The 72089-nt window shown below is 39.9% G+C and overlaps 1 non-coding gene and 1 pseudogene across 1 annotated transcript; both read right to left on the bottom strand.

The window, feature by feature from the left end:
* Positions 1-21408: 21408 nt before the first annotated feature.
* Positions 21409-56177, bottom strand: LOC141421411 (sialin-like; annotated as a pseudogene).
* Positions 25288-25449, bottom strand: LOC141421913 (U1 spliceosomal RNA). Its single transcript, XR_012446603.1, has one exon. It is a non-coding gene; the product is annotated as a U1 spliceosomal RNA (small nuclear RNA).
* Positions 56178-72089: the final 15912 nt, after the last annotated feature.

Genomic DNA, 72089 nt, shown 5'->3' with positions numbered 1-72089 from the left:
ATCTGCAATGGGTTATTTTAGTTATCTTCACAAGAAAAATAGGTTGTGTGCCATCCTGATTCAGTCCTTTTATTTTCTTGTTGTTCAGGTGATCATCCCAGGGCCTCACACATGCAGTTGACAAAAAAGACACATGAAACAAATCATCAAGACTAACATGCATACATGAAGAGTTGGTTTAAGCAAAGGTGGTAGGTGAAGTAGTGCAAGAAATTATGTTAGGGAATTGACTGTATATAATTTTAAAAAGAAAACAAGAAAAAGAAAGGAGATTCTACAACATATTATATACAAAAATCCATTTGGCTTGGGTGGGTATTTATCAAAGAGGAAAGTGAGGAATCTTTGTAGTACTAGAATTAGACAGTATCTTGACAATGGTGATGGGAACAAACACCTATACAGATGAAAAAGCACACAGGTCTAAATGAGTACGTGTGCACACACACACACACACACACCACATAAATGAATGCAAATGAAACGTGAAAATAAGGTCAATGGATTATACTGATATCAATATTCTGACTGTGATATTTTACTACAGTTCTTCAAAAGGTTGACATTGTGTGAAATTTTTGCAATAGATCTGTATTATTTCTTACAACTACACATAAATCTACAATTATCTCAATATAAAATTTAAGTTAAAATAATCTTCAAGTAAATTATGACTTAAATGCAAAAGGTAAAACAATAGTTTCTAGAAGAAAAATGGAGCCATCTAACTGGGAAAAAATTTTATTAAACAGCATGCTAAAAGCACCAACCATAAAGGGAAAATTGACTAATTGAAAGGCATTAAAATTCTTTAAAATCTTCAAGTGATAAAATAAAATGAAAAAGGTGAGCCACAGAACAGAGAATATAGTTGCATTATTTTTGTTCATTTGATGAACAGAAGGCTCATGCCCAGCATATGTGTGTGTGTGTGTGTGTGTGTGTGTGTGTGTGTGTATAAAGTAAGAAAAATAGAGGACCCTGCAAAAAACTCCTCAAAAGGATAAATATATGAAAAGGTATTCAATTTCATTCAGTAAAACATAAAATCAACCATTGTAAGACTTTATCACCCACTTACTTAGCTCTAAGAAAAGTGAGTACCTATTTCTCACAGTTCAGGTGGCTGAGACATCCAAGATCAAGGTGCCAGCAGATCTGGTGTCTGTGAGGGTCCTCACCGTGGGTTCAGGTGTCTCTTTTTATTGTATTCTCACATGGTCAAGAATCATTTCTCTCATCCCATTGATTGAGGGTTCCACCTTTGCAACCTCATTATCTCCTAATGTCCCACGCCTCCTAGTTTCACAGTAAGGGTTAGGATTTCAACATGTGATTTTGGAACAGTGGCAGGCCACACAAACAGCAGATGATAATATATTCCTTCCCAAGAGTTACATATGTGGATGAACACTAGAGACACAAACAAGAATGCTCACTGTATCATTAATTGTAACAACTGAACACTGAAAACAAAGTCCCATCACCACTGGAATAGATATGTGAATTGTGGTACATACTTATACAATGGAATATTATACAATGAGGAAAATGAAGGAAATATAGCTACAAGATGCAAAATGGGTGAATCTCACAATACATATTGAATAAATAATATACACAAAAAATTATACAATGTATTTGTTTCTTACAAAACTCATAAATAAAGAAAAATTTAAATATAGAATTTAGGAATGTATGCTTACATAATTTACAAAGAAAAGCAAGGAAGTGATTACCATTTTAAAAACATGCCATAAAGGAAACAGTTATTTTGTTCAATTAATATACATTTAAAAAATTCTTACCACCAGTTGTCAGTGACTCACACCTGTAATCCAAGCTACTTAGGAGGTAGAGATCAGGAGGATTGAGGTTTGAACCCAGCCCAGACAAATAGTGCATAAAACCCTATCTCAAAAAAAATTACAAAAAAGGGACTGGTGGAGTGGCCCAAATCGTAGAGCACCACCTAGCAAGTGTGAAGCACCAGTAGTTAAAAAAAAATCTTACCAAGAAGATAAAAGATCCTACACTGAAAATTCATAAAACCAGGTGTGATATCAGGAGCCTGTAACCCAGGTAAACTGAGGCAAAAGGATCACACGTTCTTCCATATATGAACATAAATAATCAGGGTAGAATGTACTTAGCTGTATTTTCAAATAAGTAACCCTCCTACATTTTCTAAGACATTAAAATTAGACATCAATTAACCTGCTCTTCTGATATGCCTGGAATTTTGTTGTCATAACATCAGCTCATTCCATTATATTTCAAGAAGATTTGGAGTGTTCAAAATTATTTTGGCAACCTGTAACACATCATTAGTATTGGTCCTCATACCTCAGCCCCACCAATGACTCAGTATAGAGTTCATTACTAACTATAAATTACAGATAAGTCTTGATACTTAAGCTGTAGAGAAAATATCTGGCCACTTTCATGTTTTGATAAAGACCATGGAATAAAGGGATCCAATGAGTTCAGTATCTTTATCTATTTTGATTTTTGTTAACTCTCCCCTTAAAAACATTCAGCAGTGGTAACAGATGTGGAACACTGCACTGTAGGAGAATTGGAATACTTAAAGATAGTTGGTGTTTTTAATTTTAACTTTATATCTTTTGTATAGATTAAATGGAAATGTTTTATAATTTGGTTTCATGAATAAGTTCCAGTACTTGGCAGCCATAGCTTATATTGTTTAGTACAGTTTGCTTGATGTTAACAACCAAACCTTTGGAGGACCCACAGATCATAAGACTGAACTCACTCTGTGGTATCCTGAGCATCAAAGCAAGTGCTGTGGCAATGCCTGTGTGGTCAGATGTTGTCCAGGTGGATTTCAGGAAGAGAAACTGTAAATGCCAGTTCACATGCTCTGAAATGTGAGTTCACATGCTTCCCAGCTCTCTGGATCACTGACTGGGGCACTGTTCTCTCAATAATAACTGGCAGCCTGGCATACCTATATTGCACATTACAACATTAAAGCAAGGTTTTATTTTAAAAAAAAAAAAAGGATCACAAGTTTGAGGCCAGCTTGTGCAACTAAAGTAGAGCTAAGATAATAACTTGAAATGGATTAATGACTTAAAGGTAAGACCAAAAACTATGAAACTACTAAAAGAAATGATAAGACAAAAGCTCCGTGACACTGATCAATTTTGGGCAATTTTACACATGACCCAAAAGCATTGGCAACAAAAGCAAAAATAGACAAGTGAAAATACACCAAACTAAAAAGCTTTTGCATGGCAAAGGAAACAACAGAATGAAGGATCAATGTACAGAATAGGAGACTATGTTTGTAAACCATATTTATGAAAAGGAGTTAATATCAAAAACATATCAGGAACTCAACTCAGTAGAAAACAACTTCATTTTTAAGTGGGCAAAGGATTTGAATAGACATTTCTGAAAAGATGACACACAAATGGCCAAAAAGTGCATGAAAAATAGTCAATAGCACGAATCAAATGGAAATGAAATTAAACCATGAAGTGTCATGGTACACCTGTCAGAATGGTTACTACCAAAAAGACAAAAGATAGGTATTGGGGAGAATCTGAAGAAAAGGGAACTTTGGCACATTGTTGATGGCAATATAATTTGGTATAGCCATTATGAAAACCAGCATGGAGGTTCCTCAAAAAATTAAGAACAGGACCCAGCAATCCTATTATTGGATTACATATCTAAAAGATATGAAACCCATATTTCAAAAGATGTCTGCATCTGCATGCTCATTGTAGCATTATTCACAACAGTCAAGATGTGGACTGTTTACCAATTACTGAATAAAGAAAATGTGCCATATACATGTATATGTGCAATTAAATACGAGTCAGCCTTTAAAAAGGGAGGAAATCCTGGAGTTTGCAACAACATGAATGAATGTGGAAGACATATACATCGTGCAGTGCTCAGAAAGAGAAGCACTGCATGATCTCACTCATATATGGAATGGAAAAATAAATAAAAATAAAAAGGTTGGACTCAGAAATAGTAAAATGGTAATTACCAGAGAGAGACTGGGGTGAGAGAACTGGGAGGTGTCAGTCAAAGTACCAAATTTCAGCTAGATGGGAAGAATAGCTTTGAAAAAGGGCGGTGAGCAAGTGAGTGGGGAGAGGGGCTTGTTGACAACAGCCTCTTTCTAACCTCAGGGGTCATTAACACAGTGGGGGAATTGTGATAACTCACTGACCTGTGCTTTTATATCCTGGGCGCTTTCCTAGTTGTGCATTAATTTCACATTAAGAACTTTTAAAGCTATATCATTTCTGGGAATGCCCAGCTATCAAAAAAAAAAAACCCCACTTTTTGTTAAAATTTCATCCTCTAAATGTCTTCCCACATACATTGCTTATAATTGTAAAAGATAAGTTATCTATATGTAAACTGAAATCAGTAAATTATATAACACTCTTTAGCATATTTAATGGATCAATTCTACATGTACGCACTTCTATGGAATAATCTCTAAGAGAAAATTATGTTGTGTGTGGTTTTTCTTTGGGGGGTTTTGGAGTTTTAGTTTTTTGGGGAGGTGCATACTGGGGTTTAAACTCATGGCTTCTCGCTCTCTAGGCAGGTGCTCTGCTACTTGAGCTACTTCACCAGCCCTGTTGTGTCTTATATAAAATATGTAAATCAATGTATGAAATATATTAACATATATTAAAATATACATGTATACATATAAAATATTCATATACAGACATGAAATCTCTGGATATTTTGGCACCTTGTAGTGCCAAGAAGTAAAAAAGTAATTTTTTTAAAAAGATGAATACATATTGAAAGGACACAGAGTTGTCCTGAAAGAATTCCCAGGTGTTTGCAGGAAATAAGATTAAAGGTTAGCCTGATGCTGGTGGCTTACTCCTGTAATCCTAGCTACTCAGAAGGCAGAGATTGGAAGGATAGCAGCCGGAAGCCAGCCCAGGCAAAAAAAATAAATAAAAGCGTGGGAGGGTGACTGGTGGACTGGCTTAAGTGGTAGAGCCTAGCAAGTGTGATGCCCTGAATTCAAACACCAGTACCACCAGAAAACTCCAAAAGATTAAAGGTTGAGTGAAACCAGAATGAGGGCAAGACCACTCTTGTCTTGTTGGTTCTTGCACAGTTTGACTCCCCAGGGTGCTTGACACTAGTGCTCTGTAAATAAATGTTACAGGAACCAGGCTGGATACTCAAAATGGAGCTACTTGCCACTTTCAGGTCACCAAGCTGAAACTTAATGGCTTATCTGACCTTTCCAGAAAGCAGATTAAAGAGATAATAGCCAACTTGCCCAAACTGGGCAATGTCAATCAGCACGAAAATGATGTTCCCTCTGCTTTAATCCACACACAAGGAAGTGTCCTAATGTGACCTAATCATTTATTTCCCATTGTTCTATCCCTCAGTTACGATGAAAACGACTTTGAAGGACCAATCTACTTTTTGTTCTTTTGTTCTTTCTTCAGCCTTTGTCTATAAAATCAGCCTCTTCTGTCAGCCCTTCAGAAGCAGCTTCTACCGTACTGAATGAAGTGCTGTTGGTTCTAGAGTTAAATACAGGGCCAGGCCTGGGGATGCCGCTCAGCGGTACAGCTCTTGCCTAGCATGTCTGAGGTTCTGGCTTCCATCCCAAGAACCATTTTTAAAAAAAGAAAGGCTAATTAAGATCTTCTTTAACAAAATTTTAGTTTACTTTTTATTTGCATACATTGATTGTATGAGGGCTTTCATTGTGATAATTTCATAGATGCATACAGTGAACTTTGAACAAGCTGGGCACCGGTGGCTCTCGAATGTAATCCTAGCTACTCAGAAGGCAGAGATCAGGAAGATCATCGTTTGAAGCCAGTCTGGGCAAATAGGTCGAGAGACCCTGTCTTAAAAACGACTCAAATGACAGAACACCTGCTTAGCAAGTGTGAAGCCCAGAGTTCAAACTGCAATACCGCCAAAAACAAACAAATGAAAACCCCTAAGAACTTTGGAGAGAGGTTTAGTGATGCACCATTATAATCCCCAATCTCAGAATTGAGAGTTCAAAACCAACTTGGATTAAATAGGGAACCCTATTTTAAAAAAAAAAATGGCTGGGCTAGCAGAGTGGCTTAAGTGGTAGAACACCTGCCTAGCAAGCATGAGGTCCTGAGTTCAAACACCAGTACCACACATACACACACAAAAAATTGCAACTTGTCTTTTGGAAGTAGGGGCAGACTGTGACCCTTCATTCTGGAGCAATTTAATGATTTATTAATGTGATAAAACAGCGTTGGTAGAAGATGGACTTATATAGAAATGTAAGTATGCTTGTTCTCCATGGGGACTGGCTCTACAGGGCATCAGAAACAATCTGACCTAATGCAGCTCCCTGTCCTCTGAGCCTGGGGAAAGCATGAACCTCAGAACTTTTTTGTTTAACTTTTAAAACAATCATAATTTCTGATGAAAAGGAACAAAAAACCTATTTTATAACTTTCTTTTTTTCCCAAGGGGGAAAATTGTACTTTTTGAACAGTAAAGGAGACTTTTTTTTTGGTGGCCTGTGGTTTGAATTCAGGGCCTCACGCTTGCTAGGCATGTGCTCTTCCACTCCTGCCACTCTGCCAGCCAACAAAATATACTTTTTAAAAGCTTTTGTTTTTTACAGTGCTAGGAATTGAACTCAGGGCCTTGCATGTGCTAGGCAAACGCTCTACCACTGGTTATATCCCCAACCTGAAAAGTGTTTTGAAACTCTATATACATGGAGCAAACAGCAATTGCTCCATATTTTCAAAGGATTTAGGACTTAAACGGCCTAGGACTGAGCTGAGGAGGAGAGTGGTTCTTGGAGTAGCCATGGATACAGCAGGCCTGGGGCTGCCTGGTTCCAGTGACACGCACACCAGAGGAGGAAGGCCTGCCTCAGGCCTTTACCCTGGAGCCTAACACTGTCTGTCTCACCTCAGGACACATGCACCTTATCTGGAGGTCAGGCCAAAATACAGATCCAAAGGGCCCCAGGGCTACTCCATCTGTAGGTCTGGGTGGGGTCAATAATGTGCATTTGAGGGCTGGTGGAGTGGCTCAGGTGGAAGAGGGCTTGCCTAGCAAGCATAGGGCCCTGAGTTCAAATCCCAGTACTGCCCCCCCCCCAAATAATTATGTGCATTTGAACAAGTTTCTGGTTCTTTGAAACTTGGTGCCTGTACCTCACTTGGAGAACCATTGCCTGAAAATGGTGGCTGGTTTAGCAAACTATCAGTCTCAGAGATCAGACACAGAAACTAAATGGCTCGTGCCATACTCCTCTGTGCCTCCCTGCACCAAATCCTGCCAGCCTGCAAGAACAAAGTTCAGAATGACTGTTTCCCTGGCATTTTGCTCTGGGTTATAAATCTTCCATTAGTTTGTGTACGTGTTAAATATAATAGTTGAACAAGTATGTTTTTAGCTATAATAATGTCTTTACAAATCAAGGATGTCACTACATAGACTATATGATCATTTCAGGAGAGTCACATTCATAAAGTGGAAGATCAGACTGCTGTCCTGTTGGACCATCTTTGGAAAGTAGAAGGTCAAATCCTGTGTGGTCCAGCAAGTTCCAGGTGCAGCTAATCTTGTGGGCATCTCCTGATCACACAACCCACTTTTCCTGGCTTCTGGGAGTTGCTGGTTTTCCCTCAGCTCACCCCAATAGACACACTGGTGGCAGTATTCCTTGGAAAACTTGTGGGAAGAGAGCAGTTGGGATTGAGCAGCAGGGTTTGGGCAAGGCATGATGAGTAAGCAGGCTTTCAATACAGAATGTGCTTAATGGTTGTGAAATTTCTCTGCAGCCACGTAGCTGTAGGGATAAGGATGAGCCAAGAGCCCACCGTGGAAGTTCGGTTTTGTTCGCACACGTGGCCAGCTGCCTCCCAGTCTAGTTCAATGTGTGCTTGGCTAAGTGCTTCCTCTTTGGGTGTCTGTGCATCGTACTTACCCATGTTCCTGAAGTTCTCTGGTGGCACACAGGCAAATTATTTTCAGTATAGCTTTGCAGGGTCATAATGCATTCATGGATTCATTTGCTCAGTCTCAGTCATTTGTCCCCCACTGATTGAATGTCAGGCACCACCAGACTTGTCACTGGAACTACAAAGACGAGCAGATTATGGTGTCAGACCATAGGGTGTTTAGGACACTTAGAGAAGACAGGCATTGACAAAGATAATTTCAGCAAGGAAATAAGTATTGACACAGAGATATGCGTGGGAAAGCTGACTGTTGGAGCCCAAAACCTTCCCCATAGGACATGACATTGGACCTGAGTCTCGGGGTATCAGTGGGGGTTCTCTGAGTCTCAGGGTATCAGTGGGGGTTCTCTAATCTAGGTCAAGAAAGCAGGGCGACAAAGCAAGTGAATTTGTCAACATGGTTGCCTTGTAGGGTGTGGCAGCACAGGGACTGGAAAAGAAAGTAAGGACATCAAATAAGTAGACAGACCTGCTTTGGTCCTGGACAATGTCATTTGGAATATAAAGTAGGAAAATTTCAGGAAGTGTGACAAATAACTGGAGTTTTAAATATGTATTTTTTTGTTGCCAATGGGTCTTGAACTCATGACCTCACAATTGCTAAGCAGGTGCTCTTAACACTAGAGCCACTCTGCCAATCTTTTTTTTTGTGACGTGTTCTTTCAAGATCAGGTATCATAAACTATTTTTCCTGGCTGGCTTTGAACCAAGATCCTCCTGATCTCTGCCTCCTGATTTACTAGGATTACAGGTGTGACCAACTGGCACCTGGCGAGGTTTTAGTACATTAATTTTAACCTTAAAGGTAATTACCTCTAAAGTTAAAACATTCAATTTTAACAAACTGAATGAGAAGGAACATTCAGTTAAATGTGTATTAGGAAGTGCTGTATATGAAATAGAGGACTCATGATACCTTTTTTTTTTTGCAGTTTGGGGCTTAAACTGAGGGCCTACACCTTGAGCCACTCCACCAGCCCTTTTTTGTGAAGATTTTTTTTTTTTTTTTGGGGATAGGGTCTTGTGGAACTATTTGCCTGGGCTGGCTTTGAACCATTATCCTCCTGATCTCTGCCTCCTGAGTAGCTAGGATTAAAGGCATGAGCCACCAGAGCCCAGCAGATACTTTGAGTTTTGTTTTTACATTTTTTATTACCATATTATTGTTGTACTAGGGGCACACTATGACACTTACAAAAGGTCTTATGATATATCACAGCTGAATTCACCTCCCCCAGCATTCTCCTAGACTCGATTCTTCATAAGATGGCAGCAGGTAGACCCCATCTGAACTCAGTCACACAGTTTGAATATGACTATCGTAAGAATAATGAATGGCAAGATTTATCAGAAGAGGTTTGTTCCCATCAGGCCCAACTATGTAAATCTCAAGTCCGTAGACCTTTTGCCTGATTTGGGACCGAGGTGTTGGATTATTAAAGGTCCTGTGGCTCAAGGGGTAGACCATCTGCCAAGCAAGTGCAAGTCCCTGAGTTCTAAACCCCAGTTCTACCCCAGAAAAAAAGTTCCTGAATTTTTCAAATTTACATTTATAGTTTTAAATATCTACAAATTGATGTTCTCATTAAATTCCCCCCCCCCCTTTTTAATTCAAGATAGGGTCTTGAGCACTATTCCTCTGGGCTGGTTTTGAACCCTGATCTTCCTGATCTCTGCCTCCTGAGTAGCTAGGATTACAGATGTGAGCAGCTGGCACCCAACTTCAAGTTCTCATTTCTTTTGCAATTTTAGTATATGAACTTAAGACTTCCCACTTGTAAAGTAGGTGTTCTGGGCCTTGTCAGTGAGCCATGTCTGTCTGTCTGCCTGAGCACAGGTCTGTCCACACACTGCTGCTGCTTATGAGCAAAATGCAATGAGCTGTTTCCTGCCGCGCTTGTGACCATTTCCTCGGTGTGTTTTCCCAGTTGCTGCTGCATTGCAGTCGATGGAACACAGCTGTCCTCACTGTCAATCTTTCTGACTTAACCTGCAAATTATTCACACCAGCCGTTAGCCTGGAACGCAGTGATCCTATCTTCACTACCCTGCCAGAAAATGCTGCCATGTCACAGTGGCAAGCGTGGCTTCCTGGGCTGCCTCCGGGCAAAGGGCGCATGCCTGTCCAGCTTTGGGGCAGTTCCAGGGTCTGCTGGATCCAGAGGAGGTGTTGAAGGGCTGTTGAAATGCCTGCCCTGGCACACAGTGCTCACTTGGAGCACAGAGCAGAGTTGCTGCCTGAGTAGGGACTTCCCACCCTCCTGGGCTCCAAGGTGACATTTACAGCTGTGCTGCCTCACTCTGTGAGTGAGGGATCCTTACTTCCACTTTATTGGCAGGACCAGCACTGGGCCATGGAATGAATGTGCTACAAATCTTTCTTTCGAGCCATCCTGGTGGAGAGGCTGCCCATAGGAGGTGTAGACCTGGCTTCCTGAGTTGGCTCTGACTTGGGGATGCTCTTGGATGCTAGGGAAATTCTGACTCAGTCTGGCTGAAACAAAAGGAAAATGTACTATTTTTTTGTAACTAGAAGCAGGGTGAGTGAGCCGCAGGCCCTGTGTGATTGGTGCTGGTATTAGGGGCACGGGTTCTTTTTGTCTTCTACTTCTTCCATCCTACATGTTGGCATCATCGTGACACCAGTCCTGTGGGAGCTCCCTTCGGGTTCCTAGATGATTCCCATGGAGGCTACCAGTGTTGGGAGGAAACCTCTCCCATCGAGGACTGGAAATCATTTCCTTCAGTCTGATCAGCACAACTCAGGTCTCCAGACTACAACCCCTGGACCAATACAGCCTTTGTGAAGGGCTCAGACCTGCCCTGGACATAGGGAGGTACTAGCCATATGGGGCCACTGGGGCCATGGAGCACCTGAACTGTGGCTGATCTGAATTAATATGTGTTGTAAATGTAAAATCCTCCACAGATTCTAAACACTTCACATACACAAAAATAAAATCTATTCTTTTTGTATTGACTGCCTACTGAAATAATGGTTTTTGTACATTATCTTCTTCTTACCCCTGCCCTCCCTGTTCTCCCTCTCTTTAGTCCTAGCCCCCACCTCTCCTTTTTTAATTTTTTTGCAGTACTGGGATTTGAACTCAGAGCCTGTACCTTGGGCCACTCCACCAGCACGTTTTTTGTGCTGGGATTTTTTTTTTTTGAGATAGGGGCTTGTGAACTATTTGCCTAGGCTGGCTTTGAACCAGAGATTCTCCTGAGCTCTACCTATTGAGTAGTTAGGATTACAGGCATGAGGCACTGGTGCTCAGGCCCCTTCCCCTTCAATCTTCCTGCCTCAGCCCCTGAGTGACGGGATTACAGGCATGTACTACCACACCTGACTCCACTCTTCTTCTTTTTAAAATTTTTGTTTTTATTCTCAGTGCTGGGGATAAACTCAGATTCTTAAGCATGTTAGGCAAGCACTCTACCACTGAGTTCCACCCCCAGCCCCTGTTTTAGATATTCTGGGTTAAATAAAATTTATTCAATTAATTTCACCTGCTTGCTTTTACTCTTTAATGTCACTATGAGAAAATTTATAGTCCTATTTCTAGTGGATGGCAGTGGCTCAGGTAAATCAGGTTCTCTTTTGATTTTTGTGTGCTAGATTCCTGAACAAAATCATGGCTTCCTTTTTAGGAGGAAGTCTTCTGTCTTTAAAATATCAACAGATCACACTTCTTTACAGATATTTAGCAGAGAGGATGGACAAAGGCAAACAATGTAGGATATACATCCACTGAGAGCTACTTATGTAGAAATGTGCTGGCCTCAGTGTTGTGTGCAAAGCAATTGCTGACCAAGTTGGGTAGATAAGACATGTGGCTGAGGGGGACAGATAAAAGCTGTAGGATTTCAGACTCTGGAGAGACTGTCTGTGTGACAGTGGAATGTCCCCTTGATCTTGGCCTTGAACATCCACGTGGTTTCAGCTGAAGAAGTTGGGTAGAGAGGGGTGACTAGAGAGATAGTCCAGGTAGAGGGACAAGCAGAGAGAAAATGCTGATGTGCAGAAGTGTATAAACTGGATTTTAGGTTAGCTGAGACTGCAGGGTAGAGGAAAGAAGGCTGGAGCACACCAGCTCACAGTCTTAGAACACTGGGGTAGAGCCTAGTAGCAGCTTTGTTTCTGGGATGGTTGATGGGAACATGTATTAGGAGGATGGGCAATGTCCTCCTAGTAAACATATCACTGATGCCCGAGTACATGAGCCTAATCAAGCGCTTCACCTCTCTTTCAGCCCTTAGGGAGCACTCAGAGGCCAGGTTTCATGTTTCAGAGCATGGCTGTGGCAGTGACTGCCTGGGTTCCGATTCCACAGTATGTGCTATAAGAGTTTGTATTAAAAAAAATTGGTCTTGCCAGCACCAGTTGCTCACACCTGTCATCCTAGCTACTCAGGAGGCAGAGAGGATCAAGGTTTGAAGAGACCCCATCTCGAAAATGCCCATCATAAAAAAGGGCTCGTGGAGTGGCTCAACATGTAGGCCCTGAGTTTAAACCCCAGAACCAAAAAAAAAAAAAAGAAGGAAGGAGGAGGGAGGGAGGGAGCAAGGAACGGAGGAAGGAAGGAAGGAAGGAAAGAAAGTAAAGGGAGGCGAAGATGGACTGCACTGGTGGATTGGAGACACTGTACAGCTGGAAGTGTACCCCTGGGGATGGCAGAGGGGACCTAGCGGGGCAGCTTTTGAGTTTGGTTGTCATGATGGGGTTGGGTGGTGGCAGGGAGCTGTCTTGGGCAGGGCTCAGGGTGACCAGGACACTAGGGGCAGAGGTGCTGGTCAGCACATGGCCCACAGGCAATGCTGGAGCTGGGGCAGCCTGTGGACCCTGGGCACAGGCCAGCTGGGGTCCAAACTGTCCAGCGCTGAGGGCCACTATGGGCATGGATGGGACTTCCTGGAGATGTTTAGAGGCAGCCAGCCGCTGCTGGACCTCCTTTTAGTCCATGTACCACCAAGAGCCTAAGAACAAAAAGCAGGGTGTTTGTCACATTCTGTTGGCTTTTAGAATGCTGGCCTCAGCCTCTGTTCTTAGTACAAACCTGCAGAAGAACCCCCACGCTCAACAGAGTCTATTAGACGATTGCATTTTCCAGAAATGCTCCTCTAAACACCAGGGTTAGCTTCCTGTTCCTGCCAGAAAGGACAAATTCTTACCCTGTGAGGTACAAGCTGGCCTCCTCCAGTCCCAGTGAAATGCTCCCTTCTGGGTTGGAAACAAAGGCTTAGAGGTGGACTTCCCCAACTTCCTTCCTAACTTACTAACTGACTAACTTCCTTCCTTCCTCCCTCCCTCGTTCCTTCTTTCCTCAACAGGATCTTGATATGTACACTGGGGTGGTCTGGAACCCCTATGCATCCTCCTGCCTAAGCTTCCTGGGTGCTGAGATTACAGATATGTACCACCACGCCTGGCTGTTGGAACCCAGGGCCTGCCACATGCCCGGCAGGCACTCCACCACTGAGGCACACTCCAGCTCTCGGAGCTTTTCTTCAGGATGGTTTTCTGGTGAGTAAAGGAAACCTACGCGCCGTCCTGCCCATTCCTGGGTGTGGAATGCCAGTGCCCAGAGCCAGGGGGAACAGTGATAGTGAGCAATGCATTTTTCTCCTGACTAAAGGCTTTTATTTTCAAAAATAATTAAAGCATAAAGGAGAAAAAAATGATCTTTCATTCTCTATCCAGAAATAATCACTGCAAAGGGCTAGGGATTTGGCCGGGTGAAGAGTGCTTGCCTAACGTGTGCAAGGTCCTGGGTTTGATTCCTGGCCCTGGGGCAAAACAAAAGATCAGAAACAGTCATTCTTACATTTTGGTGTAAGTGTTCACGGTTTATTTATTGATTTTTCTGGGCCTACTTTATTTAAACAAAAGTAAAATGACTATGCGCAAGGGATATTGACAACATATGCCGGTACAATGCATCTGTTCACGAATGTTTACAAAAGTAGAAAAACTCAAATATGCCCAACAGATGAAGAGATAAATAAAAAAGAAGGAAGCATGGTACATTTTCAAGCTGGACCTTGAAGACGTTATGCTCAGAGAAAAAAGCCAACTACAAGAGACCACAGATTGTATAACTCCACTTATAGAAAATGTCCAGCATAAGCTTGTCTATGGAGGAGGGAAGTAGACTTTGAGTTGGCGGGGGTGGGCAGCGGGGAAGTGGGGAGGGACTGCTAGTTGATACACGATTTCTTTTTGGGGTGAGGAAATGTTCGGAAATTAGAAATTTGATAGTTGAATGACTGTGAATATAATAAAAGTCGCTAAATTGTACTGTGTCTGTGTGTGTGTGTGTGTGGCTGGGGGTTGAACCTAGGTCCTTGAACCTATGGCCTCTTACATGCTAATAAAGTACTACACCACTGCCCCTCCCTCCCACCTTTTTTTTTAATTGTACACTTTTTGGGGGTGGAAGTAGAGCGGGGGCCTTGTGCGTGCTATGTAAATGCTGTAACATTGAGCTACATCCCCAGCCCTGAATTGTGTCCTTTATTCTGGTGGTATTGGGGTTTGAACTCAGGGCCTGATGCTTGCTAGGCAGGCACTCTACAACTCGAGCCACTCCACCAGCCCTGGTTTATGTTGGGTATTTTACAGACAGGGTCTTGCAAACCATTTTACGGGGCTGGCCTGGAACTGTTCCTGTCCTGATTTTTGCTTCCGGAGTAGCTAGGATTACAGGTGTGAGCCACCGGCACCCAGCAATTGTTAAATTTCATTTAACAATTGTTTAATTGTTTAATTTAATTAAATTAAATTAATTTAATTAAATTAAATTAAATTTAATTAAATTAATTAATTTAATTAAATTAAATTAATTTAATTTAACAATTAAATGAATTTAATTGTTTAAATTCATTTTAAAACATGAATTTTATGGTATGGGAATTATTTCTCAATATAGCCATTTTGAAAAAGTAACCCCACTAGAATATATACAACACTTCCTCCACAGTCCTAATAACTTTGCATCTGCAGCATTTTAATAACCAAGCAGTGCACATTCCTTGCAAAAGAATTAATGCAGAGGAGTGAAAATTAGAAAGCGTCTCTTTCCTCCTCTACTTTAACACATCGAGTATCCACTAAAAGTGATTTTTACCTCTTGTTCGCATGTTTGTAGAGCCTTATGTTCAATGCCGGCCCACAGATTTGTTTTGTTTTCTTTTTTAAGAGATAGGATCTTCCTGTGTAGGCCAGGCTGGCCTCCAACTTGTGTTCCTCCTGCCTCTGCCTCCTGAGTGCTGGGATTAAAGGTATGTACCACCATATCCAGCTTTGCTTTTAATTGTTCCCTCTCCCTCCCCATGTCTGCTCACTTTCCTCCCATGCATTGCTGCCTACTCTAATATGTTTAATATGCATATACTAAATTACACAAGTATCCTCAGAAAAGTATCACTTTTTATATTTTTTTAAAAATTGGAAGTGGTATTGTGCTATGCTGTTTATTTATTTATTTGCATGACTGGGGTTTGAACTCGGAGCTTGGAGATTGCAAAGCAGTCACACCTCTGGAGCCACACTGGAGCCACACCTCTCTCTTTTTTGTTTTAACTGAATACTTTTTCAGACTTCCGTGTTACTATGTTATACTTTTCCTCAGTAGACTTCCATACATTTACTAATATTTCGCTAATGATGGACTCCTGGTCACCTCCATGTATGTTACAACAGTCAGTGTGGTGTACATGCTTCCTTATCAACTGTGGGACAAGAATTACTCTTGACGTCTACCTAGGGGGGCAATGGTGCCAATGGATGGAGTCCTGTTTGATTTCAATTGCTTTGTGGAACTGCTTTGTGGAACTGCTTTGCCTGTCATGTTCCCTACCTCCCCTTAGTGTTTTCACACTTTCTTTCTTTCCTTTTTTTTGTGGTGCTAGGGATTGAACCCAGGTCCTCGAGCCTGTTAGGTGAGTACTCTACTCCTAAGCTATAACCCCAGCCAGGTGCAGCATCGAACTTTCTAATCTTTGCTACCTTAGGGGTCTGAAATAATAGCTCATTAAAATTTTAGTGACATTATTATTATTATTTGCATACAGGAACACGGCCTTTGAACTGATCCCTTTAACTCTTTTTTTGTTTTTTGTTTTTTTTTTCCGGTATGGGGCTTGAACTCAGGGCCTACACCTGGAGCCACTCTACCAGCCCTTTTTTGTGATAGGCTTTTTTCAAGATACGGACTCAAGAACTATTTGCTCAGGCTGGCTTTGAACCACGAGCCTCCTGATCTCTGCCTCCTGAGTAGCTAGGATCGTAAGCATGAGCCATTAGTGCCCTGCAAACTGATCCCTTTAAAGTGATACAGAATAGAGCTGACATACGATTTTTCATACATGCTGTTTCTGGATAGGAGGCTTGGTGTGTCTGGCTTAAATTTTTTAAAGTTAAAAAAAGTTTATGAGCTGGGGGGTTATAGTTCTACTGGTGGTAGAGTGCTCGCCTAGCATGCTTGAGGCCCTGGATTCAATCTCTAGCACCACAAAACCAAAATTATTTCCAGATTATGTAATTGAATTATACTTACTGAAAATTAAATAAGCCACTTGAAGAGTGGAGATTGGGAGGATTGTGGTTTGACACCAGCCTGGGGCAAAAAGTTAGTAAGACTCCATGTCACTAGCAAGCTGGGTATGGAGGCTCATGTCTGTAATCCCAGCTATATGGAGGGCATAGGTAGGAGGATCAAGGTTTTAGGCTGGCCTGGGCAAAAAGTGTGAGACCCTATCTGAAAAATAACTAAAGCAAAAAGGGCTGGGGCATGGCTCAAGTGGTAGAGCACTTACTTAGCAAGAGGGAGGCCCTGGGTTCAAACCCCAGAACCACCCCCCACCAATTTATAAAAAAGGGAAAACATTAAGAAATTAAAATTACTTATAATTCTTTCAAATAGAGATAATTAACATTAACATTTTAGAAAACATCCTAATTACTTTTCTCTATATTTGTATTTTTAGTTTATGATTGTAAACATGAGATCATACAATTTCATAGCTCACCTGTCTCACCAATTACATATTTGCTTACAGCCAAATCTTTGCACACTGCCCCAGCAGGCAAATTGGGTTTACAATATGTGTGTGTGTGTGTTTAAATTAGGAACACATGAGACTAAGGAAGGCCACCATGGCCAAGGTCATCAGGAATCACCATACTAAGAATGAAATGCTTATCATTATCTATAACGAACTGGCCATTAGGTGCCTAAAGATTCCTGACCAGGCTCCACTATCCAGGGAGCATTTTTCCATGCAGACTAATACCCGTCTTGGGCACTGACTCCAATGACTGGCAATTCCCAGTCAGGAATTTTATATGAATAGAATCACACAATATGCAGTATTTTGGATTACATACTAGGGTTGCTGAGTGTCATCACAAATTGTGGTGTGTTTCAACCAGTTCATTTCTTTTAATTGTTGTCCCTTTTTTTTTCCAGTACTGGAGTTTGAACTCAGGGCCTTGCACTTGCTAGTGAGGCACTCTTCCAGCCCTTAATTGCTGTCTTAATTGAAGAAACTGAAATGTTTCTCTTTTAGGAATCCCTAAGTTTTAATTTAACATAATTTTATGTCCTAGAAGGTTCATCATATTTAGAGTTGATATTTTCTTTTCTTTTTTTAAAAAATGTTAATTGGTTAAAGTCAGTATCATTTTTAAGCAGGATTTTTCTTTTCTTTACAAAGGCAACCAATACTCTACAATTTTCAGGCAATGTCTGAGAAAATTCTAGAACAACAAGTCTATGGACAGCTCTTTGAGTCTGGGTAATGGAACTTGACTTGCACCGTCCTGGCTATGCCTTCTGTTAGATGCCTTGGCATTCTGTCCCTTATCTTATAAACACAGTCCCTGTTGCAGCTTGCCTGTCAAAGCTGGATATCTTTGAACTTTTATTTTTCCAACTTCAGTATTTGAAATTATTTTTTATAAATTTAATGGTTCACATCTTATGAAATGGAAACTTAGTTTACCCTGTAACTTCTTTTTCTTTTAAACTTTTTTAGTTTTGTTGTTGTGGTCCTGGGGTTTGAACCCAGGACCTCAGGCTCACTATGCAGGTACTCTACCACTTGAGCCGCTCTGCCAGCCCAAAAAATGCGCCTGGAAGAGTGTAGATCTGAGTTTAACTTTTGGTTCTTTTTGGCAGCACTGGGGTTTGAACTCAGGGCCCCACACTTGCTAGGCAGCCTTGTACCACTTGAGCCACTGTGCCAGCTCAACTTTTTAGTTTGTGGCATTCTTTTTCAGTCTTTGTCATTGTTTGCAATATAGAGTTGATATTTTTGCAATAAAATTTAGAGGTGGTGAAGGAGCTAAGTTAAAAATGTGATTAAGTAATAGCACTTATTTTTCATAAAGGTCACCTAGATATATGCAAAGTCCAATTATAGCTTTTATTTTGGGGGGAGATAATCATGTAATTATAAAGTAAATTCTGGACAAAATTCAAGAGGCTTGATGTTTTCTTGGCCCATGTAGTCTTATCGTGGGATAATAACACTTCTATTAGGGTTAGGATTCTCAATATCTAAGTTGCAGCCTGCTGATTTGAAATCTCCTTACCATTTTGGATGGAAAGGTACCTAAATAATAATAATAATAAATCCTCTTCTTGGGCACCAGTGGTTCACACCTGTAATCCTAGCTACTTGGGAGTCTGAGATCAGGAGGATCATGGTTTGAGTCCAGCCCTGGGAAACAGTTTGTAAGGCCCCATGCAGATCAAACTGCATTGAAGGTGTGGTTCAAGAAGTAGAGTGCCTGCTTTGCAAGCGTGAAGACCCGAGTGCAAATCCCAGTCCCATGAAAAAAAAAATTCTGCTGAATTTAATTCAGTTATCTATAAACATCATAAATTTTTCTGTTTTAAATCTGCACACATATGACACAATAAGAAAAGCATGAGCACAAATCTTTTTGGCTTATCCCCTTTAGGGAGCATATGTTAAATTACCAGTCTTGGCAGGACCTGTCTCTCTTTTTTTAAACCATTAACACCTTGGCCACAGGAGGAACCAAATGTAGTGTTCCCAGGCCTTTTCAGTGACAGTTATTAAGAGCAGATGAATGCTGTGAAATTCTAAATGTCAGCACTAAGAAGCTCATTCAAGTATTTCTATCACAGTTGGCCAGGAAAGGCCATGAAAGAGCAATGACTGCTTCGAAGAACACACTGGTATGGCATCAGTCTGAGTTCTCTGCTGCTGGAGTACCAGAATTCTGTGGAAGTAACAGCTGAAAACCTAACATATTTAAGGGATTAAATATGGGCAATAACATAGCCCACAGAAATCCTCTATTTCAGTCCATGGAAGAAAAGGCTTGGAAAATACCATGTACACAATTATATGTTAATAGGAATATTGACTGTTTATTGGAAACCTATCAGGCCTGGTTCTAAGTCTTTTACATTTATCATCTCATTTAACAGGAAATCAGTCTCATGAGGTAGAGATAATTATTGTCATTTTGTAGATGAAGAAAGTCTTAAAATGTTACCCAATGTGTTTTATTCCAAATCAACACTTAATAATATTATGCCTTATAATGCACTTTGCTAAAACCACAGTGATCACTGAACTCGATGATTTTTTTTTTTTTTAACCACAAGCCCTGGTGCTGAATGCTTAAGTGTCTATGGTCCTCAAGTGTTTTTGTTCTAACTAGGAGAGCTGGACTACTGAGTGGACAGTGGGTTGTTACTGCAACAAGAATTAACTAAAAAACAACATGATAATAAGATATGTAATCCCTGTTAACCAAGACATAGGGGACTAGAAACAACTAGTGAGGTATTTGTTGTTGTTGTTTGTTTTTGTGGTATGGGGGTTTGAATTCAGGGTCTTGTGCATGTCAGGCAAGCTCTTTTCTCACTGAGTTATATTCCTCAGCCTTTTTTACGTTTTACTTTTTAATTTATTTTTTTGAGACAGGGTCTCACCATGTAGCCCAGGCTAGCCTGGAACTCAAGATCCTCCTGCCTCTGCCTCCCAAAAACGGTTGGGGTAGAAAAAAAAGAAAAGAAAAAAAAGGGTTGAGGTGTGGCTCAAGTGGTAAACACCTGCCTATTGAGGCCCAGAATTTACTCTCCAGTACCACACACACACACACACACACACACACACACACACACACACACACACACACAAAGTCTATAGGTATGTAGTGAACAGAGCACCAGTAGCTCACACCTGTAATCTTAACTACTTGGGAGGCTGATATACAAAATAATGAAAACAAAATGGGTGGGAGGTGTAGCTCAAGTGGTAGAGTGCCTGCTTTGGAAGCACAAAGCCTTGAGTTCAAACCCTATACCAAAAAAAAAAAAAGAAAAGCAAAGAAAAAAAAGGGTATGTAGTGGAGCTTCTTTTGAAGTGTGTATTGAAGGGAAGGGAGAGGATCAACAGGAATCAGAGGATTCTGAAGAATTTGGGATAGACGAAAAAGGGTAAAAGACTCTCTTTTCTCAAAAAAAATCATATTCACTATTTTTACAAATTAAGTATACTAAATCTTGTGGGTTAAAATGTTTATAGAGTCTCTTCCTTTACCTTGTCAGCTGGCAAAAAAGAATTCTAGAAGAATGTTGGCTCAATGCTTCCAGAGATGTACAAGGAGATGCAGAATTTCAGGCTTAAAAGTAGGAATTTTAGGTTCAAATTATGGCTCTATCACTTAATAGTATGTGATTTAAGACAAACCACTTAATTTCTCTAGACCTGATTGTCTCAGCCTTAAAATAGGGCAAGAACACCTGCCTCACTGTTACTCGTCAAGGATAAATTAAGCTAATGTTTGAGAATGTGTTCTGTAAACTATCAAGTACTGCACAGTTCCATTTGCACAGGTAATGTCAAAATTGGACACATCAGTTGGTCTGCTCCTTGGCATTCGCTATCTGACTAAATGCCCACAATGTGCCAAGCACCATGATGAGCTGAGGTTGCCCAGAGTTCCTGTTCTAGCTGGGTGGAGAGATACACTTATACCATGTTCTTATGAGAATACTCTAGGCAAGGTGATACAATTAAAAAATTAAAAACAATTTATTGTGTAAATTGAAATCGTGAAGAGATTTAAAGTCATTCATACAGTGGTCAAACTCACAGAGGCAGAAGGCAGAATGACGGTTACCAGGGCATGGGAGGAGGGGAAATGCAGTATTACTGTTTAACAGGTGTAGGATTCCAGTGGGAGAAGATGAAAAGTTGTAGAGATAGTTGTACAACAAGGTCAGTGTACTTACTGGCATGACCTGCAACTTGAAAATGGCTAAAATGGTAAAATTTATTTACATATATTTTATCATGAGTATAAGAAAAGAATTTAAAGTCAATCAGAGCAAATTCTTAATATTTGTACTCACAAAGGAGCAATATCCAGATGGTTGATGCTAAATCCAGAAGAGCAAAAGTTGTCGATATGGTTAGGAATGCAACAGCCAAAGGATAATCACAGCCTATAAATCTAGCGGCTACTAGGAATATCGCAGGTCCAATCATGCCTGGAGTCAACCGGTTACAAAGAAAAAGAAGATCTAGCATTAGCATTTGTTCCACCTTAAAAGAGTAAAATGAAATTTGAAATTGCTGCCACCTACTGTAGAATCACTGAACTGCCTTTTCTAGTGAAAGAAGACTTTCACTAGAAAACCTGGCTCAATTGAGTGGTAGATTGCCTGCCTAGCAAGTGCAAAGTTCAAACCTTAGTACTACCACCAGAACAATAATAAAGATAACAACACCAGAGGAGGCGGGGGTGGGGGTGGGCGGGGGGAGGAATAAAGGAGAATGATGGAGCAGGTGAGCTCAACTATGATACACTGTAAGAACTTTTGTACATGTCAAAATGTACCCCCTCCCAGCACAACAACAAAACAAAACAAACAAAAAAACCCCCACCAAAACCAAGTTTGAGTATATTATACCTAATGTAGTAGTACAAAGAAAACCTCATAATGCCTGTGACCAGGACTCAGCTAAAGGTCTCCAGTGTTAGAGAAGATACAAAAGTAAACAACCAAAATTATGGTTGTAGAGAGAAGCAACAGCTGACACAGCATATGCTTAAAATTCATATACCAAAGTAGATCAATTAAATAATACATTCTGTTGGATGAGTTAGGTAAGTGATCCATCTTAGTTCTAACAGCTGATAACACTATGCACAGGACATTACAGGCAGTTAAGCATGGTAGACAAGTTAACAGCCGCCAGTTTTTCCTGGTGAGTCTACAGCCGTGCCACCCAGTAACTATGTAATGGAAATGTTGTATTTCTATATGCTACAAAAAAGAACTTATTTTAGTTAGTAAATATTTTTGAAATTCAGTGTGTATTCCTTCAAAAAAAGGCTTAAAATGTTTCCATTCAAACTTAATAGTTGAAAACATAGTCAATGACAACCCAGGCAAAAAGTGAGAAACACTACCTTCCTCCCCCCCAAAAAGAAAACAAAGTGATTTATAAAACTCTGGGGATATTGTTGAGCAGAGCAAGCCACTTTTTTTGTTACAAAGTGGAAATAACAGGGTATTAAAAATCTTTTTCCAGAGTCAGCACTGAAGAAGGATATTATAAGTCTTCATCTCAAAATGCATGGTTCAAAAAGGACTATATTGTACAGAAATGCACTAATCCATCCTAGTGTTTTAATATGTAAACAAAATAAATGACTAACATCATCATTTCTATTTTGCCTTGCACTGTTGTGATATTGAGATATAAGAAGAAATTATGTATTTGGTCTCAGTCTCTGGTTCTTGGCACACAGCTCCTAAGATCCTTGGAATCTCTGGAATGATAAAATTGTCTTTTGTTTGTTAACAAAATGACTGGTGACACTGGGACAGTGCCAGATGGCTTTAATGCAGCCCAGACTGGCCTTGAAGTCATGGTCTTCCTACTTCAGCCTCCTGAGGGCTGGGATGCTGGGATTACAGGTGTGTACCACTATGTTCCACTCTGTTTTTTTTTTCTTTTTTCTTTTTTCTGAGATGGAGTCCCACTATGTTATCCAGGCTAGCCTCAAACTTCTGGGCTCAAGTAGTCCTCTCACCTTAGCCTCTCCAGTATTTGGAATTTGGGACTATAGGTGTGTACCATCATGGCTGGCCCTGGTTACCTTCCGGATGGGCACTGGTCACCAGATAACCAATGCATGATGAGAAATGTGGGGTTTAGCTCTACTCTCTAATCTCTGGGGAAGGGAAGGGGCTGAAGGTTGGGTTGATCACAATGGCCAGTTACTTCATCACGTCTGCATGATGAGGTCTCCACAGAAACTCAAAAGGATAAGGACTGGGCAGATGTGGTGGTGCATGCCTATTATCCCAGCACTTGAAACACAGAAACAGAAGCAGGAGGATTGCTAGTTCAAGCCAGCCTGGGAAAAGCAGGGAGACCCTGTCTCAAAAAAAAAACCCAACACCCAAGAAGTTTTGGACGTGCTTCCAAGCAGCAGAACATGTGGAGGTTACTGGAGGGAGGTGCGCCTGGGGAGAGCATGGAAGCCCCATGCTCCTTCCAACATACTCACCCTGAGCATCTCTTCCACCTGGCCATTCCTCTGCAGCCTCTGGAATAGCCTTTGTAATACATGAGCAAACACAAATACAGTGTTTCCCTGAGTTCTGTGAGCTACTTGAACAAAGTACTTGAACCTGAGGTAGGTCATGACCCCAAGTTATAGTCAGTCAGTGAACAGTACAGGCCAGAACCTGGGACTTGTGACTGGCATCTCAAGTGGGCAGGGGCAGCCTTGTGTGATTTATCCTCAGCTTGCAGTACATATACCAACACATCTCCAGGAAGACAGTGGAGAAACTGAATTATAGCACAACACATCCAGCTGGTGTCTATTGCAGAACCAGATGTGTGTGTGGAAAAGTCTCCACACACATTGCAACTAGAGAAGTGTTTTTGGTGTTGTATATTGTATGAGTATGTGAGAGTAGGAAAACTTTTTTTTCTTATCTTTAGTAACTATAAACCAAAGCAGAACTTGATTCACTTCACTTACCTATAATGGTAAAAATTCTGCATACACTTAGAGCTGAAAAATTCCATTTTACCCTTAAATTGTCAGCTGCTTTACCAGACAGGATCATACATAACCAACAGCCAAAATAAGGCAATGCAGATACAAACCCATTCTGGAAGGAATAAGAGACACAGGATTAACTATGGTAGAAGGAAAACACATACACACACACACACACTACTACCATTTGAAAACAAAAGAAAAACAGGAATATTCTGTTAATGGTTATAGAATTATAGGAAATAATTTTGCATTTGAAAAGATTATGGGATTCAGTTTAACACAGCCTCCAAGGAGCTGTCTCAGAGGGAAACCAGGTTCATCACAGTCCTGTCTGCTTAACATAATCTTGGCTGTTAGTCTGAACTTGTGCTGTGGGAGAAGACAAGTCTTCCTGTTAACCTCTGGATTCTCTCTATGGAACACTTTGTCCTCAATCTTTACTTACTTATTTTAAAATATTTTTTACTATAAAATACAATTCATACACAGAAAGCCACACAAGTTAAATAAATGGATACCTTAGCAGATTATTCTAAGGACCATCTAGATCAAAAAATAGCCAGCATCCTGGAGAGCTTTTCATTGTCCTAGTCCAATGACACCCTCTTCCTTTCTCCATAAGTAAGAATCATCCTGGTCACACATGCTCACATTTGTCTATGGTTGCATCACCCAAGGTGCAACCCTAGATACTGTAGTTTGGTCTTAACTAAACTATAGTTGAGTTTTAGTTATTTAATAATTTTTGATGTGTCTTTTATGTCTCTTTTAATCTATACATCCCTTCAATTCCTTTTTTCTTATAATTTTATTAAAGAACCTAGGTCATATTTTATTTATTTTTAAAAGATCAGTGCCAAGTAAAACTATAGTTCAAAGAAATTATCTGAAAGGTGAAAATCTGCTGGGTGCCTATGGCTCACTTCTGTAACCCTAGCTACTCAGGAGGAAGAGATCAGGAGGATCATAGTTCAAAGACAGCTGGGCAAATAATTGGAGAAAAAAACCCTTCACAAAAAGGGGCTGGTGGAGTGACTCAAGGTGTAGGCCCTGAGTTCAAACCCCAGTATTGCAAAAAAAAAAAGTAAGTCCATTTTATGTTTATACACACACACGCACACACACACACACACACACACACACACTCCCTCCCTCCAGAGCTTGGGAATATTTCTTGATTTTTGTTTTTTTTCTTCAACGGAGAGAGTGAACGCAGTCCCCTACTACCACAAATTATGAAGTCAAGTTTCCCACATTTGGGGAAATCACAGGGGTCAGCACATCTGGAGTGCAATGGATAAGCCTCACCCTGGGAAAACCACCTTCGTGATCATGGTATCTCCCCTGCCAGGTAAGTATTCTTGGTGTTTTTTATTCCTCCTATTTTGCCTTTCCTCACCAGGCATTGTCGCTCTCTTTCTCTTTCTCTCTCTCTCTCTCTCTTTTTCGTTATTTGTGCCAGTGGCTCACGCCTGTAATCCTAGCTACTCAGGAGTCAGAGATCAGGAGGTTCAAAGCCAGCCCAGGCAAATAGTTCACCAGACCCTATCTCGAAAACGAACTGTAGGAGTAGCTCAAGCGGTAGAGCACCTCTTTTCCAAGTGTGAAACCTAGAATTCAAACACCAGTCCCACCAAAAACAACAAAAAACCCAACAGCCCAAGAAACAAAAAAAGAGATGTCTATAAAATTTAATAAGCACAGTAAAACAGAAGATATAAAATGACTGAATTTCATCTAGAAGAAAACAAATTCTATGTATAAAGTATATGTATATATATATTCTACATAAGAAGCAGATGGTTATTTTTCTTACCTCTTGAACATTGAATCTTAGGATATCCTTCATGTAAGTAGGCAATAATGTCAATAAAGTATAAAAAGTCCAGTTGTAAGAAAAATGTGCAACCTCTATAGCCCAAGGTGGCAATGATTTTAAAATAGGTTTCCGTGGTACTGACTTCTGGGAAGAAAGCTGAGGAAACAGACAAACTTAGGATAAGCAACAGCTGTGCTAATGCTTTGCTCTCTACCTTATTAGCTAAAGCTCAACCTAGACCAGCCTCAACTATCAGCCTTGACTAGCAAATTCCAGAATTTAAAATCAACTCCTTTGAAATATTAAATAGCAAAATACATGATAAATGTTCCATTTAAAAATACTAGCTAGAGATGATTAGAATTAAGAGGAAAGAATGGAAATGTAATCTTAGAGTGACAATGTTAATCCTAAGCACTTCTCATAAATACTGCCTTCAGCATTAATTTCTCTATAAAATGGAGAATGGTTTCATAATTATGGCCTAAGGTTGAGTCTATAACAATTCATATTTCTTTCTTTCTTTTTTGCAGTATTGGGGTTTGAACTCAGGGCCTCACATTTGCTAGGCAGGCACTCTATCCCTTGAGCCACTCTGTTAGCCTTTGATTGTATTGGGTGCTTTCGAGATAGGGTCTCCCAAACTCTTTGCTGGATAGGCTTCAAACCACAATCCTCCCAATCTCTGCCTCCAGAGTAGCTAGGATTACAGGTGTGAGTCACTGGCACCCAGCCTACAAATCATATTTCTTTATTCAACCTTGGTTTAACTGAAATGATTTATATGAATTAATACATCTATGCACCTAGCTACTTGGGAGGCTGAGGGAGGAAGATCACTTAAGCCCAGACTTGGAGACCAATCCAGGCAATATAGCAAGGCCCTGTTTCAAAAAGAAAAGAAAAGAAAAAAGAAAAAGAAGATCTGTGCAACAGAGGGCTTCATATACCACCATGTGGAGAAGTGATCTTCAAAGTAGGGTAGAAGCATCCCAGGGGAATGCAAGATGATCCACAGAGGTGGGGAAAGACACATTAGAGTTTCTGTTTATACTCATTTTTATTGTAAAGGAAGAAATTAAGCCCATCTATACTTAGTAAATAGGTTGGCCCTGAAATAGATCAGATGATCACCCACAGTATAATTTCCCCAATTCAGAGGGCTTAGCAATGGCATTCTCACTTTTTTGTCTGCCCTCAGTGTATTATGGCACAACTTGAGATCACAGTTTATACCTGTGTACTTAGGTCGACTTAGGGATTTTTAAGCCAGTTTTAATTAAAACAACTCTCACAAAATTGACAGGGTCTTCAAAAGATTCCTGCGGAGCAACAGTCAATAGAAGAGAATTCTAGTAATATACAACACAATGAACACCTAAGAAAAATACCAGAGCTGCCATTTTTCCTCAGGAGTGCTTTGTTAGCTACTCTGGATCATCAAATATAGCATATTCACACACACTGGTCTCATCAGACATTAGTATGTTAACAAATTGTTATCATTTGTAAGTAACAGCAAAAGGGGCTTCCATTAAAATTTAGGTAAATATTATTTATGTCATGTATTTTGTACATACTTCATGATGTAAATAAGTACAGTAGTACATTTGGATAATGTGTGGATGGCAGACACTGGTCTGGGACATCAGAATTTTAAATTTTCTTTAAACTGAGGCTCTGGTTCCTTTCTCAAAAGCAAGAGAAGTCTATGTCTGCCTCCAGGGTTCAATGCTATTTCAAAAGAGATGAACTGGTATTAACTTTTTTTATTTTATTTAAAAAACTTTTTTCTTTTATTCATATGTGCATAAAATGTTTGGATCATTTCTCCCCCCTTAACCCACCCCCTCCCTTACCCTCCCACCGCCTCTCTTACCCCCCCCACCCCCTCCCTCTCCCCACAACCCCCTCGCTACCAGGCAGAAACTATTTTGCTCTTATCTCTAAATTTGTTGAAGAGAGAGTATAAGCAATAATAGGAAGGACCAAGGGTTTTTGCTAGTTGAGATAAGGATAGCTACACAGGGAGTTGACTTGCATTGCTTTCCTGTACATGTGTGTTACCTTCTAAGTTAATTCTTCTCAAACTAACCTTTTCTCTAGTTCCTGGTTCCCTTCCCCTATTGGCCTCTGTCGCTTTAAAGTATCTGCATTGGTTTCTCTGTGTTGAGGACAACAAATGCTATCTAGTTTTTTAGATGTCTTACCTATCCTCATACCTTCCTTGTATGCTCTCGTTTTATCATGTGATCAAAGTCCAATCCCCTTGTTGTGTTTGCCCTTGATCTAATGTATGCATATGAGGGAGAATATATGATTTTTGGTCTTTTGGGCCAGGCTAACCTCACTCAGAATGATGTTCTCCAGTTCCATCTATTTACTTTCAAATGATAAGATTTCATTCTTTTTCATGGCTGCATAAAATTCCATTGTGTATAAATACCACATTTTCTTAATCCATTCGTCAGTAGTGGGGCATCTTGGCTGTTTCCATAACTTGGCTATTGTGAATAGTGCTGCAAAAAACATGGGTGTGCAAGTGCCTCTGGAGTAACCTGTGTCACATTCTTTTGGTTACATCCCCAAGAGGGGTATTGCTGGAGCATATGGTAAGATCTATGTTTAGATTTTTAAGAAGCCTCCAAATTTTTGCCACAGTGGTTGTACCCGTTTACATTCCCTTATGCCCACATCCTTGCCAACACCTGTTGTTAGTGGTGTTGCTAATGATGGCTATTCTAATAGGGGTGAGGTGGAATCTTAGTGTAGTTTTAATTTGCATTTTCTTTATGGCTAGAGATGGTGAGCATTTTTTTATGTGTTTTTTGGCCATTTGAATTTCTTCTTTTGAGAAAGTTCTGTTTAGTTCACTTGCTCATTTCTTCAGTGGTTCATTAATTTTGGGAGAATTTAGTTTTTTGAGTTCCCTATATATTCTGGTTATTAGTCCTTTGTCTGATGTGCAGCTGGCAAATATTTTCTCCCACTCTGTGGGTGGTCTCCTCAGTTTAGAGACCATTTCTTTTGTTGAGCAGAAGCTTCTTAGTTTTATGAAGTCCCATTTATCTATGCTATCTCTTAGTCGCTGAGCTTCTGGGGTTTCATTGAGAAAGTCCTTGCCTATACCTATTAGTTCCAAAGTATGTCCTACTCTTTCCTGTACCGACTTTAGAGTTTCTGTTAGGCAGTTTTCCTTCCTTTTCTATTTCGTGGAACAGTTTAAAGTGGGTTGGTATCCATTCTTCTTTAAAGGTCTGATAGAATTCAGCCAAGAATCCATCAGGTCCTGGACTTTTCTTTTTGGGGAGGCTCTTGATTGCTGCTTCAATTTCATTTTGTGTTATAGATCTATTCAGATGATTAATGTCCTCTTGGTTCAGTTCTGGATGATCATAAGTATCTAGAAATCTGTCCATTTCTTCAAGATTTTCAAATTTATTTGAATATAGGTTCTCAAAGTAGTCTGTGATGATTTCCTGGACTTCCCTGGTGTTTGTTGTTATCTCCCCTTTTGCATTCCTGATTTTACTGATTTGGGTTTTTTCTCTCCTCGTTTTAGTCAGGTTTGCCAGGGGGTCTGTCGATCTTGTTTATTTTTTCAAAGAACCAACTTTTTGTTTTTTTAATTCTTTTTATGGTATTTTCGGTTTCTATCTCATTGATTTCAGCTCTTATTTTTATTATTTCTCTCATTGTATTTGTTTTGGGATTTGCTTCTTCTTGTTTTTCTAGGGGTTTGAGATGTAACATTATGTCATTGATTTGAGATCTTTCAGTTTTTTTAATATATGCACTCATGGCTATAAACTTTCCTCTCAGGACTGCCTTTGCTGTGTCCCATAGGTTCTGGTAGGTTGTGTTTTCATTTTCATTGACTTCCAGGAACCTTTTAATTTCCTCTTTTATTTCATCAATGACCCATTGTTCATTAAGCAATGAGTTATTCAGTTTCCAGCTGTTTGCATGCTTTTTGTCTTTATTTTTGTTGTTGAGTTCTAGTTTTATTGCATTGTGATCAGATAGAATGCATGGTATAATTTCTATTTTCTTATATTTGCTGAGGCTTGCTTTGTGCCCTAGTATATGATCTACTTTGGAGAAGGTTCCATGGGCTGCTGAGAAGAATGTATATTGTGTAGAATTTGGATGAAATGTTCTGTAGATATCAAGTAGGTCCATTTGATCTATGGTATGTTTTAGATCTTGGATTTTTTTATTGAATTTTTGATGGATGATAGTGGAGTGTTAAAGTCTCCCCGGACCACTGTGTTGGAGTTCATATATGCTTTTAGGTCCTTCAGGGTATGTTTGATGAAATTGGCTGCGTTGACATTGGGTGCATATAGGTTGATAATTGTTATTTCCTTTTGGTCTATTTCCCCTTTTGTTAGTATGGAATGTCCTCCTTTATCTCATTTGATCAATGTAGGTTTGAAGTCTACTTTGTCAGAGAAAAGTATTGCTACTCCCATCTGTTTTGGAGGGCCATTGGCTTGGTAAATTTTCTTCTGGCCTTCATCCTAAGCCTATGCTTATTTCTATCGATTAGATGGGTCTCCTATAAGCAACAAATTGTTGGATCTTCCTTTTTAATCCAGTTTGTCAAACGGTGCCTTTTGATGGGGGAATTAAGTCCGTTAACATTAAGAGTTAGTATTGATAGGTATGTGGTGATTCCTGTCATTTTATTATCTTAGTTTTTTGAGGGTTTGATTGTGTGTAGATAAGTTGATGTTACTCTCTACTCTCTTGCCTTTTCTTATCCTGTGGTTTGGTATGGCTTGCCCTTTCATGGTTATGGTTGTTTTCATTTTCTGTGTGCAGAATCCTTTGAAGAATCTTTTGTTGTGGTGGCTTGGTAGTCATATATTGTCTTAGTTTCTGCTTATCATGGAAGACTTTTATTGATCCATCTATTTTGAATGATAGTTTTGCTGCATAGAGTATCCTGGGGTTTTAGTTATTTTCATTCAGTGCCTGGAAGAGCTCAACTCAAGCTCTTCTTGCTTTTAATGTCTCTGTTGAGAAGTCTGCTGTGATTTTGATGTGTTTACCTTTGTATGTTATTTAGTTTTTCTCTCTTACAGCCCTCAATATTCTTTCTCTAGTCTCTGTACTTGTTGTTTTAATGATAGTCTCTGTACTTGTTGTTTTAATGATAATATGTCGTGGGGTAGTTCTATTTTGGTCGGGTCTGTTTGGAGTTCTGGAAGCCCCCTGTACCTGTATGGGCATAGTTTTCTCTAGATTTGGGAAATTTTCTGTAATTATTTTGTTGAATATATTACACATTCCTTTTGTTTGCACCTCTTCTCCTTCATTCAATGCCCATGATTCTCAGGTTTAGTCTTTTGATGGAGTCAGTAAGTTCTTGCATTTTCTTTTCACAGGTCTTGAGTTGTTTAATAGTTCTTTGGTTTTTCTTTTAATTAGCATTTCATCTTCATGTTCTGAGATTCTGTCTTCTGTTTGTTCTATTCTGCTGGATTGGACTTCCATTTTGCTTTGCATTGCTGTTTCATTCTTTTTTCTGAGGTTTTCCATATCCTGAGTCTCTTCCTCTTTAATATTTTCTATTTTCACCCTGAGTTCATTTATCTCTTTATTGTGTTCTTTGTTTCACTTTGGTGGTTATACAGTGCTTCTATTGTTTCTTTTATTTCTTCTTGTGCTTTATCAAATTCTGCATTTTTTTTGTCTTAGAATTTCTTGAGTGTCTCCTGTACATTTTGGTTGACCATATCCAGTATCATCTCTATAAAATTCTCATTGATTACTTGCAGGATTTCTTCTTTCAGAGTGCTCTTGTGGCCTTCATTGGGTTCTTTGGCATAGTTTATCTTGTTTTGTTGGAGTCTGGATCTGGGTATCTGATTTCTTCATTTACCTCTGGTTCCTGTACTAATTTATTATTGGGGGGAAAATGGTTTCCCTTTTTTTTCTGTCTTCCCATAATTGCCCTTGCTACTGTTATTGTCCCTATACTGTGTGTAATTCAGTATTCTTTAGCTTGTAATAATAACAATGGTGATATCTAGAATGGAAAGGTGAGAGGAGAGGGAAAGCAAAGATGGTAAAGAAAAAGGGAAAACAAAACAAAACAAACAAAAAACCCCAACCAAACAGACAAACGAACAAACAACAAAAAAAAACAGAGCCAAAGAAATAAACAGGGAGAGATAGTATACTAATCAACGGTAAGCTAAACAGCCATTAGAGATACAGAAAGAGGATAATAATAAAAAATTTTTTAAAAATCCATAAGTTCAAATGCAATAAAGTTTCAGTCTTAATAATTTTGGTGTTAGTCCTTCAGCAATCCAGTCCTAAAGACTTCTCAGTGTCTGAGAAGTAGTTCTGTCATTTTCTTATCAAAGGGGATAAAAGAAAAAAGAAAAAAAATTCCAAGTTCAAATGCAATACAATTTCAGTTAGTCCTTCAGCAACTGGTGGTGTTGTTTCATCAAAGGAAGAAATTTAAAAAAAAGCAGTCTGGAGACAGGTTTGTGAATGTCTACCTGAGGCTGTGGCTCACCTGCCTCCTACTGTCAGCCATCTGCTGCTGCGGGCTTTGTTTATTTAGAGTTCTCCTGGACACATGCCCCTTTTGTTTTCTCCAGTATGCAGCTCTGCCTGCCTGTTACAATCGCAGTCTGTTTTTTTCTTTTATTTAGACTTCGCATGGGGAGTGCCCCTCCCCCACTCTCCCATGGAGCGTGCCACACTTTAGCTGCTGTTGCAAGCCTTCCCCTCTCCAAGCACACTGGGGGAGGTGGCACCACAGCCACCTACTCTGGCCAGCATGTTTATTTACAGTTCACTGGAAAGTACCCCTCCCCCACTCTCCAGTGGAACCCTCCTCAGGACAGTCACTGTTACAAGCTTTCCCACTCTAAGGCTGCTGGGCAGGTGCCGCCACTCCTGGCTTCTCTGGCCGGCTTGTTTATCTACAGTTCCATGAGGGAGTGCCCCTCCCCCACTCTCTGGAGCTCAGGGTGCCCCGCCGTCTTTGCTACATTTCTCTTTTTTTTTTTCAGCTACTTGTTCATTATTCAGCTTATTTTTTTCTCTTTTTTCCCTGGGTGGGGGTCAGTCTGTCCAGGGGGGCTATGCTGATCTGGCCCAGGGTTGTCTGTGGGAGTACCGCGTACCACTTAGTTCACCTGGTGGTCTGCTTCTCACAAGCAGGTTAGGCGCTGGTGTCTGGTGGCACGGGAGCCCTCCTGGTTTCTCCGTTTAATGTGGAGTGGGGATGCTATGTACGGGCTGGGGGTGTGGAGGTGTTGGAGTTTTGCCTCTTCTTGGTGGGTGGTTTTTCCTTCAAAGTGTATCTCCAGCATCTCTCCAAGATTTTACTTTAGGAAGCATGTTTTCTTGCTTCCTCCCTCTAGTCGCCATCTTGGAATCTCTCTTCCAGTATTAACTTTTTTGTGACCTTTTTACTAGGGATTTCTTTTTTTTTTTTGGTCTTTTGTTGTTTTTGCATTAGGGACTTTTTATTTGGCATGTTGACCTGTCAATGTGTAACAAAGGTGCAAGGGACACAGGGAATAGTGCATTTGCTCTTTTGCAGCAATAGTTCTGGTTCCACCTGTCCTTCACACTACCTCTCTCATGTTACAATTACAGGGGCTTGTACTCTACTCCAGACCTACTAAATAAACAGAACACAACCAAGGCAAACAAATGACAAAAAGTCTGCCAAGGAATTGAAATTTTACTTTTAGATGATTCTATAGAGCACTGGCTCCTATACTTTGCTGCAGGCAATCACCAGGGAAGCTTTAAAAATTCTGAGGCCAGCATCATACTTGACCAACTTAATACTTTGTGGGTAGATGAGAGGTAAGCATCTATGTTTTAAAGATCCCTAGGTAGGGATAGGGCTGTAGTTAAGTGGTAGAGTACTCCCCTAGCTTGCATGAGGCCTCTGGGTTGGATCCCCAGAACTGCAAAATAAATAAACAAAATAAAACAAAACACAGATATAAAAACACTGGTTGCTTCTCTGTTTTTTTATAGTACTAGGGTTTGAACTCAGGGCTTTATGTTTGCTACACAGGCACTCCACTAGCTGAGCCACTCTATCAATCCCTGAAATTAAAAAAAATGTACCAAATTTTAAAATAAATAAAATCCATACCTGATTTTTTAATGATGAAAGAATGTATCGTTTTTCATAATGGGAGATTGTTTTGTGAGTTTCTGGTGTATCACTAACCAGCCAGATCCATAAAATAAACCAAAGTATTCCAATTATACCTTAAAATAGAAAAATAATAGTTAAGTAAATTTAGAATGTATCAACAGCAATTTTTACATGACTTGAAAGAAAACTTAACTGTAAATTCAATGTAAAATGAGTTTCAATTTCAAGTTTCAATTCTTTAATGTGTAATTCCTAAACATTTTGAGAAAACAGCTTTTACCCACATGGCTCTGTCTATCAGGATCTACCAGACAAGTTTTTTTGGGGGACAGGGTCTTGTTGTACAGTCTCAGTCTCTTCAGTGCTGGGATCGTAGTCATGGACCACCAGACAAATCTTTTTGAAAATAAATTTCTACAATCTATATATTTCCATAAGTGTCTACTTTGTTTATTTGTTTTGATATCTCCTGACTTAGTAGTCAAATTTTTTTCAGTACAGGGGGAATTGAACTCAGGGTCTTGCACATGCTAGGCAAGCACTTTACCATTTGAGTCATGCTCCTGCTGTTATTTTGATGGTAGATGTATTTCCTGCATGAAATGTCTACGTGAAAATCTAATTTGTTCAGAATGTATCTTATCTTGCCAATGAATCTGAGAAATGTCCTCAGACTAAAATAAGGGCCAAGCATGAGCATCCCACCTGCTTTGATGAGAAGAAATATTTTCCAACACACATTTTTTTTATAGTACCCAACACAGTAACTTTTGGTAGTGTGGCATTTAATTCCAGAATTCAACAGCAGCTTCTACTAAGAAATAGTCTAAAACTAACATCAGGTGATAACTCAGGTAGATCCTTTTAACTATAGCAAATTGAAAAGCAGGTGTCAGTGATTTAGAACTTTGTGGTTTAGGAGATGATTACTTCAGCAAGTTGGAATAATGTATATATTTTAACTGATGATTAGACATATGTATATATGTCTTATTATATATTAAAATATATTAACTGATTATTACAGTTTGGATTTGTTATGCTATAAAACTTAGGTTCAAATTTTAACTTACCAAAAAAGTAGAAGACATAAGTCCAATTCACGTAGTAGCAAATGAGTCCAGAAAGAGGAAGTGAAATTACTGTTCCAAGCTGTGCTCCTAGAATAACACATAAGACTATAAATTTTCCAGAAAGAAGAAAAAGAAGGGACAGGCATATTGCTTAAAAAGGATAGGGAGCAGCTGATAAAAGAATTACTATGAAAACCCATGACCAGGAGGTGTGGCTGAAGCAATAGAACACCTGCCTAGAAAGAACTACTAAGATCTGAAGGAGAACTAGGCACCAGTGGCTCATGCCTGCAATCCTAGTTACTCAGGAGGCAGAGATCAGGAGGATCACAGTTCAAAGCCAGCACGGGAAAATAGTTGGTGAGACCTGTCTCAAAAAATTCCATCACAAAAAAGGGTTGGTGGAGTGGCTCAAGGTGTAGGCCCTGAGTTCAAGCCCCAGTACAGAAAAAAGAAAAGAAAAAAAATCTAAAGGAGTCACATTAGTCATATGTAAATATAAACACTTCTCCACTCTCTTAGTGGATCATTTTCTAGAAAACTGACAATATATAAACATCTATACATTAATGTAGTTACACCTTTGTAACTGACAGCTGTATTGATGGATCAGAAGGAGTCAATCAATAGGAAGATTCATGACAGTATGATATACCATTGGGGTGTGCTGGTGAATACTTGTAATGCTAGTGCTCAGGAGGCTGATGTAGGAGGATTGTAAATTCTGGGGCAACCTGGGACCCTGTCTCAAAAAAACCCAAAAATACGAGCTGGGCTCTGGTGGCTCATGACTGTAATGCTAAGCTGAGGTTTGAGGCCAGCCCCGGCAAATAGTTTGCAAGACCCTATCTCCAAAATAACCAGAGCAAAATTAAAGCGTTGCTCAAGTAGTATATTGCCTGCTTTGTAAGCATGAAGCCCTAAGTTAAAATCCCAGTCACTCACACACGCACACATGCACACACACGATATAGTAAACCACCCATGTGTTGGAAACTCGAGTGTCTGGGGAAAGGTTCAAAAATGTTCCGTAGGGCTAATAAGAAACTTGTTGAAATAAAAGTAAAGCTTTTTAGTTGCCTCGGAGTAGCACAAACAATTGTTTGATCCTGTCTCTCACTTGTAAAAACCTTTAATGTGATGCAGGCCTGGTGGCATTTGCCTGTAATGACACTTGGAACACTAAGGCAGGAGGATCATGAGTTCAACACCAGCCTGGGCTACACTGTAAGACCTACTCTCAAAAAAAAAAATCACGAACAAAAATCATATGTTCTCCCTCATATGTGGACACTAGATCAAGGGCAAACACAACAAGGGGACTGGACTTTGAGCACATGATAAAAATGAGAGCACACAAGGGAGGGGTGAGGATAGGTAAGACACCTAAAAAACTAGATAGCATTTGTTGCCCTTAACGCAGAGAAACTAAAGCAGATACCTTAAAAGCAACTGAGGCCAATAGGAGAAGGGGACCAGGAACTAGAGAAAAGGTTAGATCAAAAAGAATTAACCTAGAAGGTAACACACACACACAGGAAATTAATGTGAGTCAACTCCCTGTTTGGCTATCCTTATCTCAACCAGCAAAAACACTTGTTCCTTCCTATTATTGCTTATATTCTCTCTTCAACAAAATTAGAGATAAGGGCAAAATAGTTTCTGCTGGGTATTGAGGGGGTGGGGGGGAGAGAGGGGGGGTGGAGTGGGTGGTAAGGGAGGGGGTGGGGGCAGGGGAGAGAAATGACCCAAGCCTTGTATGCACATATAAATAATAAAACAATAAAAATAAAAAAAAATCATGAACAAAAGAAAAAAACACCAGCACCAAAAACCAAATAACTAAAGAAATAAAAACATACAAAAACAAAAGCAACCCCACCCCTAACTCTCCTAAAACAAAAATAAAAACAAACACCAGCAGAGATCAGAAGCCAACCTGGGCAAATAGACCCTATCTGGAAAATACTCAAGGCAAAAAAGGACTGGTGAGTGGCTCAAGTGGTAAAGTGCCTGCCTAGCAAGTATGAGGTGCTAAGCTCAAACCCCAGTACTGCCAAAGAAACAAAAATATCCCAAACCCTCTATGTTTCCCCATTGTATTTGGGATTGGGGGGGGGGGTGAATGAAATCATCATCCCTTCCCATGGCCTGTAGGGTCTGATATGGCCTGGCTCTTGTCTATATCTCTAGCCTTATCTTATGCTATTAGCCTGTTTATTCACTATCTTCTAACCACCCTCAGTGCTTTTTCATTTCTTTGAACTCTTATATTATTTCCTTCCTAAGAGTCCTTGTACATGCTGTTCTTATTGGTTGGAATGTTCTTTTTTCTGCTCTTTGCATGCCTGGTTTGTTCTTATTGTTCAGATTTTAACCTAAAAGTCACCTAGACAGGTCTTGGTCAACCACTGTATTTAAAATTAGTCAGGTGGAGCCAGGCATAGTGGTTTATGCCTATAATCCAGCACTCAAGAGGCTGAGAAAGTAGGATTTCGAGATGAAGGCAAGCCAGGCTACATAGTGAGTTTCAGCTGGGCTACAACAGCTAGAGTCTGTCTCAAAAAAAGACCCCAAAATAAAACAAACAAAAATCCAGGTGGAAATTTTTCCATTCACTTAGTGCAAGAAGAGCTAGAGGTTCTTATGTTATTTGGTAAAATTATAATTCACATACAGAAAGCTCATGTTATCTTACTTAAGCTCAAAGTGATGACAAATAAATGCATAGAAAAAAATTCATGAAGAGAAGGATTGAGAGTCGTGATATGTTCATTATACAATCAAATTAGAAACCACAATTAAAGGACAAAATTTCTCAATTTTCCTGCTACTGGTCTTCTTTTTTTCTTCTTTTAATAGCATTCTATGCCATTTAAAAAGACAGCACACTTTGAAATAAATGATGGTAGATGGGTAAAATGATATTAGTTAACCAAGACACATTACTGTATATTTGAGGGGTAATAAAGTTATACCCCTCAAAAGTTTATTTTCCCCCAAAAGAGTCATCCAGTGTTGTACGATCCTGGCATGTAGGCACTTACTTTTCTCCCCACATTAGTGTACACACAATGCACTGTAGCAAAAATTTAATATAATGGTTATCTTACTCGCATATGAAATGCTGAGAAGTGTGCTTCTTTCAAGAGGAGGAGCCCAAGGAGACCACATGGCATGCATAGCTGGAAATGTAACACCCTGGGAGGGGTGTGGAAAATATTTCTGATGAAATACAGGGTAGTTTTGCTAATGCTTAAAATTGGGTATTTTGTTAGGAAAGAAATTCCTGGATAAGAACCAAACCAGAATCAAATTCTAGCAAGTGAGATGTCTTTACAGTGTTAAATTAGTGTCAGTGTTAAGTGAAAACACCTTAGAATGAAACACTTTCAAAATCTGGATAAAGGTTCATGGACTTGTGGACTGGTTTGGGGACTATAAGGTAAGGGAAGGGTTACAATAAATCTGAAAGAATGTCCTGGGTGATGACACACAGGGATCACTCTCAAGGTTAATTTTATTCATTCTCTTTGTTAGTGATCTGGATGAAATGGGACTATTACCACTTTGTAATTTTTAAAAATACTGAGCTAATACTTTGGGATACTGGAGGATATTAAAATTAAATCAACAGGAAAAATGGTCCTTTTAGAAAAAAATGAATTCAATGAGAGTGTTCATAGTCCTTTCCTCCTAGTGATAATGAGCTCAGTAAATGCCAATTTCTGATATGGAGAGGTAATGGAACACGGACACCAGGAGGCCCATGGACACTTGGCAGAGCAGGAGATACACAAGAGAGGAAGAGAGAATGGGTTTTGGTAGATTCACGCATCAACAAATTCACACTTCTTGGCCACTCCCTAGCTGTATAACCTTAGAAAGACTAGCCGACCATCTTTCTTTTAATTGTTTGTACATTTATTCATATGTGCATACCTTGTTTGGGCCATCTCTCCCTAGTCAACCATCTAGAACTTCAGTTTCTTCAACTGTAAAAAAAGGGATAATGTTCTCTATCTTGCCTAACTATTATAAAGATAAAAGGTAGTTAGAATTATTACTAGCAGAGCTAAAACATGCTTTAATAATTTCTGCTGATTCTTTCAGAACAAAAAGGAATGGAGAAGTACCATGGGAGGCAGAGCTGATGTACGCTATCTATCCCCTGAGTAGTAATGCAAAAAGTATGCTGTAATGTTCAATTAGTTCCATAAACAGACAGGAAGCCAAAGTATGAGAATATATTAAGGAGATTTATTACTTGTTTTAAAGTTTTTTTGTGTTTTTGTTTTTCCTTGCAGTGCTGGATATTGAACCCAGGGCCTTGTACAAGCTAGGCAACCACTCCACCATGGAGCTACAGCCCAAGGTGAGATTGGCTACTTAGATCAAAGAAAATATACTATAAATAAATATATTTTATTTAGGTAAGAAAAAGGATAACCTAGTAATAGAGATAATTTTTATTTTGTAACGAAGAAGGGTTTAGTTATTAGACTACTATAATCTTACATCATTATGTAAAGGCCTGGCACAGGTGGCTCATACCTATAATCCTAGCTATTCAGGAGGCAGAGATAAGGAGGATCATGGTTCAAAGCCAGCCCAGGCAAGTAATTCATTAGACTCTAACTTGAAAATATTCAACACAAAAAAGGGCTGGCAGAGTGGTTCAAGTGGTGCAGCATCTGCCTAGCAAGTGTGAGGTCCTGAGTTCAAACTCCAGTACCACAAAAAAATTATTGTAAAGATAAAAACAGAATTATTAGTACTAATAGAAAAATGAGATGCAAAGATGATAAGGATAAAATAACACTCTGATAAATTACACAACTTTAAACAGTACTTGGAGATTTTCAAAGTACTTTAGCAACCTTTCTCCTATATAAGCTTTATATTTATCCTGTGACTGAGTATGGGGAGGTATTTTGGTCACAATTGTTTTTCTTTTTTGGCAGTACTGGGGATCACACCTAGGGCCTTGTGTATGCTAGGCAAATGCTCTACCACAGAGCTACAGTCCCAGCATTTTTTAATTTTTATTTTGAGACAGAGTCTAATTAGCTGCCCAGGCCAGCCTTGAACTCATTATGTAGTTCAGGCAGGTCTCAACTTTTGACCCTCCCACCTTAGCCTCCCAAGTAGCTGGCAATACAGACATGCTCCACCATGCCTAGATTTAATCCCAATTTTTACAATGATGGAAATGAGGATTAGAGGTTAGCTCTTACTCAAGGTTTTACTGTTAGATACAGTGGAGCTATTACTCCAACTCTGATTTTTCTGACACTATTTCAGAGTTCTTTCCAACACGAATCATACAGTGCTACCTAACATAACCTTCATGCTCCCTGCATGCCACTATTGTGTTTAAGTTAAAGAAATGCAAGACAGCACAATAAATCTATGCCTAGGTTTCAAAGGTAGATGTTCAAAGTTACAAAGGAAAAGAAATCATTATTTAAAGATGGAGGTATACAAAAGAGAAGTGGGAGGAAAAGAAAGATAGGAATTAAGAGTTGCTTAAGTGGGGCTTAGGGTATAGTTCAGAGGTAGAATGCATATTTAGTATTCTTAAGGCCCTAGGTATGATCCCTGCATCAAAACCAAAACAAACAAAAATAATTAAAAATGATCTATAGACATCTTAGGAGAGAAAAAGAGATGAAAATTAATAATAACAATTCTTACAGCAGAAAAGTCCAGAAGAATCATAGAACTAAATTGGGATAGTTATATAAAATCATAAATGATTTGTCTCTGTAAGTTAGAGGATCAGAAACAAGAAAAGAACAAATGATAAAGAGGAAGTTCCATGAATGACAACTAATTTAAAAGTAAAATAAAGCAATTCGACAACAAACTGTGTAAAGTGTGGTAAAATCAAATGGTTTATTTTCTCATCTCCTAAAGTATGAGCTATAGTCTCCCATGGAAAGTGTTTTCTCCAATCTTGAGTGTAGCTTCTAACTTTGGGGTGCTTCCACTTAGATGAGATGAGATGGCTTTATCTCAGGTTCTTTTCTAGCTAAATGTTGTTATAACTTGTTATTCAATGGTAATTTTGGTTCATATACACACCACAGACTGATGGTTTTAAGAAGAGGAGAACAAAAATATCAGGTAAAAAGTAAAACAAGAGACAAAAACTTTACCTCTCCTAGTCCTTCCAGTGCTGTAAGTACAATGAGAGCTATGACTCCCAGATCTGCAGCAATGGGCATGAACAGGGTGAAGACAGCAGTGCTGAGGATCCCAAACCCAAGGAGCAGTTTCCCACCTACTTTGCTGGCCATATATCCTCCAGGGATCTGTGTGATGATGTAGCCATAAGAAGAAGAACAAAGTATCCATCCTCAAGTTCCTGCATTCCCAGTGATACCTTTTACCCTGTAAAATGCAGGAAGAAAAAAAATCTTTTAAGAGCTTGATTAAACAGTTCCTTTCTCTTACTGGCATGTAAGTACATATAAATGAAATGGTGAACTACGGTTGTGGATTGCAGTATATGCAAACATCTTAGTAGGTATGTGAGTCACTGCCATACAGATGTGCAGTTTTCTAGAAGTGAGTGGAAAAGAACTGAAAGTCATCAGCCAGGTGCAGTGGCTCGTGCCTATGGAAAGCAGATTATTGAGAGGATCACAGTTAGAGATCAAGCAGGGCAAAAGTTCACAAGACCCCATATCAACTCATGGATGGGCAAGGTAGTATGCATCTGTCATCCCAGCCAGGCAGGGAAGCACAAATAAGAGGGATTGTGGTGCAGGTCTGCCTGAGCATTAAACAAGACCTCATCTCAAAAACAACCAACAGAAACAAAACCTCAAACCAAAAAAGGGCTGAATGTGTGGCTCAAGTGGGAAAAACAACCAGCAGACACTGGTGGCTCACACCTGGAATCCTACCTACTCCAAGGTAGAAATCTGGAGGATCATGGTTTGAAGCCAGACCCAGGCAAATAGTTCTCGGGACCCTATGTTTAAAATACCCAACACAAAACAGGGCTGGCAGAGTGGCTCAAGTGGCAGAGTGCCTGCCTAGTAAGTGTGGGGCCCTGAGTTCAACCCTACAGTACTGCCAAAAAAAAAAAAAAATAATTGAAAGTCATAAACTTCAAAAAGGCTTGCTATTTTATGAAACTAGACTAGAGGCTAAGCTATGGTGGCTTTGTAACAGCTCTGACCAAGAACACTCAAAAAAGAACCATGGGCTTAATCTAGGAAGCTATTAAACCAAGCTTTAAAGAAAGGCCTCGGTTTAACCCTATCTCTGTCACTTACTGAGTGTGTAATGTAGGAAGAAATAAATACAATAAGGTCTGATACACAGTGAGTATTCACTTAATGTTGGATGTTAGCATGCACAAATATACATAATACCTCCCCATTTCAGACCAACCACTTGAACAAGCACATGGGACACTTTATAGCAAGGATTTAAACTCAGCCATAAACTCCATGTGAGGAGACCTGCCTTTTAACTAGCGGCAGAAGACAGTAAGATAACAATGAGGGTTTAGTGACTCATCTGAATAGCTGATATCTTAATGAATGAAGCTGTATAACTAAGTCACTATGACCAGACCCACTCCAAGATTTCTTTTTACTGCCTATATGAGGCAGATGAAGACACATGGCTAGGTCAACAAATGTACTTGCCAAAGGGAAAGATACAAAGCAAGCCACTAATTACACAGTTTGCAGTTTATTTGTGGAATTTTAGATTTCATGAACTCGTCCAGCAGAACTACCCCTGAAGGAGGTGGGCTTTAGTGATATGTAACCAAATGTGCTATTCAGCAATATTATTAATGTTACATAAGGCAAAGGAAAACATTTAAAGTATGTAACACTCCATTCTAAACAAAGGATGATCACACATTTATCAACTCCACTATAATGTGAGGCAGAACAAATGACTGAAGATTAGGTTAAGCATGTATAAATGCTGGCAAAGAATGCCTTTAGAAACTGACCAGTTTTTATTTCCCATTCTGCAGCTAAGAGTACCCAAATTCCACTGCAACTGTAACCATGCAAGTGAAGCACAATAGCAACTAATAGTCCTTAGAAAATACTCAGCAGTATTTAAAGCAATCTTATTTTCTGCTATGCCAAACAACTTTTTCCACATTCTCTGCAAGTTTAGAAGAAACTGAGGAGCTACTTTTAACAGATCAAGGTGTTTGACTGCATGTCAGCAGCTATAGTTATAAGTTACTGTTCAACCAGTTCCTGGGGAAACACAAAAAGAATGTGACTCAGAGTACACATGGAAATAAGTGTTTTAGTTTCTGCTGGATGAAGGCAGATGTTTCAGTATTTTTACTTGGAAATATTTTAGGATTAAGTAAGATTGTTTGCTTAAAAAGTACCACCTACCGTTTGATTATGAAGACGAGTGCTCTGCACACTCCTTGGAAGTTCTCTTATCCATGGAAGTTGTATTTGAATCTACCATATCCTCTAATCCAATGCTCAGATTCACACGTAATGCATAGAGAACGAAGAAACCAAAAAATGATGAAATTGCTAAGTTGTAACGCGCAGAGTAGCACACTGGAGGTGAAATAAATATTGAGAGAAACTTTAATTAGAAGAGTAAATTACCTGATGTTGTCTAAATTATGAAAAAATCATTTTTAGAAGTACACTGATAAACTGATAGTCATGAATATTTTCTGAAATAGCCTGAGATTAAGTGTATTTGAAAAGATTTACCAAAAATAATTTGTTCCCTATATCTAGTTTTGATAAAAACTTAACACCTGAGAGCCCAAACTTTAGGACAGTCCATTAAAACACGGGAGTAATAGCTTTGTCAAATTTGCTCAGAAAAATCTCTGTTCCACATTCAAAGTGAACCACTAATCCCACTCAGCTGGCAAAGACAAGGCATGAAAAAAAATAGATAAGGGAGTTTAATGGTATCACTATTCCTAAAAATCTAACTAATTATTATTGGTAAGTACTTGAGTACTTACAATGAATGGCATATATACTATTGACTATGGGAAGTAGCCATCTCACTGTAAATGTAGCACAAGAAAATAAAAAGAAAAAAAAGAAATATTGAATAGGACACAAAACTCTTGATAAATTTCTTACCTTGAAGAATATTCTCAGAGGCTAGGTTTAAATCAGAAGCCATGATAATACTTAAGGCTCTCCTAACTTAAATGTATTTAAGAATCCATAAGAAAACGTACAGAATCTATGACAGTTGCAGATCTATGACAGTTGCTCAGTAGCTATCATGCTTAAAGGGCCCAAAGGTAAATAAGTGAATATACCAGAAGGCAGAGGAAGCTGGAGGAACCAATGAAACAAGGGACATGTGAGAGGATGAGTTTGACCCAGTCTTCACTTGAATTATATGCTTACACATGGATTTTCTTTCTGTGGTCAACACTGAATGTTTGATAAATATCTGTTTAAAAGCTGGGCATGGAAGGCTCAGATGTGAGGGTCACTTGAGTCCATGAGTATGAGAACAGTTTGGGCAATACAGAGAGACCCTGTCCCTTTAAAAGAAATCTGGGCTGGAGATATAGGTCCATGGTAGAGCATTTGCCTAGCATCTGGGAGGCGGGGGTTCATTGCTCAACACCACAAACAAAACAAAATGACAACAAAACAAAGAGTAGATAAATGTTGACATATGAACATCTGGACTGGGGTAGAGCTCAGTAGTAGAGTACTTGCCTAACATGCACCAGGTCCTGGTTCAATCCCTAGCACCACAAAATAAACAAACCAAATATCCACTTATTTCACCAGGCGATGGTAAGTTAAAATTACATATGTAAAAACCCCATAAAATGCACATATGAAAACACCTATGCTCTTATTTGGTAATGACACTAACAGTTCATATAGAGCCATATGCTATTTGCGTGTGTACACTTCCCTCTGCTTCACAACTATTTCCAGTGACCTTAAACAAAAGTATATTTTTTCAGATACAAAGGTCTCGGCCCTGATTCAGATAGTCTGATTCAGATGGAAACTCAGACAATATTATAGCTGAGTATAAATTAATTCACTACAATCCCACTCATTTTCCTAAGAGCCTTCCCACACTTAACAATTGCAATCAATTTTTTTGTCTGTGCAAGTTAACAGAAAACTCTTCATTTGGTATTCTTGAATCCTTCTTTTCAGGAATAGAGCTATTAAAATTATGGTTAGATACAGATCTGTGAGAGCTGTATTTCTAATTTTTTTGGTGATACTGGGGTTTGAACTCAGGGCCTCATGCTTACTAAGCAGGCACTCTACCACTTGTGCCACTCTGACAGTCCAGAGCTCTATTTCTAAAGCTCCATTCATACTTTCTGTTATTTGAATTTATGCAAATTTGCTTTCCATTTCCATGAAATAGGCAGCTGTCCAGTTAAGGACAGTTTGGGGTCTAAAAGGCATGTTTTACAACATAGCACAGCACATTTTTTTTCTTTCTTTTCTTTTAGTGGTACTGGGGTTTGAATTCAGGGCTTCCAGCTTGCAAAGTAGGTACTCTACCACTTGAGTCACACCTCCACAGCACATTTTCTCTATCAATGCTTTGTCAGGCAATATTACATGGAAATCTTGATGGGGAAATTATAATCTTACCAAATTTGGGTAATTAAAATATGTTACTTCAAATAATTTAGAGCAAGAAAAATCCAGATTCATGCACTATATTTGCTTTGTCAAAGTAGTATTTAAAAAGCTCATTGTCTGCTTCAGTAGTGATTTTTGGTTTAAAAAGGTTATGGTTGCACATTCCTGTAATTCCAGCACTAGAGGCTAAGGAAGAAGGATCATGGTTTGGAGACTAGCTTGGGCTACATAGTGAGACCCTTCCTCCCCCCGCCCCCAAAAAAAGCTCATAGTTGCTTTGTAAAGTTTACTCAGGGGAAAAGTGTGAATGGGTGTGGGGGATGTAGACTGAGGGAGATTGCTTAGGGGACTGTTGGACCTTTCCAAAGAAAGTAGGAGATGAAGATGACTTAAATGATGGTGAAAGCAGAGGTAATGGAGAGAAGTGGGTGGAGTTGAGGTAAGTTTAAATGCAGAATTAATAGGCCTCACCTAAAGGCTAGATATGACAGTAAGTAAAAGGAAGGAATGAAGTTACTAAATTCATTACTCTAAGTAACTTTATTTTCTGCCATTCTGACTTGCACTGTCATTATTGTATTTTATTCTTTTTGCAGTTACCTTCCTTTTCTGTATGTTATTAGTTTCCCCTCAAGGGATGCTTGATTTGGACTATGGTATACTTTATCATGTGAGTACATGTGGGGCTGCAAGCTTGGGAAGTGAAAGGTGAGAAAAATGGTTTCAAATTACTAAAAAATCTGACCTGAGCCAGGCGCTTGATGGCTCATGCCTATAATCCTAGCTACTCAGGAGGCAGAGATTAGGAAGATCATAGTTAGAAGACAGCCTGAGCAAATAGTTTGTGAGATCCTATCTCAAAAAAAAAACCACAACCCATGGCTGGTGGAGTGGCTCAAGGTGAAGACCCTCAATTCAGGCCTTCATATATACATGTATAACATGAGTTTGGGATGGGAAAGACTTTTGGAGGAGGAATATTTGACTGAGTATTCCTCTATGAGCAGGAAGGAAGTTGCCAGGCAGTTCAGAGGAAGAAGAGCAACCCAAGCAAAATAGGGGCAGGGGAGCAAAGGAGAATGATGGAGGGGGTGAATGTAACTAAGATATATTGTAAGCACTTTTGTAAATGCTACAATGTACCCTCAGTACAATAATAATATGGTAATAAAGAATTGAAAAAGGAAGCATGGAAATGAGAAAGGTGGTCAGAGGGAGAGCAGGAAATCCTATAGGATCTGAGGTGGCAGTACTAGGAACTGCAGCAACTCTGAGAACTAATGCTATTGAGTGAGACAGCTGGTATGGAGTTTACTAACAAAAAATAATAGCTAATATTTGTTGAGTACTTACTATGTGCTTGGTACCAGACAAGAATTTTGCCAGTATTATGGGCATTATAAAGATGAACTGAGTTAGTAAATACTTAAAACACTGCTTAGTACATTACTTTTTCTAGATATTAGAAGTTGAGGTAGGAATCATAGTTACTTCTCATTTGTGAGAAGTTAGGATTTGTGGGGCATGAGGCTCCCAGTGAAGCAGGATTGCTAAGTGGGGAGTGGGAGCACCTGCCCTGTGTTAACTTCAAGCACTGCTCATCCATGCTACGGGAGGTGCTGAGACATCAGAGAGCTAGCACTGAGATAGATGGGATGATACAGTAGAGGGCAAGGGAATTTAGAGATTGGCAAGGAGATAAAGTGTCAGATTCTGATTCTAAACCAAGAAGAAAGTAAAATAGAGAGGGCTAATAGTTTAGGAAAATACATACTGGAATATAAAAGTTCTATGAGGCTTCTGTTCTGTGATGTTCACTGCTATGTATTCCCAGCGCCTAGAGCCGTGTCTGGTAGAACTGGTATGCTTGTGGCTTTGAATGTAAACTCTTCCTTCTACTAAAAGAAGAGTAGGGCAAGTACCCTAAACTAAAACCAGTGGAAACAAAGCACAGGATGCATGCAAGTTTCTGTATTTATAAGCCAGAAAATCACAAATAATCACAAATTCCAGCAGAGTGTGACCATGAAGAATGGGACCCTCCTTTTTCAGTACTAAGTTCTCTGAGGAATACAAACAGCAAATGGTCTGTGATGATGATGATAAAAACTAACATGTGCCAAACTCTATTCTAAGCCCTTTCTACTAGTTCATTTTAATTCTCACAATAACTTTATATTAAAGTATATTACTTTTCCTGATTTATAGATAAAGGAAGCACAGAGAGGTTAGTTGACATGTCAACACTCACACAGCTAGTTAGTGGAGTTGGGACTGAAAATTAGGCACTCAGCTCTCAGATCTATGCTGTTTTGTAAACACAAGTAATGTATTAGAACCCCTAAAGCTGACTTCTTGTATCATGAGTGAGCACATCATTGGTGCAACAGAATTTTGAACTGATACAAATAATCAATCAATAATCAAATACAAGAGATATCCCACTTATATACAAGCAAGCCTTCAACTGATGGAAACTATGATGAACGAATTTTTATGTATAGCAGGAAAAACTTTGCTTTTATTTAATACCCTCCATTTCCCATATCTAAATTAGGAAGAAAAACCTGCAGACTTACTGTTATCAGTACTGAGCCACCCTTCTCCCATTGTTTTGGTGTGCATCTTTGAATTTCCTCAGGCTCAATGAAAGCAGGTGCTTCATTGAGAGGAGTGACAGAGCTGGGTACTGAGAATTCTGTCATATCAAACTGAGAGGTATTAATTCTTAACAGTAAAGAAACATATCCTAACTTTAGCTCTGTTAATAAAAAAACACTTTTCATAATTTAAAATCATGTCCCATTACTTATGGTCAGGTAGAAGTGGAATATTTTCAAATTTGTAAAGGATCAAGTAAAAATGATAAAGCATTTTTCAAATAGAAATTTCTTTCCTTTTCTTTCTTTCTTTCTTTTTTTTTTTTGCAGTACTGTGGTTTGAACTCAGGGCTTACACCTTGAGCCACTCCACCAACCCTTTTTTTTGTGTGTTTTTTTTTTTTCAAGATAGGATCTCACAAACTATTTCTCCAGGCTGGCTTTGAACTTTGATCCTTCCAATCTCTGACTCCTGAGTAAATAAGATTACAGGTGAAGCCATTGAAACTGATGGATAGACTGCCGGAGGTCCCAAAAGGTGATAATTGGGTGGAGACATTTCTCCTTCCTAGGAATCTTCCCTTTGCACCTGAGAGACATCTCTGCCCTCGGGCAACAAAAAAGGTTATAAAAACCCAATTTTCAACCTGACTGACAGGACCACGGGTTTGCGGTTCCCCCTGCATGCCCCCATGCAGCCTTTCTCTTCTCTACAAATAAAGTCTTTCTGCCCTCTGCTGCTGGAGTCTGGCTGTGCTTTCATTTCAGAGTGTACCCAAGAACCCTGAACACCTGAAAATTCCTGTGTGTCTTCTGTGCATCATATTTGGTGATCATAGAGGGACACTTCTTCACCTGAGGTTGGTACAGGTTGCACCAAACTGGAGGGGACTGCCTAGGAAATGGTTGTGATCGTCTGGCATGCCGATGGAGTCTGTCTTATAGCAGAGCACCAACCCATCCCCCCGCCTTAGCTATGGTGGAACTCTCAAGCTGACTCACTGTCTCTCTTTCTCTCTCTCTCTCTTTCTCCTCTCTCTTTCCCTCTCTCTCTCATTAAGGAGGGTTTCTCCCTTGGGAACCTGAGGAAAAGCCCTAAGCCTTCTACAGCTGCAAGGCAGGCAACCCGAGAAATCAGAGTCCAGCTGGGGGGCTTATACCAGACTGCCAATGCTACAGGGGCACAGCTAAAACCTCAGTGCACCCAGGCTTTTTTCCTCTTAACTCTTGGCTCCCTCCCTCCTTAAACTCTCTCCCTTTCAAGATCTGACCTGCTTATGAAAATGTCTGAAAACAGCTGGTAGAAAGGAAAGTTTCTCTTCAAGGTATAAGGGTGCTCTGACCTGGGCAACTCCCCGGTGACACCTGAAGGCTGAAGATTCAACTTCCTGACCCACCCTGAGGCTCCAAAGGTGGCTAAGTATCGGAACCCCTCCAGCCATGTCTGGGGCAAACAGACAATCTGATCTCTACACTTTCTTCACGGTTCCCATGCCCAAGTTTGGAGGTCACCCCTCGCTTCCAGTGCTCCAGTATTGCCTCTGCCAGGATTGACCTAGATAGCAGTGATGACCAATAATCCCTGATGGTTGAGCCTGGAAACTCTCCTTCACCCAATCCTCAGCTTCTTCTTCCTCTTCCCTTTTAGATCAGGATGAGTGGTCTCCCCACTTTGACCTAAATAGCAGTGGGCTTCCGTCTTCAGCTGAGTCCGGGAGAGATCCCTACATCCCCCATGACAGACACCAGAAAGTGCTGCTCTCTAACTTGGGCTTATCTGGCTAAGCAGGTTCCATAGTCTGCCCTGGGGCGGGGGGGGAACCAGTTAAAGGGATAGAGACCTCAAAGGTCTTCTATGATTTTTGTCCCTTACTACAGGAAAACACAAAACAATGCCTTCAGATGCTTCCTCTCTTTTCATAGAAAATATATATGTCTCATAGGATATATAGAGGGACAAAGTCTACCTCTTCAGGAGTCCCCGTCCATGCCTCTGCAGGGGTCCTCTCTCTGGCCATGTAAGCCCTCTTGGTTACTTTGATAAGAGTTGTTTTAGAATTAAAAGCCTTCAGCTGGTAGAGGAGAACCACGTACCTGGGTCACAAGGCAAACAGGCAAGTCAAAATGAATAGATAAAAAATTGATCAGAGGGCACTCTGGTGGGGTGGTTGCAGCCGGACTTACCTGTCTTCCCCATGACCTTAGCCACAGGTGGCAGGGGCAGGAAAGCAAGGGAGAGAGGGACACCGTCTCCCATGTAGAGTTTCTCCTCACCTGAGGACGCCTAGGTAAAAGGAGAAAACCTCTGTTAATGTGATCAATTTTCCCTAGCTTCCCTTTTTAGATGGGGAATCAGGCTTAAAGGATCCTGGAAGGATTCCTCCTTGCCTGCTTACTAAAACACTGGAAAGACCTTCATCCAGAAAGTCTTCAGCCAAAACAACTCAAGTTTTTCTGAACACAGGCCTGGCCACAGTATCCTCTGGGAGATGGGGAAAGATGGCCAGAAGGAGGGAGATTAATTATAATACTAGTCTTCAATTAGATATGTTCTGTAAAAAGGAGGGAAAGTGGACTCAAGTCCCATATATTCAACTTTTCTTTCACCTAAGAGACCACCCAAAATGGCTGAGCAAATGCAGGCTGGATACCTAGACCATGGTGACCCTTTCCAAAAAGCCCCCAAACTTTCTTGAGGAACCAGAACCAAAAAAACCCATCTAATGCCCAAGGGCCCCCAATAATGACATTCTTCTCTGGAGGAACAGCCAGTACTAGATCAGGCAGCTACAGCTGGGGATGATTATCACTTATATAAATGTAGCCCTGTAGCCCTATCTCAGACTGGGCCCTCACAGGAGGAGGAGGGGGAGGGAGAAGAAAGACAAAGACATTGGATACCTAAAAGGGAACCCTGATTCCCAGTTCCAACAGGAGATCAGGCAGTACCTAGGTATGATCCTAAGTGGGACCCTGAAAAGGACAAGGATGAATGGAGCTGTAATCATTTCATCCACTGCATTCTTGGGGAACTAAGAGAGCCAAGGTAAAACCCCTTAATTACTCCCAAGTCACAGCTGTGCAGCAAGGACCCGTAGAAACCCCATAGCTTTCCTACAGAGACTTAAGGATGTTTACAAGAGCATATCAACATTGTATCAGAGTCACAGGAAGAGGAAATCATCCTAAAAGATAAATTTCTAACACAGCCCCAGATATCCATAGAAAGCTTCAACTGGAGCCAGCATTTCAGCTATTCCTTTCTCTCCTGACCCAGGTCCTCCAAGAAAATTACTGTTTGAGGCCTATCAGGCCAGCTCCTAGAGCATTATTTCACTAAACCTCTAGCCTGCTCCTGGGGAGATTTCCACTGCTGTCATTCCTTTTAAATTGTCTCAGAAATCCCTACTCCTCTGCTAGGGCAAGACCTTCTAACTTGGGGGTGTAGCTCCTTTTATCCCCAGGAGAGTACTTTTGGTTGCCCCGATAGAGGAACAGGAGACCCCCCCCCACAGTGTGGACAGACAGACATACGGTGGGATGGGCACGAACAGTGTTCCCAGTCCTAATTCATCTGAAGGATCCCTCTTGGTTTCCCCATCAAAAACAATACCCTTTAAGACCAGAAGTTAAGGAGGGACTAATTCCCATAATCAAAGACTTAAAAAGATGGGGCCTGCAAGTAGAATGCTTCAGCCCATACAATACTCCTATTCTTGGTTTCAGGAAGGGACATAACAAATGGAGGCTAGTCCAAGATCTCTGCCTGATCAACAAAGCAGTAGTGCCTCTCCACCCTGTAGTTCCAAATCCCTATACACTTTTAGCCCAAATACCTCCAGGTACTGCTTACTACTCTGTCCTGGACTTAAAGGACACCTTCTTTTGCATTCCCTTACATCCTAAAAGTCAATCTATCTTTGCCTTTGAGGACCCCTCAGGAAAGTCTGGACAGGTCACCTGGACTGTCCTCCCCCAGAGATTCAGAGACAGCCCCCACCTCTTTGGGTTGGCTCTAACCCAAGACTTGGCAGAGTGGCAATATCCACAAGCTCCTCTGCTACAATATGTAGATGACCTCCTCCTCTGTGAATTGACTGAGCCTGTCACTTCACGAGCCACTGAATCCTTACTAAACTTCCTAGCAGACAGAGAATAAATAATCTCTAAAGAAAAAGCCCAATTGGGTCAGTACAGGGTTACATATTTAGGTCTTTATATCAAATCCCTAAGGAAACAAAAAAGGATCCCCCCGGCCCTTTATTATTTGGGATGACAAATAAGAAAATACATTCCACCAGTTAAAAAAGGCCTTTATGACAGCTCCAGCCCTGGGTCTCCCGGTTCAGGAGAAGTTTCAATTATATGTCTATGAAAAGGAAGGACTGACCCTGGGAGTGGTGACTCAGCTCCGGGACATCACTCCCCAGCCAGTGGGCTACTTAAGCAAAGAATCAGATCAGATAGCCAAGGGATGGCCAGGATGTCTTCCAGCAGTTGCTACAGTTAGCCTTCTCGTGCCTAAAGATGAAAAACTGATGCTAAGCCAGCTCCTGCCACTTTACACCCCACATGACCTAGTGAGAATTTTAAACTCAAAAGGGAAGTTACTCTAATAGTTTTCAGCATGGATTGCAGCTGTAGCTGGAATCAGCTATGGGGTGACTGTGAATCATGTAACTGTAAAAAAACCTAATCAAAGTAGTAGAGAGCACCTCAGACCAGGTACGCCTTGACATTAAGGACATATGAAGGTCTTTATTGTCTCTTGCCTGGTCCTAGATTTTGTTTTGGCTAAACAAGACCAATATGCTATTGCCAATACCTCCTATTGCACATAAATAAACACTTTAGGCATCCTAGAGGAACCTGCAGACTACATTCTCCAACAGGCTAAGTGGCTGCGAGAACAGTCTCTCAAAACTCAGGATTCTACATAGGTATGGAACCAAATAAAATCCTGGCTCCCCTCCAGGATTGGTTCCTACCTGTTCTGGGGCCTATAGTTGCCATTATTCTCTTGCTTGTGTTTGGGCCTTGCATTTTAAACTTATGTGAACAAGTTTCTTGCCTCTCGCCTAGAATCCATCAAACTACAGATGCTCCTGATGAACATGAAAATGACCTACTATCTCGGTCCCCTTGATAACCCTTCTCATGGTCAGCCCTGATGCTGCGGGCCCCTTCATCGCCCCCTGTCAGCAGGAAGCAGTCACTGAATAGACTTATCCCTGTCCCTAAGAGCAGTTAGGGTGATCACTGAGAGAGGGGAATTAAAGGACTAACTGCAGGAGGTCCTAAAAGGTGGTAATTGGTCAAGGAGACACCTCTCCTTCCCAGGAAACTTGTTTGTTTGCACCTGACACACATCTCAGTCCTCAGGCAATAAAAAAGGCTATAAAAACCCAATCCCCAAGCTGACCCACAGGATCACCAGTTTCTGGGTCCCCCTTCATGCCCCCATGAAGCCTTTCTCTTCTCTATGAATAAAATCTTTCCGACCTCTGCTGCTTTCATTCTCAGAATGGACCCAAGAACCCTGAAATTCCTGCCTGTCTTCTGTGCATCAGAACCTGGATCTCAAGTAGAAATTTCTTGAATGTAACATACATGTAGCACTATGTGTCCAGGAAGGAGGTTAGGACTAAAATCCAAGGGACCTTGGAGTCTAGTCTCTACCACTGTGTGCAAGCTTCTGCAACTGACTAAGCCTATTTGGCCCTCACTGCTGGCATAAAAATGACACTATGCTAAGTGGGAGCCTTGGGTCTTTTTACAGCTATAAAATTTTATGGTTAGGACATTTCCTCGGCCTTTCTCTTCAGAAAAAGAAAACAATATGCTTAGGCACAGATAAGGTACAGCTGATTTCCTACTGGCATGTTCCAGAAACACACACACCCCTAAATATGTTTTGTTTTGGAGACAGTGTCTCACTATGTAGCCTAGGCTGGCTTGGAACTCATCCTCCTGCCTCAAGCCTCATAAATGCTGGGATTACATGCCTGGCTTCTTTTCTTTCAACTTTATCAAAGTATAATGAAAGTGACTAATGTTTAATCCAATCAAGATCAGGATGTAAAACTTTCATATCATCCCCCAAAGTACCTCAGTGCTTTTTTGTAGATTCCCTCCTGCCCACAGCTTCTAGGCAATCACTGATTTGCACTATGTTATTACATATTAGTTTTACTTGTCCTAAAACTCCATATCGATGAGATCACATACTAAAATGGTGACTTCTTTTGCTCAGCATGTTTTTGAAGTGTATTCATGTTATGTGGATCAGTTTTTTGTCCCTTTCTATTACTGAGTAGTATTGCATTCTACGGATACACAATTTGTTTATCCATTCACCAACCAACTAAGTTGTAGTTATTTCAGCTCTTTGTCAGCACTGATTTGAATTTTAGCCATTCTAGGAGTATATAATGGCCCACTGTGGTTTCAATATGCATTTTCTGACAATGAATGATGTTTGACATTTGAGCTAAATTTTGACCACATATGTATTCCAATTGCAACTGAGTACAGTAGTCTCTATTAACGCATTTGGACTATTTTACAAAGTAAGATTATATCAGTGTCTGTCTGTCCCTTGTCCTTCCCTCTCCCACGGTAATGGGCTTTGAAACCAGGGTCTCACCCTTGCTAGGCAGGCACTCTACCACTTCAGTCACTTGGCCAACTAATTTTAACAGCATAAGCCACATCAGTTTATGGAACTAAGATTTTTGGATAAAATGTTACTTTGATATAATATTTCTCTTCAACCTTGACTAAAATAAGCTCTCACATGCCAGATGGAAAAATAATGTTGCCACATCTACTGCCACCGTCTGGTAATGTTAAAAACAAATAAAAAGGAGAGACCTTGGTCAACAAAAGTTCTATTTCCAATTTAATTATTTGTCATGCACGCCTTTGATACTATGGAATGCATGCAATCAAATTTGCTCTTTAGGTTTTTTTTTATTATTACTTTTTAAGAAGCTACATTACAAAAGTATCAAATAGCAAATCCTGTAGTTTCTCTAGATTCTGGGATGATACTTTTTGAAGTACTTCCCTTTCAATTTGTTACAACTTTGGCCAATTACCATAGAGCTCGATAAATACCCTATGTTGACGATAACCGAACTGTTTCCTAATAGAAATCGTACACGGAAAAACCCTGAAAAGTCTGCGATCTTTTGTGTCTTTCAGCACAATGGCAGATGTTCGCTGGGTTATGCAATGACTACTCCGCACACCCACAAATGTTGACCCTATGCTTTTTCATCTGTCCTCCCCGCCCGGGAGCCACCAGATCACATGCTTGCTGATGTGCAGCTGCGGAAACCTGGCGGTCGCAGGGAAGGGAGCCAGAGGCTCTGTCTGGCCTCGGCTCATTGATTTGCAGGTCCCTCCCAGGTGGTTCTTCCCTGGGTGGGCACTACCGCGGGCGGGCCCCGTGGGGCTGCACCTGCACCTGCACCTGCCGGGGTTCCGCCCGAGGGCGTCCCTGCACCGGACAGGCCGGTCGGGCTGGTCCCTGAATGGGCTTCCCCTCCGCTGAGCCCCCTTGCGCCTGACAGCTCCTGCCGGCCCGCCAGGATGTCGGTACCCTGGATGGGACACACCTGCGCCGGTACCACCGCCCGTCCCGGGAGTGTCGCCGGCCCACCGCCCCTCGATTGTCCCGCCGCTCACCGGCTTCGGCTTCCAGGCGCCGTGCAGGAGCGGGGTGCTGTCCGTGTTCTCGTCCTCATCATTCACAGCCGGACCCCGAGCCGTGGGCCTCACGATGCCTGCCACAGCTGAGGTGCTGGCGACTCTGCAAGGAGGAGCGCTCGGGCCCACAGCCCAGGCCCTGGGGCCGCGCTGGCCCGGAGGGGCCGGGGCGCGGGCGTTGGCCCCGCCCCCGCCCCGTCTTGTCACCGAGGCCCGGCCCAGAGCCGGCCTTGCCTACTGCGTCCCCCACCATCTTAGGTTCCGGCAGCGCCGGCCTAGGTCTGGGCGGGGAAAGCAAGGTTCCGGAGTTCCGGTCTGGTGGGCGGGGCCGGCGTGGCCGCGGGTGCTCTTGGGAACGTCCCGCCGCCGACCGTCGTAAAGCGCGAGGCCGCGCTGGAGGAGCCGGGTGACTCGAAGCCTGGGTCTTGCACGGCGATTCGAGTCTCTAAGTAAGACTAGGGAAGTGGTGCGCGCTTGACGCTCAGTTGTCAGTCGCCAAATTGATGGGAATATTAGCAACCTTTGTGCCGTTTACCCCGTGACTGCAGGTCTTTCCTAAAATAGCTTTTGAGGTAGAACAACTGCAAATGGAAATAATAGAGTCCAGTGAAATGGCTGATTCTCTAGGGGAAAACAGCCCGATATAGGGGTGGCCCGTGGTTCAGCCTGTCTAATCCTCTGATGTGTGCGTTTCCTTGCAGATCTAGTTCCCTCAGATTCTCCTAGTTGCTGACTCTAAGAAAGAGGAACTAGGAAACACGAACCAGTGGCCGTGGCAGGGCAGGCCTGGAGCTGTTTGGGCAATAAAGGTCATCTCTGTGGAGACAGACGGAAAAGGTAAGATGTGGTAGCTGCCATCCGGGAAGGTTGCAAGCAATAATTCAGTAAGCCAGGTAAGAGGATTGGTGAGGTCCAGGTGGGAGGCCTTCTGCGGGCATCCCTAAACTTCCTGATCAAATTAAAACATGAAAGATCTGGCGACTAAAATTGCCAGGTGGATTTCAAACTCTGAGGATTGTAGAGATGTGCCACTCATACTCGAATATGTACACAGTCACGGAGCGGATACTTTTAAAATGTGCATTTTGAGCCGGGCCCTGGTGGCTCACTCTTGTAATCCTAGCTACTCAGGAGGCAGAGATCAGGAAGATCGTGGTTCGAAGTCAGCTGGGGAAAATAGTGCCAGATACTCTATCAAAAAAACCCATCATAAAAAAGGGCTCCTGGAGTGGTTCAGGGTGTAGGCCCTGAATTCAAGTAACAGTATAGAAAAAGAAAAAAAGTGCATTCTGATTCGGCAGGCCTGGTGTGGAATTTTATGCGTCAACACTGAGGGGTCAGGTTAATTCATAATCTGTAAAGCTAATTGCCCTCTATAATGACTAGAACAAAAATACCAGCCTCCCTACAGTCCCTTTTTCCCCTAAGTAAAGTGGGGATTCTCTATAGCAGACTGAATTCAGATTTCATTCACACCCTTGTACCCTCCACTTCCACCATCCTTCTCCTGGGTTTGGGGACTGTAGAAGCAATACCATATTCATACCCCTCTCTCTATTTCCCTCTCCTCCCCCCACCCCGCCCCATTGGTTCTGTTTGTCTGAGAACCCCAACACATCTGAGGTGGGTGTGACACTCTGGGTTGCTAACCATCTTCCAGATGACCACACTGAATAGTAAGGTTATAAAGGACTTGGCCAAGGGAATAAAGATTCCAACAGTCTTGAAAGATTTCAAAGTAAAGCAAGTCTCTTTTTAAAAAAACTTGTTAATTTTTAATTTTATTTTTACTTTTTGGCAGTACTAAGGTTTGAACCCAGGGCCTTCCACTTGCGAGACAGGCCCTCTACCACTTGAGTCATGCACCAGAACCTTAGTACAATTTTTATTTGAGAAATTTTAGGTTTGCAGAAAAGGTTCAAAGTCAGTACAGTGAGTTTTCTATACCTTTTGCCTAACATGATCTCTTATCATTAGTATGACACACTTATCACAACTATTAAGCCAATATTGATAAGTATTATTAACTGAAATTCATAGTTTGTTTGGATTTTTTTCTTGTCCCAGGATCCATCTAGGATGTTATGTTACGTTAAGTCCTTGTGTGTCCTTGGGTTCCTCTTGGCTATGATGGTTTCTCACACCTTCCTCATTTTTGCTGACCTTGACAGTTTTGTAGAGTATTGGTAGGATTTATAGAAAGTCTCTCAGTTTGGATTTGTCTGATGTTTTCCTTAAAATTAATTGGGTTGTTTTAGAGAAAGGCTGTAGAGCCATTCTCCTCACATAATTTCCAGGAAATGTGTTGACAACATGACTTATCACTGATGATTACTACTAATTATGTTAAGCTTCATTTCATGTCTGAATTAGGGTCTGTTAGGTTTTTTCCACTGCAAAAAAATTCTTTTTTGGTGGTACTGTGGTTTGAACTAGGACTTCACACTTGCAAGGCAGGCACTCCATCTCTTTAGCCATGATTACAGTCCAAAATTATTGTTTTACTCCCTTTCCATACTTTGCTATTTGGAAGGAAATCAGTATGTGCAGCCTACACTTAAAGGGTGGGGAGTTATGCTCCAGCACTTTGAAGGCACAACTGTTTTGTTATGGGAGACTTGCTTGTTCTGCCCCATTTATTTAGTTAGTTATTTATATGATTATAGAGTCCAGGTTATTTTATACACTGGATTTAAATCCCTAGATTATTGATTTTGTTGGTGGTATCATACTCTGTCATTTATTTTCTTGATCAAATTGTTTCAGATTTGGTGATTGGGAGTACTTTCTTTTTGGCTTCTGTATCTTTTTACATGCTTCCATTGTTATGGTTTTGAGCAATGCTTTTCTTTCTGGTAGAGTAAGATGTTTTATCTAGGTTCATCCTTTTTTTTTTTATGGTACTGGAGTTTGAACTCAGGGCCTCATGCTTTCTAGGCAGGTGATGTACTGCTTGAGCCACTCCACCAGCCCTTTTTTGTGCTGGGTATTTTTGAGATAGAGTCTCGCCAACTATTTACTTGGGCTGGTGTTAGGCCATGATCCTCCTAATCTCTGCCTCATGAGAAGCTAGGATTACAGGCCTGAGCTACCACCGCCTGTGTCTAGGTTCATCTTGTATGTTCTCTGCCCCTGTTACTTCTCCAAAGAGAATGGTATTGGAAACTAACATCTGGGCCCTGGGTAGACCTTCCTAGACCTAGTGGAGGTACTTTATTGCTGTTGTTGTTTTTGTTTGATTTAGAGTCTTCCCAAGAGGATTAAAGAAAAAAGTGTAAGATGACATTTCCCACCCCTTATATGTGGCATTTATTTTCTGATTGCACACTAGTATAAAGATTGTTGTTGATGGTACTCATTTATTTTTGGTTGGTAATTCCTTTACCAACACTAGACCAGTACTGTTCAGTAGAAATACAATTCGAGCTACATATATACGTTAAAATTTTTTAGTAGCCACATTAAAAAATAATAAAAAGGCAGAATTAATTTTATAATAGATAACCATTTAACCTACTATATCACAAATTATCAGTTGTGTACCTACCCAACATAAAATTATTGACATACACTCTTTCTTCTGTATTAATCTTTGAAACCCAGTGCACATTTTCAGTGTCATCTTTCTCCGTGGCTGCCACCTTCTGTGTGCATCACACATTGTTCTGTTCACTGATCCTTGCACATACCATGTTTGCCTTGTGTTGTTCCCTCCACCTGTTTGTTTATGTGTATGGTGAGTTCCTATATGTCCTTTTTGGTAAATGTCACCTTTTATTTAGTGATTCCTTGATAATCTTTTCCTTACTCAGTGCTTTTATGTATGCTATATACCTCTTTACAGTAGCACATTGTTTTAGAGCTATCTAAGACACTCTAATAGTAGGTGAGTCATTGCTTTAGATCTGGAATTTTGACTTATCTTCCATTTCCAGCTTTGAGTAGGGAGAACGGATATTTTTGAAGCCCTATGTTATGTGTCATGCTCTGTCCTGGTTGCTATGGGAGTATGCAAGGTATATAAACATGCCTTCTGCATTCAAGGAGCATACAAGTACCCTGAAGGAAATATTTCTTAATACTATCCAAGGAAAAATAAAGTACTGCCCTGGCAGTTATGAAAGTTAGGGGAAATATTTTTATTTATAGATTCTAGAGAGCAAGTTTTAAATGAATAATGTATTTCCCATAGAAGAGTGGTAATATTTTTAGGAAGGAATTTTAAAATTAGTCTGTGCTCCATGAGGATATTTTCCCATATCTTCGTTTCTTTTTTTTTTTTTTTTTTCCCAAAGGTTTATTAGCAGAGAGGAAAAGAGAAGAAAAGCCCCTGTATGTGGGGGTGGGGGGGTCTCAGAAAAGCTGAGCCACTTTCCCCATATTTTATTTAGGCAGCTGTCCTGTCAGTTGTCCTCAGACAGTGATCAATATAAAAACAAAATAAGATGGGGAAAGGTGCAGTTTTCTGTCATGTTTATATGAAAGCATATGTTCATGATTTTCATAGCAGAGTTTGATTTTCCTCAGTATTGTACAACTTGACGATTGTGTAATTCTTACCTCATACAGACATGTGAGAATATTGTGTGTCTGTCTGTCTGTCTGCCTGTTACTGACAGATTGAACCCAGAGTCTCACACGTGGTAAGCAAACACTCTACTGCTGAGCTGTATCCTCAGCTCATGAGTATTACTATTGCCATTTTGAAGAGGAGAACTAATAGATGGAAACTGAATGAAGTGATATGTCTAAGGTCAGCAACAGTCACTACTACAATTAAGATGTATTGCCTTTCCTTGTATTCAAATCCTGAGGATACTTCTTTATAATTCCCTTATTTTCTATACCTTGTGTGTTTCCTTTGCATGTTAAAACTAATTTCCTCTATCCCTCCCTCTAACTCTACATCTCTCTCTACCTCTATCCCTTCTCTTCCTTCCCTTCCTTCCCTTTCTTTCCTGGTGCTGGGGCTGGAACCTGGGGACAGGATTGCCAGCTAAGCACTCCACTACTGATCCATGCCCCCAGCCCTATATCTTAAAACTTTTGAGCACAATTTTGGTTAGTCTTGAAATTCATTTTAATGGTAAGTATATAAAATGTGGGATTGTTAGTTGTTTACAAATTATGTGGCATTTTCTTTGTCAGTTTTCCTTGATGGAGGGGGACACTAAAAAAAAAAAAAAAAAGATGTAACTAATATTGCCTCTGTGAAAAGCCTGGCAGAGATATCTAAAATTTAAATATCCTGAAAAATTTAAGGAAACATAGTTTTATCTCTTTGACTTCAGAGAAATTTAAGTCAAAATTTGCAAATATAAAATATCAATGGAGCAGATAGTATACCAACTGAGAGAATCATACAAGAAACAGAATTACCTTCAGAAGTGAACTAAAAATGCATACAAAGCAACTGAAAATTGAGTGATGTGGGCAGATTAGAAGATTAAGGTTCAAATCTGTCCTAAGTGCATGTGAAACCACAGTGTTACTGAATCAGCCCTTCCTGACAGTCCTTTTGGGTCAGAATTCTTTCTGCCTAGAAATTCATGTATTTTATGACTAACAAAAGGCATAGTGCCTCAGGAACTAATGGTCAGAAATGAAACCCCGAACTCAATAGAATTTAAAAAACACTGTATTAAGGCAAAATTGATATACAAAACACTGCACACATTTAATGCATCCAGTTAGATGAGGTTAGCTAGTTGCCTGCACCTGTGAAATTATCGCCACAGTCAAGCTATTAGACACATCCATCTCCTTGGTTGTTGTGAGAACAGTTAATATGAGATCTATTCTCTTGACTTACTTATGTTTTTTTGGTGGGCCTGGAGTTTGAACTCAGGACTTCACACTTGCAAAGCAGCTGCTATATTGCTTGAGCCATACCTCCCGTCCATTTTGCTCTGCTTATTTTGGAGATGGGGCTGGCAAACTATTTGCTTGGGCTGTCCTTGAACCACAGTTCTCCCAATCTCAACCTCCCAAATTGCTAGGATTACAAGCATGAGCCATCAGCACCGGGGCCTCTTGACCATTTAAGTGGATAATACAGTATCATTAGTTGTAGACATCATATTGTACAGCATAGCTCCAGAATTTATTCCTCTTACATAACTTAAAATTTTATACAGATTTAATAACAACTCTCCATCTCACCCTCCTTCTAACCCCTGACAACTTTCATTACATTCTGTTTTTATGAATTTAACCTTTAAAAATATAACTCATTAAAACTTGGATTTTGAATGTCCCTCCAATGCCCAGGTGGTAAAGGCTTAGTCCCCAACCTGTGGTGCTATTGGGAGGTGCTGAACTTTTAGGAGATGGGTCTAGTGGAAGGAAGTTAGATCATTGAAGGTATGTTCTTGATGGAAATGTTAGTCCTCTAGTCCCTTTTCTTCATCTCTCTTCCCGGCCACTCATGAGATGAACAAATACTTTCTGCTATGCACTCTTGCCATGATGTTCTGTGATGCCACAGTTCCAAGGCAACAGGTCCAAGTAGCCATTGACTGAAATCTCTGAAACCATAAGCCAAAATAAACTTCCCTCCTTAAAAAGCCTGTAGGGAAGCCAGGCATTGATGACTCACTTCTGTAATCCTAGCTACTAAGAAGACAGAGATCAGGAGGATTGAGGTTCAAAGCCAGCCTGGGCAAATAGTTCACAAGACCCTATCTGTAAAAAAAAACCTATCACAAAAAAGGGCTGATGGAGTGTCTCAATGTGTAGGCCCAGAGTTCAAACCCCAGTACCACAGACACACAAAAAAGAGGCCTTTAGGGACATTTAAAATCCAAATTATAGCAAGGACTGTCCAAAGTTTGTGTGGGATTGGACTGGGGTCAGGTGTCTGTCTACTGACCTCTATTTCTGACATCTTCAATTATGTTTTACAGTTGTTGTTTTCATAGTTGACATTTTGATTACTTAGACATGGGAAGGTATACAATGACTGCTATGATGCAGACTTAGGGAAATTACCTCACCTTTGGACTTGATTGCCAAACAACATAACAGTGGAAAAAGAATTCCAATCATTACTCAGTTAAGCCCAATCATCCCTACCCTATCCCCTTTTATCACTGCACAGCAAATGATCTGATTTGAAAACCTAGATTATCTTTTATTTCAGTTTCTTATGCCCTATAGTCTTAAGGGAAGTAGATGAGCATAATCCTTTAAAATCATTTCAGCATACATGCCTTAACAAAAACGTTTTCATTATGAAAAAGTTTAAGTATACACAAAATTAGAGTATAGAATAATAAAATGCTATTAACTATTTACTCCAGTGATTACTGATATTTTTCCAAATTTGTTCATTTTTTAATTCATTTATTCATATGTACATACATTGTTTGGGCCATTTCTTTCTTCAGTGGTTAGTAGTTCTCCTTGTAGAGGTCATTTACATCCTTTGTTAAGTTTATTCCTAGGCATTTGATTTTTTTTTGAGGCTATTGTAAGTGGAATTGTTTTTCTATATTATTTCTCAATTTATTCATTGTTGGCGTAGAGAAAGGCTAATGATTTTTGTAAGTTGATTTTGTATCCTGCCACATTGCTGAAGCTGTTTATGGTGTCTAGGAGTTTTTTTGGTCTTTAAGGAATAAAGTCATGTCATCTGTGAATAAGGATACTTTGACTATTTCTTTACCTATTTGTATTCCTTTTGTTTCTTCTACTTGCCCTATTGCTCTGGCTAGGAATTCCAGGACTATGTTGAATAGGAGTGGGGAGAGTGGGCATCCTTGCCTTGTTCTTGACTTTAGGGAAAATGGATTCAGTTTTTTCCCATTAAGTATGATGTTGGCTATAGGTTTATCATATATAGCCTTTATAATATTGAGGTACATTCCTTCTATTCCTAGTTTTCTTAGAGCTTTTACCATAAAATAGTATTGAATCTTACCAAAGGCTTTTTCTGTAACTATTGAGACGATCAAGTGTGGTTTATGTCTTTGCTTCTATTAATATGCTGTATTACATTTATAGATTTGCATATGTTGAACCTAGCTGCATCTCTGGGATGAAGCCGACTTGCTCTTGGTGAATAATCTTTCTGATATGTTGTTGGATTCAGTTTGTCATTATTTTATTGAGGAATTTTATGTCAATATTCATTAAAGAGATTGGCCTATAGTTCTCCTTTTTGGATGTGTCTTTGTCTAGTTTTGGGATTAGTGTAATACTGGCTTCATAGAATGAGTTACGCAGTGTTCCTTCCTTTCTATTTCATGGAAAAGTTTAAGAAGAGTTGGTATTAGTTTTTCCTTAAAGGTCTGGTAAAATTCAGCAGAGAATCCACCAGGTTCTGGACTTTTCTTTTTTGGGAGGCTCTTTATTGCTGCTTCAATTTCATTATATGTTATAGTCCTGTTTAGGTGATTAATATCCTCCAGGCTCAGTTTTGGATGCTCATAAGTATCTAGAAATTTGTCCATTTCTTCAAGATTTTCCAATTTATTGAAATATGGGTTCTCAGAGCAGTCTCTGATGATTTTCCTGGTATTTGTTGTTATCTCCCCCTTTTTCACTTCTGATTTTACTAGTTTGGGTCTTTTTCCTCCTCATTTTAGTCAGATTTGTCAGGCACTTGTCAACCTTGCTTACTTTTTTCAAAGAACCAGCTTTTTGTTTTGTTGATTGTTTGTATGGTTTTTTTGGGTCTCATTTCATTATTTTTTGGCCCTTATTTTTATTTCTCTTCTTCTGCTTTATTTGGGTTTTGCTTATTCTTGTTTTTCTAGGAATTTGAGAGGTAGTATTAGGTTGTTTAATGGAGATCTTTCTGTCCGTTTAATATATGCACTCATGGCTATAAATTTGCCCCTTAGGATTGCCTTTGCTGTGTCACATAGGTTCTGGTAGGTGATATTTTCATTTTCATTAGCTCCAGGGACCTTTTGATTTCCTCTGTTATTTCTTCTGTGACCCACTGATAGTTGAGCCATATGTTATTCAGTCTCCAGTTATTTGCATATTTTCTGCTATTGCTTTTGTTGTTGAGTTCTAGTTTTAATGCATTGTGATCAGATAGAATGGAGGGGGTTATTTCTGTTTTCTTGCTGAGGCTTGCTTTGTGCCCTAAGATATGATCTGTTTTGGAGAAACTTCCCTGGGCTGCTGAGAGGAATGTATATTGTGCTGTTGTCGGATGAAATATCTGTAGACATCAGTTAGGTCCCAGTTGGTCTTAAACTCACAACCCTCCTACCTCAGCCTCCAGAATACTTGGATTTCAGGTATGCATCACCATGATGCCTGGTTTGTGCTTATTTTAAAAAATTGTAGTAAAAGTATAGTTTTAGTAATGTACTTTTAAAATATGGTACTGAAAATTGTATATCCGTTGTATCCCTCTGGCACTCTCATGTTGAAAATATAAAATAAAAAAGGAAAACAATCATAAAACAACTAACCGTTTATTGTTTTTCAGGTATACATATGGGAAGCCAGTGAAAGGAGATATAATGCTTACATTTTTACCTCTGTCGTTTTGGGGAGAGAAGAAAAATATTACAAAAAAATTTAAGGTAACTTTTGCAGATATTTTATCACTGGTGGTGGGGAAAATTTAAACTTTTTTGTTTCTAGAAACAAGATCTTATACTGAACTAACAAAAGTGGACTATCAGAAAATGAAGAGCTTTCCAAAAGCATTGGAAAAGTGAGAATGTACCCACTTATAGTGATTAAAATGCAGTCAGAGCATTTTATTGTGAGTTTTATTTCTAGTGTTTGAATTCCTAAAATGAAAAATATAATTGAACTTTGAAACAAAACAGATAAATGGATCTGCAAACTTCTTTTTTAATGATGAAGAGATGAAAAAGGTAATAGATTTTTCAGATGGGCATTCTGAACACATGGATTTGTCTATCCCTGGGCCAATAGAAATTGTAGCCACAGTGACAGAATTACTTTGAAGTGAATGTAAAGCTGTCTATGTGCTGCTCCTCTGTCATCTCTCTCATTGTAACTAGCACTTTCATTTGAGGTATTTGTTGCTTTTCTAGAGATGTTAATGAATATTGAAATTATCACAACTATTAATTAGTTTAACTTTTAGGACTCTCATAATAAAAGTGAAACTTATTTTCTTTGCAAGTTTGTACTTCAATCATGTGATAGCTATTTGCAATACTTTCCATTTCTACTCTTTTCTTTATTTTTCAGCCTGAAACCACAAGATAAGCTATCTTCCTTCTTTCTTTCTCTTTCTTTCTTTCTTTCTTTCTTTCTCTCTCTCTCTCTCTCTCTGTGTCTCTCTCTCTCTCTTTCTTCCTTTGTTCCTTCCTTTCTCTCTCTTCTCTCTTTTCCTCCCTCCTCTTCCTCCCTCTCTTCCCTCTCTCCCTTTCTTTCTTTTTCTCTGTTTTTCCTTCTTCTTCCTTTTTAAAAATCACTTAGTCTGACATCTTAACTAAATAGTTTTCTCCTTTAATAATAAAATAAGAGCTAGGGGTGTGACTCAAGTGGAAGAGCTTCTGCCTAGCAGGTTCAAGGACCTGAGTTCAAACCCAGTACTGGAAAAAAGATTAATTATTAGAACCTGTCAGTATTTCAACAAGTTTAACCAATTACTGAGTAAACAAAGTACCATTCTCTCAGTAGCTCTAGTTTGCTGACGTTCATGTCACTGATGGAGTAGTAGGGGTGTTTAGGAGTCCGTAAAGAACATAATAGAACGATGTGGTTCTTTTAGTGTCAAAGCCAATATGGAAACAAGGCTTGTATCCTCTAATTTCTTAATCCCCTCAAACCCATTTGGCAAGTAGCATATATGGAGAAATTGGGTGGATAGAAATTGTGGCGAAATAATATTTTTGCATTCCAAATTGTGCAATTCTCCAAATAGGTGTCTCAAGAAATGCAAATGCCAATGTGTTTTTCAAGCAGCATGATTATATCATTGAATTTTTTGATTATTCTATTGTTTTGAAGCCATCTCTCAACTTCACAGCCACTGTAAGTTGGTATATTTATTACAAGTCTGTAGTAATAAGTTCAATTCAATGAAAGGGAAATAATATTTTACATGTTTATTTAAAAATTTAACCCAAAAAGTAGATAATTATTTTTCCTCTTTAGATGTGTGAGACACATAGAATTGTTTACAAATGGCCTTTGTCTAATATTATTTTTTTAAAGTAGGTCCTAACAACAACAAAAATATTTTCCTGAAAATTTATTTAATAAGTAATGTGGATTTATTCATTGAGGATTTTATTAATGGGCAATCATAAACTTACTTTAAACTTGATTTTAGAATGAGTAATTTTAGCTGTAGCAAAGATATAGTATTCAAAATTATCAAACAAATATACTCTTTTTTGTTCAGAGACTGTTGAAGTAATATTACCTGAGTAAATTTTGATGGTATACAAGACATGGTGCTAGGCTGGGCTTGAAAAGCTAAGAAAGACCCAGTCCCTAGCCTGAAGTTCACAGTTTTTGTGATGGTGCCAAGAAACTAAGCATAGAAGTACAGTTCCAGGCAATGTAATATTAGGATCATGAATTAATTTCTATAGGGATTTAAAGCAGGGACTGGTATACTTTTTCTACATAGCATTGGACACTAAATATTTTCTGCTTTGTAAGCCATATGGTTTCTTGTCACAGCTACTCAACTCTGCCATTTTATAAACAAAAGAGAGTGGCTATGTTCCAACTAAACGTTACTTATAGAAATAATGGATTGGCATGCCTGCTTGCTAGTCAATCCTTGATTTAAAGAAAGTAAGGGGGTCTCTTCTTCTTGAATATATGAAGAAAAGTTTTAGGTAGTTCCTGATTTTAATGACCTTGGTAACATAGATAGTTTGAAAGGCAAGTAAAAAACTGTGAAGCTGCAAATGATCATTTCCAAATGAGTAGAGTGGAACAATGGGAGTTCACTGAGGGAGCACTGGTTTGGGGATGGGGTGGGGGTTATTAAGGGATGTTTTATGGGAAAGGAAGCTCTAAATGATGTATTTCAAGATTGTTAGTGTTTTAAATGTTTGGACATGGCAGTGGGAGGTAGAGAGTAAGATGAGCTGAAAGAGCGGGAGCTCTGGTTCGCAAGATCAGGGCATATTCATACAATAGTGACTGGACAAGAGGGTTGTGTCTGGGAGTGGGAAAACAGTAGGAAAACCTGGGGTTTAAACTTTGTCCTGTGGGCAGTGAGAAACCTAGAAGACTTATGAACATGGGTGGGATAAGGCGAGAGTCTTCTAGAAAGCCTGAGCAGGGCTATGTGCAGCCCAGGTGTGAGGCCAGGAAGAGCCTTGTTGATGGTAGTTGTGCTTGTAGAGAGGAGGGAGCAGAAAAAATATGGGACTTGGTGTTTGAGAAGTGGGGAGAGTGAGGGAAAATTCAGAGATAGTAAGACTGGAAGAATTGTGGTGTCAGCTGGGTGCTGCTGGCTCACATCTGTAATCCTAGCTACTCAGAAGGCAGAGATCAGGAGGATTGTGGTTCGAAGCCATCTTGGGGCAAGTGCATCGTGAGACCCTATGTTGAAAAAAGCCCAACACAAAACAGGGCTGGTGGAGTGGCTCAAGTAGTAGAGCACCTGCCTTATAAATGTGAGGCCCTGAGTTCAACCACAGTGCTGCTAAAAAAAAAAAAAAGGAAAGAAAAATAGGGGGTAGGAAGCAGTTTGGGTTATAATAACACATATAGATTGAAGTGTTATGGTGAAACTCTCTGTATAGCTATCTTAAGCAAAAAAAAGTATCTTGTTCTTTTTTGAACAAAACATTCTTTATTTAAAATTATCTTTTTTACACTTGTCTGTAAGGTAAAAGTCCAATTTTGTAAACATGGCAAAGTCAAATCCTCACAGTCTGGCCCCTATATTCTTCTCTTAATTCATCTCCAGACATCTCTTGCTCTGTATATTTACAATGTCACTATACTTCTCATAATTCCAAATATACAAGAAGCAAAATCCAGAAAAGTTGGTAGACTTACGGTTGTATAGATTAAGTAGTTAACATCATCAGAGATTTGATGAGATACCTCCCTTTTTTCAAAAATGGAGAACAAGCAGGTAAACAGGTCTTGTCTGGGGGTTGGTACTAGTGGCAGGGTGGAGGATATGAGGAAAGGGAATAGGAGGGTGAGTGTAGTGAAAATGTTATGTACACATGTATGTAAATGGAAAAATGAGACCTGTTGAAACTATTTCAGCAATAGTTGGGGGAGATAAACAAGAATGATGGAGGGGGTGAATTCAACTATGATATATTAATAGTAAGAACGTTTGTAAATGTCAGAATGTACCCCCAGGAAAACAATATAATAATAATAATAATAATAATAAAGATTATGGTGTCAGTTAAAAACAGGAAAGGCAAAATGGTTGCTCATTCTTAGATGTGTTGAATTTGAGGTGACTGGGCATCCAAGTAGAAATTTCCTACAGAGAAATGGAACTTTAGAATATTATGAGCTCCAGAGCAAGGTGAGGGTGGGGATTTTAGATTTGGGGTCTAAACACAAATAGATGTCAAGTGAAGCCATAGGAATGCTGAGACCTTTGAGGAAGGGTAAAGAATAGACAATTGAATATATGACCTTGACAAATTCCCACATTTAGAGGGAGTTTAGAGTGGGAAGGTGACCCAAAAGGGACACTGAGGGGAGCATGCAGAAAAAGAGGTATGAAGTGAAGGAGGTTGTTGTGGAGCTGGGGAAGATGAGGAAGCCATAGAACTAAAAGGCAGAGACTGTGGGGTCAGACACCTCCTAGAGAAGGGTCACTGAATCTGGAAAGTAGTTCGGTTTCATGGGAATAGTACGGGAAACTGGATTCAATTGAACTTAAGTCCTTGCTTTTCTTGTTCCCTGTTTTAAAAATATCTTGTTTTGACAATTAGGTCAAGGCCACCCGTTCTGATACCAATCGACTGACTCCTGAAGAAAGAAACAATAATGTAGTAATAGCAGTGACACAGAGGAACAGTACCAGTTCCTGGACCAGGTGGAGCAGTGGAAATCAGGAAACAGAAAATGCCAGACCATTAACTATACTGTCCCCCAAAATGGGATCTTCAAGATTGAATTTCCAATTCTGGACGATTCCAGTGAGCTGCAATTGAAGGTGCCGTCTGCTTCCCATCACTATGTCACTGCAGCACCTTTACAGTTCTAGTTTCGGGGTAGCACTCAACCTGTCAGAGCTCAGAGTCCAGAGGAAGTAGACATGTTTTCATCTTTTTTGAAAATAAGAGAAAATGGTAGAAGTAGCATAATGACAGTGAGGAAGGGTTACTCTGAATGTTACCTTTTACCTTGATTTGGAGGAACACAGAAGAACAGCAATATGAAGATACGGTGAATGTCCTGCAACCCTCATTTAGGTTGACTTTTCAGTCATTTGAAATTTTATTTTGGAAAGATCTGAAATGAAAGAGGACTATGTTTACACTGGCATGCCTTTCTTGGGATGTCTTTCCCAGAATGGCTCATCTGAGAATCCCCCACTATTTCTGTGACCTTTCTTTTGCTTATCCAGCCCTGCCATATTAGACCACTGGTTGAGCACGGTGCTTCATAAGAATGGCCACTTTGATTTTTACTCTTTTTATTTTATATTGTATTTTGTTTCCTATTTTTTGAGCTGTGTGTTGTTGAAAAAAGGAATGAATGTATTTTTCATTTTATTCTCCCCTTTTCCAGGTTCCATGATGAAACACCTTTGTTTCTGAAGTAACTTAGGGCTGTGCTTTTTTTCCTCTAGGTTATGTTAGCATGGATCCATTCCCATGTTTTAAAGCTAGCAGATTCTTTTTTTAATTATAAAATTTTTCATTATTATATTTTTGTTATACAGAGGGGGACTCATAGTGACAGTTCTGATTAGGTTTATATTGTACATTGGTTAGATCATCCCCATCCTCTCTCCCCCTCACCTCCCTCCCCGACCCACTTAAAGCAATTGCAAGAGGTTTCTTGGTTCTATTTCATGTAAGTATATGAAGTCCATCAACCATATACCCTCACCTTCCTCTCCTTCATTCACCCTCCCCTGTCCCACAAATACCCCTGACCCCGACACACACTATACCTATTTTACAGTCCTGTCTTTATTATTAATATTTAAGTTGATGTTCAAAGGTGCTTTTCTGTTTATCCCCGCTGTGGGTGTACTTTATTTTGGCTGTTCAACCCCTTCCATTTCTCTCTCTTACCTCCTTATCTCCCAACCCCCTTTTTCAGCAGCTTTCAATGCACATTCTTCTACCTTCACAGTGTTATGTTTTGCGATATTACTGATGCTCTATCTTTCTCTTTCCCTTTCCCTGTTTCCCCAAGTTCCATAGAGTGGTTCACTCTTACTAACATATTCTACACATGAGTTTGCATATGATCATGCCTATTTTTGCGTATATGCTTACCTTTTGGATCTATCTTCTATGTATGAGAGAAAACGTGCAGCCTTTGTCTTTCTGAGCCTGGCTTACTGGCTTACTTCATGTAACATCATGTCCTCCAGTTGCATCCATTTACTTTCAAACCACATATCATTATTCTTGTGGTTGAGAAAAACTCCATTGTGTATATATATCACAATTTCTTGATCCATTCATCATTTGTAGGGCATCTGGGTTGTTTCCATAGCTTGGCTATTGTGAATAGTGCTGCAATGAACATTGGTGTACAGGTATCTCTATTGTATCCTGACTTACGTTCCTTTGGGTAGATGCCCAGGAGTGGTATCACTGGATCATATGGCAGTTCTGTCTTTTAAAGCCAGCAGATTCTTTACAGTATAAGCTAGAAAATGATGAAGAGCCAATGTCTGGTGAATGAGAAAAAGTGAAAGTGATTTAGGCTTTCAGTAATTATTCAGCTGGTAACATCTTTTCTCCAGGTTATTGAAGATGAAAATTTATAGCTTTTCTTTCTTTTGTTGTAGGCAGTTCATGGCATGTTTACATCTCCTAGTAAACCATACATCCAGCTAAAAACAAGAGATGAAAATATAAAGGTAATGCCTAAAACTCGCTTGATAAGTACAAT

Source organism: Castor canadensis, chromosome 3, assembly GCF_047511655.1.
Source record: "Castor canadensis chromosome 3, mCasCan1.hap1v2, whole genome shotgun sequence".
NCBI lineage: Eukaryota > Metazoa > Chordata > Mammalia > Rodentia > Castoridae > Castor > Castor canadensis.
The sequence above is the reverse complement of the archived record's forward strand: the minus strand, read 5'-3'. Positions and strand labels throughout refer to the sequence as shown.